Source organism: Phascolarctos cinereus, unplaced genomic scaffold (assembly GCF_003287225.1).
Source record: "Phascolarctos cinereus isolate Bilbo 61053 unplaced genomic scaffold, phaCin_HiC Scaffold_2;HRSCAF=192, whole genome shotgun sequence".
In the NCBI taxonomy this organism is placed as follows: domain Eukaryota; kingdom Metazoa; phylum Chordata; class Mammalia; order Diprotodontia; family Phascolarctidae; genus Phascolarctos; species Phascolarctos cinereus.
The window spans coordinates 55,060,522-55,128,779 of NW_027555625.1; the positions used below are offsets into that span (position 1 = coordinate 55,060,522).

A 68,258-nucleotide genomic window follows, 5' to 3' on the forward strand; every position below is an offset into this window, starting at 1 on the left:
AGAAATCACTGGGCCAGGAATCAATGTCAGACTATGTCTGAAGGCTACAACAGCTTGTATCAGAAAAAAGAAGACAAAGGAAACCAATTGCTTTCACCCAGGACCAGATTCTGACAACGTCACTATGAAGTGATTTACTTTTAGTAAATTTAGATAGATTTACTATAGTAAATGCTGTTTTTGTTATGTTTTCATAACAAGATGGTTACTTATGAAATAGATCTATTGGGTCCCATTAACTCAGGAATAATTCAGCAATAGACTGAAAGGGAAATTCATGGAAAGGGCTTTTTATTTTCTCTTCCTTTGTTTCCTTCTTTCCTACTCTTTTATCTTCCTCTCTTAGATTTTCCTATTTTTTCTCTTCCTTCTCTCTCATTGTTTTTTCTCCCTCTTCCTCTTTTTCTTCCTTCTTCCCTTCTTCTCTTCCTTCCTTCTTTCTTTCTTTCCTTCCCATTTTTCTTTTTCTTCCTACCACCTTTTCTTCCTCCCTCCCTCCCTTCCTTCCTTGCTTTCCTCCTTCCCTCTTTTCTTCTTTCTTTTTTCCTTCCTTTCTTCCTTCTTTCCTTCTTTTTCTCTTTCACTGCCCCCTCTATCCTTCCCCCTTAAGACATTAAAAAGCATAGAAGTAATATATAGAATCTTTCAACTTTGCCAGCTCTCCAAGCAATTTTATTACCCATGCCAGAAAGGTTGGTCCTAATAATCATCTGCATGCCACCCCAGATCTTCAGATGAAGCCACTGATGACAAAACCCTGCTTGGTGACTTGCCAGAGGACACCAGAGCAGAGCTGGCAAGGCAGAAAAGTTGCTAATTCTAATAGTGAAGCATGAGGAGGGATATTGTTCACTTAAAGGCACCCTCAACCCCATTTGCTATTCTAGCAGCAGCAGCAGCAATACATTTCTCAAAGCTTTATAACTGTGTTAGAAATTCCTTGGAGCCCCAAGAAGGATTTTAAAAGTCAAATGAGAGAGGTAGAAGAAAAAATTGGAAAAGAAATGAGAGGTATGCAAGTGAGAGTCAATAGCTTGGAAAAGGAAGGACACAAATTAACTGCAGAAAACAAATCCTTAAAAAATACAGTTGGCCAACTGGGAAAAAAGTACACTGAAGAAAACAAGTCCCTGAAAAATACAATTGGCCAAATGGGGAAGGAGGTACAAAATATAATAGAAGAAAACAATTTGTTAAAAATTAGAATTGAGCAAATGGAAGCTAATGACTCTATGAGAGAGCAAGGATCAGTCAAAAAAACCCAAAAGAATGAAAAAATTGATGAAAATGTAAAATATTTCATTGGTAAAACAACTGATCTGGAAATTCGATCCAGGAGAGACAATTTAAAAATTATTGGTCTACCTGAAAATCATGATGAAAAAAAGAGCCTAGATGGTATCTTTCAGGAAATCATAAAGGAAAACTTCTCTGAGGTCCTAGAAACAGAGGGTAAAATAGCCATAGAAAGAATCCACTGATCACCTCCTGAAAGAGATCCCAAATTGAAAACACCAAGGAATATAGTAGCCAAATTCCAAAATTACTAAGTCAAAGAGAAAATACTGCAAGCAGCCAGAAAGAAACAATTCAAATATTGTGGGACCACAGTCAGGAGTACACAGGACCTTGCAGCTTCTACATTAAAAGACTGTAGGTTGTGGAATATGATATTCTGTAAGGCAAAGGAACTTGGATTACAACCAAAGATCAAGTACCCAGTGAAAATGAGCATGATCTTTCAGGGAAGGAGATGGACATTCAACGAAATAAGGGACTTCCATACCTTCCTGATAAAAAGACCAGAGATCAACAGAAAATTTGGTCTTCAAATGAAAGACTTAAGAGAGACATAAAAAGGTAAATGGGACAGAAAGAAACATGTTATTAATAAGGGCAAACTGTTTATATGCCTATCAGGGAAGACGACACTTGTAACTCTTGAGAACTGTATTGTTATTACACCATGTTTAAAGGGGTATACATAAAGGGGATGCATATAAATTGATGTAATGATGAAAAAAATCTGATCAAGTGGGTTAAATGGATCCAAGTAAGTGAATTAATCTGATCTAACTAAGAAAATGTACTGAGAGAAAAGGAAAGGAGGAGGCAGACAAGGGTAAATTACATCACAGGAAAAGGCACAAAAAGGGAAAGAAGCAAAGGGAAAGAAGGGAGGGAGACGAGTACTGTTTGAACCTTATTCTCATCAGATTTGGCTCAAGAAGGGAATAACATAAGCAGTTAGGTATAGAAATCTAACATGCCCTATAGACAGTAGGAGGGAAAAGGGTAAAGAAAAGGGAGGGGGCTAAAAGAAGGGAGGTGGGACTGAGGGAGGTGGTGGTCAAAAGCAAAACATTAGTGAGGAGGGAAAAGGAGAAAGGAGAAAGAAAAGCATAAACAGGGGTGGGGGAAGGAAAGAGAGAAAGACATAGATAGTAATCATAATTGTGAATCTGACATATGAATGTAATGGAATACTATTGTGCTATAAAAAATGATGAACAGGCAGACTTTAGATAAACCTGGAAAGACTTGTATGGTTTGATGCTGAGTGAAGTGAGCAGAACCAGAAGAATGTTGTACACAGTAACAGCCACGTTGAGTGATGACTGACTTTGACAGACAAACCCTTCTCAGCAATTCAAGAATCTAAGACATCTCCAAAAGCCTCATGATAGAAAATGCTATCCACATCCAAAAAAAGAAATATGGAGTTTGAATGCAGGTCGAAGCATACTATTTGCTATTTTTTTTCATCTGTTGTGTTTTCTTTCCTCTTCCTGGTGGTTCCTCCTATTAGCTCTAATTCCTACTTACAACATCACTAATATGAAAATATGTTTAAAAGGAATGTATATGTATAGCCTATATTAGATTGCATGCCATTTTGGGGAGGAAGGGGGAGAAAAATTTAAAACTCAAAAGCTTATGGAAGTTATTGTTGATAATTCAAAATAAATTAATAAAATATTTTGAAAGAAAAAAAAGAAATTCCTTGGAGCTCAATGATGACTTTTGCTGATGGTCACAAAGGTGAAGACATTTGGCCTGGAGTCTAGAGTGAGGGGAATTCAAATACAGCAATTCAGGGGTTCCCATCTTCACCATTGCATGGTCAGGAGTGGTATTTTGAATATATTTTCTTTAACTATACAGAAATGATGTTCTGCTGCCAAAGAACTCATTTGTTTGCCCTCCTCACTTCCTCTCATGGGGGCCCGAATCAGAAGGTACAAATGTCCTGCTTGAGGTTAAAGGTTAAAGAAGGCATGTCAATATGGAGCCCTTTACAGGTTTAAGCAAGAAGACCCACCCTTAGGGAAATCCTACTCAAGGGAAAAATTAATATTTCATTTTGACTTTGGTATGTGGTGTGATATTTTGGCCTATGCCTAGTTTCTGCCATACTCTTTTCCTGTTTTCCCAGAAGTTTTTGTCAAAGAGTGAGTTCTTATCCCAGAAGCTGGGGTCTTTTGGGTTTATCAAATAGTAGATTATTATAGTCATTGACTACTGTGTCTTGCATACCTAACCTATTCCACTGATCCACCACTCTATTTCTTAGCCAGTACCAAGTAGTTTTGATGATTTCTGCTTTATAATACAATTCCAGATCAGCGAGGCCACCTTCTCTTGCATTTCTTTTCATTAGTTCCCTTGATGTTCTGGACCTTTTGTTAGTCCAAATGAATCTTTCTATTATTTTTTTCTAGCTCTATAAAATAATTTTTTGGTAGTTTGACTGAATAAGTAAATTAGCTTAGGTAGAATTGTCATTTTTATTATATTAGTTCAGCCTACCCATGAGCAACTGATGTTTTATTTAGATCTGACTTTATTTGTGTGAAAAGTGTTTTGTAATTGTGTTCATATGGTTCCTGGGTTTGTTTCAGTAGGTTGACTCCTAAATATTTTATAATGTCTACAGTAACTTTAAAAGGATTTACTCTTTCTATCTCTTGCTGTTGGGCTTTGTTGGTAATATAGAGAAATGTCAATGATTTATGTGGCTTTATTTTATAGCCTGCAAGTTTGCTAAAGTTGTTTATTATTTCAAGTAGTTTTTTACTTGATTCTCTAGGATTCTCTAAGCATATCATCATATCATCTGCAAAGAGTCATAGCTTTGTTTCTTTTTCGCCTATTCTGATACCTTCAATTTCTTTTTCTTCTCTTATTGCTAAAGCTAACATTTCCAGTACCATATTGAACAGCAGTGGTGATAATGGACATCCTTGTTTCACCCCTGATCTTATTGGAAATGCTTCTAGCTTACCCTCATTACATATGATGCTTGGAAAAATTATTATTTCAATTTATAAAGTGGAGTAGTTAGGATTTTAGAAACTGGAGGGGGAGGTGGAAGTTCGTCTACAACAATCTACAAATTGTAATAATAGCAATAGGGTCAAAAGACAGGGTTTTATAACCTTGTGGTTTCATCTCACACCCAGCAAATTGGCAAAGATAACAAAAGAAGGAAATAGTTAAGTGCTGGAAAGGTTGTGGGAAGGTAGGCACTTTAGTGGAGCTATGAATCATTACAACCAGCCATTTTTTTTTTTTGTGAGGCAATTGGGATTAAGTAACTTGCCCAGAGTCATATAACTAGTGAGTATTATGTGTCTGAGGCTGGATTTGAACTCAGGTCCCCCTGAATCCAGGGCTGGTGTTCTATCCACTGCACCACCTTGCTGCCCCAACAACCAACCATTTTGGAAAGCAAATAGGAATTATGAAAATCATTTGACTAAAATAACTATGCACTTTGACTCAGAGAGGTTCCTCTACCATGCTTTAGACCCCAAAGAGGTCATTGATAAGAAAGATCAAAATATTTATAGCAGCACTTTTTGTCTTAGCAAAGAGCTGGAAACAAAGTAGATACCCATCGATTAGAGAATGGCTAAACAAATCATGATATGTAATTGTAATGGAATATTACTGTACTGTAAAAAATCATGGATATGGTGAATACAAAGAACAGAAAAATCCAAATGTAGAGCGAAATTGTCAGAGCCGGGAAAACAATATACACAATAATTATGACAACGCAAATGGAAAGAACAACGAAACAGTCAAAAGCAAACACCATAAAATTACAAAGAACAAGCATAGATAGCTCCAAAGAAGAAATGAGAAGACACCTTCAACTCACTCCTTTGTAGACATGGCAGGTCCACAAGAGTGGTACTACCTCTATTTTCAGACTTTTTCAATATTTTTCCATTTTGCTGATTGTATTCTTTTTTCCATTAAAATACTATTTAATGTATGAAATGGTTCTGTTGGAAGGGAAGGGGAAAGGATACTGGTAGAAATTCTAATTGTGTACAAAATAAAAGATACCAATTTTTTTTTTTTTGTAAAAGAATAAGATTTCAGAGCTGGAAAAGACTGGAAAAGACCATTTAGTCAATAAAACATAAACTCCTTGAGGGTGTCCTATTGTTTTTTTTTTTATCCATAGCTTCTAGCTCAGGTCTTTCCAAATAAGAGCCACTTGATAAATATGTTGAATTTGTAGAATGCTCTTATTTAGAGATTGGGAAAGTGAGGCACTAGAAAAAAAATGACTTTCCCCAGATCATACAGGTAGTGAGTAACAGAAATAGATTATGAAACCAGTTATTCTACTAAGAAATCCATAATTTTAATTTCACTTTCCCTTTGTGGTTGGCTAATAATTTATTTACAACCATAACCCTTTGAGGATGGTAATCCAAACATTACTGCTTCCATTTTGTAAATGAGGAAACTGAGCAATAGTGTGCTGATAAATGTTTAATAATCAACTCTCCCAGGGGAAAATGTCTATACTACAAACTTTTAATTTTAATCGGCATTATTAACATTTTCTCCATCACATTTTTAAGTATAGACAATCAGCCAAACAATAAATCAAGCCCTAATTTATAGCATTTACTTATTTCCAAGGAGCAAACACTCACAATGAAAATTTAACTATCAGCTCTCTTGAGCCGGTTTGAGCTGGCTCCAACACACCACTGAAACTGAGGCCCCCAAAAGGTTAAATGGTGTTAGAGTTGGAACCTGAGCCCAGGTCTCTTGATTCCAAGTCCAGAGAACTTTGCACTCAATCATGCTGTAAGAAATCTGTGTATGTATAACTCTAGCAAAGAGTTATAGAAGTATGTATTTATACAAGTTAGAACTAGAGAAATATTGAAGATCATTTAGTCCAACACCCTCATCTTATTGAAGGGCAAGTTGAAACAAATAGAATGAAATGACCTATCAAAGATCACACAATCAATAAGTAATCATTTATTAAGTGCCTGTTATGTACCAGGCATTATGCTAAGTGCTGGGGATACAAAAAGAGGCAAAAAGCAGTCTCTGCTCTCAAGGAGTTTCCAATCTAATGGGGGAGAAAATATGCAAAGAAAAATATACCAACAGGCTATCTACAGGACAAATGGGAAACAATTAACAGCTGGAAGGAATTAGAATTAAGAAAGGCTTCCTGTAAAAATAAGTTAAGGTAATAAATCTCTAGGATTCAAGCCCTATTCCTATAACTACAAATTTAAAGCTTTTGCTAATAGCCTATGTGCTTATTTAATCCTATGAAATTCCATCTTTCTGGATTTGTCCAATCAGTTTAGAATGTGAGGATCGTTTGGTATCCTGATTCTGTCTTTCAACTGGAAATCAATGATTTTTGAGTTGGAAGAGACCCCAGAGACTGTGCAGCTCAAGCCACATATGGACATGAGAATTCTACTTTATGGTCACATCTTTTAACAAAAAATGTTAGGGGGATTATTGCAGATTACAGGTTGACTATAGTCAATAAAGGAGTAATATAATTTAAAAAAATAAATGATGGAGTGATTGGGGAGAGGATGTAACAGTTGGAGTGTAATGAATTTCTTTATTTCTGGCCTTGGTCAAGTATAGGAAAGCATTATGTATAGCAAAGGTTGGCAAAGTAAGGCCCCTGGGCCAAATATGGCCCGCTATCTGTTTTTATATGGCCTATGAGCTAAGAATGGTTTTTACATTAATAAATATGATAAAACTTTATTTACAAATTTGAATACCATTCTCAGCTTGAAGGCCAATCCATGATAAATAAATAAATAAATAAATATATATATATATATATAATATATATATACACACACACACATACATACACACACATATATGTCTATATGTATATATATATATATAGAGAGAGAGAGAGAGAGAGAGAGAGAGACAGACAGACAGACAGACAGACAGAAAGAGAGAGTTTAGGAAGCTGTTATTTAAGAGAAGGTGGAAGCAATAAAGAAGAATGATGTACCAATGACTGAAAATGTGTACCTATCAGGAAAAATGAAAGAAACAGTGCCTCTGTGGACATGACTATAAGAGATTTCAACCTTTCTGTGGCTTTGTAATTCGGTCCTAAATGTTCCTCAAACACAGAAAAGTTAGAAGACTTCCCCAGGGTCACAGAGGCACAGGGCAGTTTGATGTCTTACCCCAGGCCAAGCAGAAAGTGATAGAGCCCTGATTTAAACCAAAATCTTCCTGGTTCCTGTCTAAGAAATCCATTACTCAATTCTGTCCATTGTATTAAAAGGATGAAATATCTATGTACTGGATGTATGGGTTTCAGAGATTTTTTCATAGAACCTGGAAGTTGAAAGGAATCTAAGAGACCACCTAATCTAATTTGTTTTTCAACAGGAATACTCTTTTGTCATCGAATTGGGTGCCTTCTCTCTCTCTCTCTCTCTCTCTCTATCTCTCCATTTGACTTCAGGATAACTCCATTTATTTGTTTGCTGTTGGTTTTTCTGTGTTATGATTTCTTTATTTCTTTTTAAGGAATCTTCTACCGGGGTAGATTGGCATTTCCTATTTAACTCATAGCCTTAGAAAACTGACTAGGGACACTGAGAAACCAAGGGACTTGTCCAGGGTCACACAGCCAGTATATGTCAGAGGCAGGACTTGAACCCGGGTCTTCCTGACTCTGAGGTGATTCTGAGGTCAGCTGAATATCTATGATGCTAATGTAAAGGTGAGGCTCAATTGAGTAAATCAATCAAGTTCTCTACTTTATTTATTTATGGAAGGATGGCAATGGGGTTAAGTGACTTGCCCAAGGTCACACAGCTACTAAGTGTCTGAAGCAGGATTTAAACTCAGGTCCTCCTGACTCTAGGGCTGGTGCTGTATCCACTATACTAGGTAGCTGCCCCTACCCCATTAAAAGTAGGTCATATGTTAAGGAGATAAAAACCTGTCTCAATCAATCAATCAATCAATCAAAGATTTAAAATTAAATGTAAAAAGTCCTCAGATGAATTGAAGTGACATTGACAGAAAGAGTATACAGACTGGCTGAGGCAATTTGGTCATGGCTTGTGGTTTATATATAAAATAGAAGTCCAGCTCAGAATCCAAGTTATTTAACTATCTGGAGGAGAAGAGATTAGTACGAACAAGAGTCAAGAGATAATCTCCAGCAAAACCCTTTAGGAGGAACTACTTGGAGGATAGAAGAGTGCTTCAGTTTCAGCCTTAGCCTAGGTATCCTCCACCATTGCCACCTTGGCCAAAGAGGGACCTTTCGAATTTCAAAGGGTCCAGAACACCTTTGACTTTCTGTCTTCCCACTGGCGTGCTAGCATCGTTTCTAGGGACAGCAGTGGTTGGCAGCTGGCGGATGGGAGTGCATGCATCAGGATCTGTGAACACATCAAATGCAATATGGAAAAGAAGATTCTTTTTTTTTTTAGAAGATCAGTCTTATTTTATATTTATTTTTTTTTCCATATGCTTTTGAGTTGAAAATTTTTTTCTCCCTTTTCCTCCCCCCCCCTCCCCAAGCTGGCACACAATCTGACATAGGCTTTACATTTACATACCCATTAAACATATTTTCACATTAGTGAAGTTGTAAGTAAAAATTAAAACCAGTACGAGGAACCATTGGAAAGATGAAACAAAACTCAACAGAAGGTAAAAATAAGTGATAGCGATTCAACTTCCATAGTTCTTTCTTTGAATGTGAACAGCATTATCCATCCCGAGGCCTCTGGAGATGTCTTAGATCCTCATAATGCTGAGAAGGGTTAAGTTTAACATTCTTAGTCATTGCATAACGTGGCTGCTATTGTATACAAAGTCCTCTTGGTTCTGTTCACTTCACTCACATCAGACCATATAAGTCTTCCCAGGTTTCTCTGAAGTCAGCCCGTTCATCATTTCTTATAGAACAATAGTATCCCATTACATTCATACACCACAACTTGCTCAGCCGCTCCCCAGTTGATGGGCATCCTCTCAATTTCCAACTCTCTGCCACCACAAAAAGAGCTGCCACGAACACCTTTGTACATGTGGTCCCTTTCCCATTTGTTTGATCTCTTTCGGATATAGCCCTAGAAGTGCTATTGCTGGATCAAAGGGTATGCACATTTTTGTAGCCCTTTGGGCATAGTTCCAAACTGTTCTCCAAAATGGTTGGATCATTTCACAACTCCACCAACAATGTGTTAGCATTCCAATTTTCCCACATCCTCTCCAACATTTATCATTCTCCTGTTTTGTCGTGTTGGCCAATCTGATAGGTGTGATGTGGTACCTCAGAGTTGTTTTGATTTGCATCTCTCATCAACAACGATTCAGAGCATTTTTTCATATGACTATAGATGGCTTTAATTTCAAGAAGATTCATTTTCCAAGAGCCAAAGAAGCTACACTATGCCTAAGGGAAACTTCTCCACACAGGGGAGAAAAGAGGTTCCAGCAGCCAGGAGCTGTGAATTACCACTTTGCCACACATTCTTTCTAAGATTTAACTCACTTTCCCCTGTATTCTTTAAGTAGCAGTGGCAATGTTTGTCACAGACTTTTGGAAAGATATTTTGTTTCAATTCTTCTTACTAGAGCACCTCAGTAAAGACCCCCTATTAAACACTAATAGCAGCTGACAAATTTACATCAGCTGACAATCATGATGGGCAGCCTGCTGGTAGGGGTACATGAGTTATATGCTTTTGTACTCTTTCAAGGGTAATCCCTACAACCATGAGGGGACCTAATAGTTGTGCTCTGGGGATTCAACTAATCCATGTGCATCAGAAAAGTCATTCCAGAGCATTTTTGCTATATCATGCTGCCTAAACCAGCATCTCTTCAACTTTCACCTGTTGCCCTGGTTACTGAGCACAGCAATTGGCATGGTCATATGACATGGTTTCCTGGCCCCTCACTATCTTTCTTGGTCACCTTCCTTCCTCCAGATGAATTCCAGCTTCTCAATTTTCTGCCTAAAATCCATTACCTGAAATGATCTGAATCTGAGATCCAATTGAATATCTCATACTCTATCAAGCTATGATTTGTTTGCTTGTGTGTTACAGACATGGCTTTAGGGGAAAAGTAGGTTGAGAGGTGGCCCAAGGTTGAAGTGTGCATAGATATGCTACTCAATATTCTCCATATATGGCATTCCATCTCCCATCTCTGTGTCTTTGCGCAGGCTTTTACCCCTCATGCCTAGAATGCTTCTCTTCCTTACCTTTGCCTCTTGAAACTCAACATCCCACTCAAGGTCCACTTTAAGCATCAGCTCCACTGAGAGGCCTTTCTTGATTCCCTTAATTATTAGTACTTCCTCTACCCCACCCCAGTTATTTTGTATTTACCAATCTGTACAAAATTGGCTGGTGATCTATAGAATGTAAGCTTCTTGAGGGTAGGAATAATTTTGTTTTCATTTTTGCATCCCAGGCTTTCCAAATACCTTACACATAGTAAGTACTTAACACATACTTTTTAAACTCAGGCAGAATGATGGGTGATCCATGTCATAGCATCATCATTTTCATCACCATCATTATCTCACTGGGGAGTTCTTCAACCTTTGGGCTGAAAATTGATTGATCACACAGGTACTCTAAAGAGTAGGGAATCAGCTCTTCATCTCACCTGGGAATAGGAGAAAAAGGAATGAGGGCTATAAACAGTGACATGTATAGGGTGGATAGAAAGAATGTCCTATGCATAGGAGAGGTGTACCAGATAGAGAAAACTGTCCTTGAAGTCAAGAAGACTGGTTCAAGTCACACCTTTGAGATATACTAGGTTGTGTGACTCTGGCAAGGCATTTGACCACCTAAGTTGTAGAGAAGGTACCAGTCTTCGTTAGCTTCTGGATTTGACCCAACATTGATCCCCTTCTCTTTCTGGGTTTTTATGGCAACATTCTCTCTTGATTCTTCTCCCTGCGGACTACTACTTCTTTGTCAGTCCACTGTCCACAGTGCTCTCCCTAACTGTGGGTGTTCCCCAAGGCTCTGACCCAGGCTCCCTTCTTATCTCTCTCTATAATCTCTTGGTGATTTCATCAGCTTCCTCCAGTTTAATTATGATCTCTCTCTCCTAAAGCATGGATCTGACCATGTCACTCGGTACTTAATATTAACTCCAGTGGTTCCTTACTGCCTCTAGAATCAAACATAAACTCCTCTTTGTTGGCTTGTAGAGACCTTCACAATCTGGCCTCAGTTTGTCTTTCCAGCTTTCTTGGCTATAACTTTTTCTCTAACACTCTGCCATCCGGCCAAACGGGCCTTCTTTCTATTCCTCACCCATGACACTTCATCTCTCATTTCCTTGCCTTTGAAACGGTCATCCTTCATTCCTGGAATGCACTTCCTCCTTGTTTCAGCCTCAGAGAACGCCTCTCTTCTTTCAAGGTGAAACTCAGACACCACATTCTATAAGCAGCCTTTCCTGATCTCCTTAATTAATTTTTAATTTTTAATTTTATTTTTATTTCCAGTTCCAAATTCTTGCCTTCCTTTCAGACTCTTCCCCCCACTTATTGAGAAGGCAAGAAATAGAATGCCCATTATACTTATGAAATCATGTAAAATATATTTTATATCAGTCATGTTTTGAAAAAAAGCAAGAAAAATAAAGAAAGGGAAAAACATGCTTCCATCTGCACTGAGTCTATCAGTGCTCTCTAGAGGTGGACAGCATTTTACAACATGAGTCCTTTGGAGTTATGATGGATCATTGTACTGATCAGAGTTACTAAGTCTTCCATAGTTGATTATCTTTACAAGGTTGTTTTTGCTGTATATTCTCCTGGTTCTGCTCTTTCGCTTTGCATTAGTTCATGTAAGTCTTGGTTTTTCTGAAACTATACCCTTCAACACTTCTTAAACATACTGCTATACTATCCCACTCATATATCATAACTTGTTCATCCATTCCCCAGTTGATGAACATCCCCTCAGTTTCCAATTCTTTGCCACCACAAAAAGAGCTGCTATAAATATTTTTTTATGTATGGGACTTTTTCCTTTTATCTTTTTGGGTTCCCTTCAATTTATACTATCTCCCTTTCTAGCCTAGCTTGCATTTAATTATTTCTAATTTTTTACTTACCCCTTTATATTTATTCTGTACACACTGGTATGTGCAATTGTCAACTCTCCAACTAGAATGTAAGTTCCTTTCAAGTATGGATTGCTTTATTTTTTGTATCTGCATCCCCGGCTATGAGTGTAGTTCCCAGAACATAACAAGCACATAAGAAATTGATTAACTGATTGATTGGCAGAGGAAGCTTGAAACACTGATTAAATCACAAGTCTGGTTAACAAATAAAAAAGGAAATGCCAATAGTCATGATGGTGGTTGGCCAATAAGCTAGGTTACTGAGGCTATGGACTTACTTTCTCTAGAGGTTTCTAAAATATAGAATAAATTCTTGAATGTAGCTATGTGGCACAGGAAGGCCACTAGGTGGCGTCAGAGTGCATAGAGCACTGGGGCTGGAGTCAAGGAAACCGATCTTCCTGAGTTCAAATCTGGCCTTAGACACTTACTAGCTGTGTGGCCCTGGGCAAGTCATTTGACCCTGTTTGCCTCATTTTCCTCATCTATAAAATGAGCTGGAGAAGGAAATGGCAAACTACTCTAGTATCTTTGCTAAGAGAACCCCAAATGGGGTCTTGAAGAGTTGGACGTGACTGGACAACAACAATGAGTGGAGAGAATGCTGGATCTGCCTGAGATACTCACAAGCTGTATGACCCTGACCAAGTCACTTAACCTTCTTTTTGCCTCAGTTTCTTCATCTGTAAAATGGGGATAATAATAGACCTCACTTCTCAGAGGGTCAAATGGTATGTGTATTTGTTACATTTATAAATTTGTCATAGTATTTATAAAGAGCTTAGCCAGACACTATACGCCTGGCACATAGTAGGCACTTAATAAATGCTTATTTCCATCCTTCCTTGAATGTCCAGCTGTGTGTAGGCAGCCAAGCGGCAAACACAAGTGGTTGAGTTCTGCCTTGACCTTGTGGTTCTGTCTGTGTGAGATGGGCAGACAGGATGGATTAGACTTCTCCCAGGCCTGTGATTCTGGGCGTTTGGGTGGGGGATGGCAGAGAGAAACCAGGCCTTCAACCCGTTAGCCTACTTGTCACTTGCAGCGGTGACTGTGTGCTTTGCTAAGATCCAGAAGAGGAAATATCTCCCAATTGCTTTAGAAATGCAAGAAATTTGTCTGTCTGTGTTTTTGTTGCAGTCAGTTTAATCCTCTGGCTCACATTTAATGGCCGGCTCCAGAGAGATTTTTGTTAAAATGCTGAAACCTAATTTTTGTTTAACAATTTTCAATTTTGAGGCCAGTGTCAAATTAGTGGGCCTTCCAAAGTCAGGCCTTGGTAATTGGGCAGGCGAAAGCCTCACACACACACTCAGGATATTCAATACATTTTGTTATACTGGGTACAAAAAACCTAGTCAGAAACCCCTGATTTATGATTTTCCTCAGGTTTCCTGTTACTTTAAACCACTAACATTCTAAGGCCCCACCCTTCACTCCTGGCCAGCACAGCTGCTACCAACCGTCTCCTCTCCATATCGCCAAACCTCCTCACTTATATAATGGTAGGAAAGAAGTAATCGATTACCCAGGGTTTTACCTCCTTAGTCATTTCATTATTTCTTCTGTTTGTGCTTAAGGGCTTTGCCTTGCTTTCTGTGCCTCATAACTCGGTGTCTATGACATTCAGCAATTATGTGGAGAATTCATTTACTAAAGGCAGCCAATTTATCTGGAAAATCCAGGACCCTAAATATTCCTTTTTGACTCCCACAGTCAGAGTGATTGCCACAGCTTAGAGTCAGGAAGAATCATCTTCCTGAATCTAAATCCGGCCTTAGACACTTACTAGTTGTATGACCCTGGGTAAGTCACTTAATCCTGTTTGCCTCAGTTTCCTCAACTGTAAAATTAGCTGGAGGAGAATATGTCAAACCCCTCTAGTATCTCTGCCAAGAAAACCCCAATGGAGTCATAGAGAATCAGATATGACTGAAAATGACTGACTGAGCTATGGAGTCAGGAAGACCTGAGTTCAGATCTGGTCTCAGGCGTTTATTATCAGTGTGATTCCAGGGTAGTCAGTTAATAAATGGGTTGAATTTGTTGAATCATTTTCTTTATACAGTTTGGGAAACTGAGACCCTGGAAGGAAAAAAATAACTTCTCCCAGGTCATACAGGATGCAAGTAACAGACATAGCTTATGAAGCCAGTTATTCTGCTAAGAAATACAAAATTTTAATTTTCCTTTGCCTTTATGTTTGACCGACAGTTCATTCATCTATAAATGGAGATAGTAGAGAAACTGAGGTTTTGCCCCAGGTCACTGATTTCCAAGGGGTGGGGTGTGGTATGACATTTTTCCTTCCACAGGGAATTGCCTTTCCCGCATCTCTCTTCACCTTGATCTGTACTGGTCCATTGGAAGTGTAAGGAAGCCCTTTCTCCTGGCCTGAATCCTTAGGAACCTATCACTGTACTGTCAGGTCTGGCCAACAGGGGCCATAGTCTGGACCCTGGGAGTCCTCTGGCTTGTTTTGGTTTGATTGAATCTGCAGCTGGACTGCCTTCTTCAATGCTCCCCTCCCTGGCCAACTGCCCCAGGTACAAGAATTCCTAGTTACTACTCTGGCCACAGCTATTCTGGAATCTTGGAATCCCAGACTGTTAGAGATTAAGAGGTGCTTAGAGATCATTCCATTCCTTATTCTTAGAGCCCCAGTGCTTAGCAGCAGGTGCTTAATAGATGCCGATTGATTCACTGACCCCATTTTGACCACTTCATTCCACACAAGAGCAAACTAAGACTCAGGAAGAAGTGACTTGCCCAAAGATAGAGTGAGTTAGTAACAGGGCTGGGTTCTTGCGGGCAGAGACTCTGTCACATCAGTGTCTCCCCCAGTTACCACTTTGGTGCATTACACCTAAATAAATGATTGCTGGGTGTTAGAACAATCTATGTAGATCATCTAATTCACCTCTGTTTTAGAGATGAGGAAACTGAGTCCTGGAGAGCTGGAGGCAGTAGGGAGCAGAGCCAGGATCTGAAGGTCTGGGGTCAAAGGGAGGTCTCCGTCCATTCCAGACAGGGTAAGTATTAGGCCAAGCTGCAATTTAGTGCAGGTTCACTAATGATGATTCAGTGCATTGTTGCTAGCATAGATTTTTCTCCCCGGCCAGGGAATAAACACAGCTCTTTGCAGAAGGCAGACAGGAAATGGTAACAGGTGACATGTGGCAGGGTTGATAAACTGGGGATTCTGTGCAGTCCCAGTTTGGGCTCCAAGAGAAGCCTTTGGGATTCATGAGAATGTAATTACAGAAGGCTGGGAGCCTGACTGAGGTCCTGGGTGGAGCACTAAGAGACAGCCTCGCTCTCACAGACACAGGCCACTCACAGATGGGCTCTCTCTAAATGAGTTCATCAGATGTTCACAGCACGGAGCCCAGAGGTCTTGCTCTCCAAAGGGGCCCTGGTTCCCTGATTGATGGGGGCCTGCAGGGAGCTTGCAGGTGAGCAGGGCTAACGGCAAACCAGATTCTGCCTACTCTTGGATCTGGGTGGGCTCACTTGGGGTGGACGGTGGGTAAAAGCAGCAGCCAATCAGTGCTTTCTTGGTTGGTTGGCGGGGGGCTGGGGAAGGAGGAGACCTTTTGTTCAGCCTGGGAGACTCGGACACAAGTGGCTAATTTTGTCCCCGATGTGCTAATGAAGGGCACTCCCATTTGGGCAAGTGAAAGAGGAGACCTCCCTGGGAAACATTGGTCTGGAATCCCTCAATGTAAGTAGGTGACAATTTATGATATGCATAAGCATTTGTAAGCCTAAAATAAAAATATCTTGTGTTTTTATAATGCCTCCCTCCCAAACAGCTCAAAGTACTTTGCAGACATTACTTGGGCAGGGTCTACCCAGTGTTGGCCAAATTGGATGGGGATGGAAAAATTTGGTCCATCCACTTCCCCCCCACAGCCATGGGAGCGGCATGCCTGGGATGGGGCCAACATTTTTTTGGGCCCCCTTAGAAATGTGGCATGGCCAAAGACTTGGGCTAAATGGGTTCAGCTCTACCAGAGAGATGTCTAGCCATAGCTTCCACCCATCTACAATAGACCCAAAGGAAATTGGAGAAGGGGAATTGTGGGTGGGACTGAAGAAATTTACTGTCTAAGGTGGAATTCTGGAGGGCCATCCTAAATTGGTGATTCTAAAGCTTATCCAGACCTGGCTAACGTGGAGCTGGGCCGGAAGATGGCTAATAGGACTTAGACCGTGTCTGCACAAAACAAACAAAACCACTTGAAAGAGATGTGGGCAGATCATGTGACCCCTTGGAGCTTTAGTTCCTCATCTGTAAAATGGGGATAATAATGTTTACTACCTACCTGGTCGTGATGTTGTGAAAGAAGTGCTTTGTATACTGTAAATCACTATATACATGGAATCATTATTATTATTAAAATAAGTTATTAGTATCTGGGACTGTCTCAACAGTAGGAGCTGATTTGATTAATTGAGCAGAAATCAGCTAAAACGTCTGTCTGACCTAGAGGTTATTTCATGGCCACTGCTATCCAGGACGTCATTGCTCTTACCTCTTATATGGGAAGCTTCAGTCAAACTGAGATGTAGGAAAGACCTTAGCTTAAAAAGGCCAAGGTCTCCCACTGTATCTGGGGCCATCTCCAGTTGTCCTGATCTATGTCTTGTCACTAGACCCAGATGGCTCTGGAGGAGAAAGTGAGGGTGGTGACTTTGCACACCCCAATCCAAATCATTTGCATGCCATGGCATCACCTTCTTGATGTCATGTTCCTCTTCCAGAACTAAGGACGAACAGCAATATGGAAAGATAATTATCAGCAAAACAATGGCAATGCTTGTATTTTGTACTTTTAATAATAATAATATCTTTGTTGATAATATCATAATATACCTTTATGTAATAAAATATTGTAACTATTTCTTGCTGTACGTTTAACAATAGTAACCAGTTTATGTTTAATGGAGTTTTTAAATTAATTCATTTTGATTTATCAACAATCACTTCCATAAGCTTTTGAGTTTTAAAATTTTCTCCCCCTCCCTCCCTCCCCACCTCCCCCCCCCAAACAGCATGCAATCTGATACAGGCTATTCATATACATTCCTATTAAACATATTTTCACATTAGTGATGTTGAAAGTAAGAATTAGAACCAATAGGAGAAACCACCAGAAAGAGGAAACAAAACACAACAGAAGAAAAAATAAAGCGAATAGTGTGCTTCGATCAGCATTCAAACTCCATAGTTCTTTCTTTGGATGTGGATAGCATTTTCCATCATGAGGCTTTTGGAGATGTCTTAGATCCTTCTATTACTGAGAAGGGTTCAGTCTATCAATTTAGTCATTGTACAACATGGCTGTTACTGTGTACAACGTTCTCCTGGTTCTGCTCGCTTCACTCAGCATCAGACCATACAAGTCTTTCCAGGTTTTTCTGAAGTCTGCCTGCTCATCATTTCTTATAGCACAATAGTATTCCATTACATTCATATACCACAACTTGCTCAGCCATTCCCCAATGGATGGGCATCCTCTCAATTTCCAATTCTTGGCCAACACAAAAAGAGCTGCTATAAATATTTTTCTACATGTGGGTCCTTTTCCCATTTGTATGATCTCTTTGGGATACAGCCCTAGAAGTGCTATTGCTGGGTCAAAGGGTGTGCACATTTTTATAACCCTTTGGGCATAGTTCCAAATTGTTCTCCAAAATGGTTAGATCATTTCACAACTCCACCAACAATGCATTAGTGTTCCAATTTTCCCCACATCTTCTCCAACATTTATCATTTTCCTGTTTTGTTATGTTGACCAATCTGATAGGTGTGATATGGTACCTCAGAGTTGTTTTGATTCTCATTTCTCTAATCAATAGTGATTTAGAGCACTTTTTCATATGACTATAGATGGCTTTAATTTCTTCATCTGAGAACTGCCTGTTCATATCCTTTGACCAATTATCAATTGGGGAATGACTTGTATTCTTATAAATTTGACTTAATTCTCTATATATTTTAGAAATATAAAGTTACTATAGACATTATAAGATATTTAGGAGTCTACCTACCGAAACAAACCCAGGAATTATATGAACACAATTACAAAACACTTTTCACACAAATAAAGTTGGATCTAAATAATTAGAAAAACATCAGTTGCTCATGGGTAGGCCAAGCTAATATAATAAAAATGACAATTCTACCTAAGCTAATTTACTTATTCAGTGCCGTACCAATCAAACAACCAAAATTAGGAAACAGTAACTTTTGTAGAGGAATTGTGTCTGGGAAGATGTTAGCCCTTCCCTCTTTTGTCTTGGTCAAACCTTATCTGGGGTATGGTGTTTAATCTTGAGTAATGAATTTTAGGAAGGTCATTGACAAACTGGAACGTATCAGGGGCATTTAGGCTCAATAACTATGACATTCTGGTAAATTTGGCAAGAGAAATTTTATTCTGGCTGTGTGACTTTGAGTCGATCACTTCTCAGTTTCCTTCTATGTAAAATAGATGGAGTAGACAGTTTCTAAGGTTCTCTCTAGCCCTAATGTCCTATTTACAAAGCACACAGGGAGGTTAGGTGACTGACCACAGTCACAGAGCTTGGTAGAGCCTGAGCTAAAGTGAACATTCAGCTCTCCTCATTCCCATTCCAGAGTTCTAACCATCCAGTTGTCTCACCCATCATAAAAAATTCTGGTTGAAAAATGCCACACAAAATATATCCATCTGAGTTTTTTTTTTAATAAATAACCTGAATACTACTGTACACTGAAATGCAGAGTTCCTGCGTACCCACAATTCAAAGCCCCACTTGTGCGGGTTGTTGATTTTTGGTTAGTAATGAACTGATTCACTGTGCCTAGACATCACAGCTCATATGCTGGGTAGATCAATCACACATCTGAAAGTTGGTGACGGAAGGGGGGCAAACATGAAATGACAGTATGGGTCATTTACGTAAGGAAACAAGAATGTATAATGGATGAAGGGATTGGGCCCCTCTATTGCTTCTTGGGGAAAAGGTGGTTTTTGGATGGACCTCCTTGGCTTCTGGAATTCTTTCCTAAAGGAATTAAACCTCTAGGGACATGCTGGCTGGCATTTGCTTGAAAAGTAGAATTCTAAATGGACCCAACACGTCACAGACCTGGCTACATGTATAAACATGTGGCGGGGAAATCTTTTACTCTTATGATTTGCAAGTATACACAATCCCGACTCTGCTCTTTGGCTTTGGGCAAAACATTTCACTGCCTGGGCCTTATTTTCCTTTCCTATGATGTGATGGGGTTGGATTAGACAATTTTTAAGATTCCTTTCACCCTGAAAATCCCATAACCCTATGATCTAGGAACCATATGTGATAGGGAGCCTGATGCAGTAGAAAGAATGTGTGCCAGAAGACCTGGATTGAAATCCCAGATCAATCACTTGCCAGTTGTATGTGACCTTGGTCATCAGTCATTTCATCTTTCTGAATTTCAATTTCTTTGTCTTTATAATGAGGACTATAATATCCTACTCACCTCAAATGAAAACTATCCTATCAATGGAAACTGCTGAATGTGAGAGATGACACCATGATACTATACTGGTTGATTTCCATTGGCCTATTGGTCAGTTCCCCTGCCCCACCACACTCCTCACCTATGGGGGCCACTGCTGGACATCCCCTGAGGGTTCCCCAAGCCCTGCTTATGGGAATGACTGAATAGTTGTGTAATTGATATTTCTTCTCTTTTCATCTCCCCTCTACTCCCTAGGGCAGCTAGGTGGCATGTATGGAGTGCCAGTCCTGGAGTCCAGAAGACTCATCTTAGACTACAAATCTGGCCTTAGATACTTACTAGCTCTGTGACCCTGGGCAAGTCATTTAACTCCGTTGGCCTCAGTTTCCTCATCTGTCAAATGAGCCAGAGAAGGAAATGGCAAAGCATTGCAGTATCTTTGCCAAGAAAACCACAAATGGTATCAGGAAGAATCAGATATGACTGATAAATGACTGAATAAGAATAAACCATTCTCTAGTTTTTGTAGATTGAAAAAAATGGGGGTTAGAAAATTGGGTCATGGCTTTTGAAAAGTTGCCAGTTCCTAGTCAACAATGTCATCTGATGTAGGGGATCAGTTGCCCCTACTCAAAGTCCCTTTTCTGTCCTGCTTGGTTGGTGAGGTGTTTTACTGGATTGCTTCTTTTTTGTCTAGAGGGTTAGATGCCCAAGTGATGGATAGGCTGTTTCCCCTAGAGCTGGGCTTTGATCTTACCCCTCAGGGCTTCCTCTTCTTGTGAGTGTTTCTACACCATTGTCCTACATCCTTTCCCCTTTCTCAAATCAGAATTCAGCTTCAGGCTCTAAAAGTACAAGTAATGAACCCTTATCTTCCTACCTTCTTCTGCCTATAGCTGCCAAATCTGCAATTATTGTTGGGTTTTTGTGTGTGTGTGTGTGTGTGTACATCTGCCTCTTCTTTCTCCTGCTCTCCATCTCTGTCTCTATCTCTGTCTTTGTCTCTGTCAGGGACATCTAGGCAGCATAGTGGATAGAGTACTGAGCATCTCTAGTAGGAAGAACTGAGTTCAAATCTGGCTTTAGATGTTTATTAGCTGTGTGACCCTGGGCAATTCAGTTGACCTCAGTTTCCTTAAGTATAAAATGAAGAATAATAGCACCTACTTCCTAGGGTTGTTGTGAGGATCAAATGAGATATTTGTCATGCAATTAGTACAGTGCCTGGCATACAGTAGGTAGTTAATAAATGCTTGTTTCTCTCCCTCTTTCCTTCCTTGCCCTTCCTTCTCTCTCTTTGACTCATGAGCAGTCACAATATAGTATTCAAAAATCTCTCCTCCACCCCGAGTCACCACCATACTCCATCCCAAATAGCTGCTCTAGGGGATGAATAGAATTGGAAAACGGTAACTTTTGTAGAGGAATTGTGTCTGGGGAGATGTAAGCCCTCCTTTCTTTTGTCTTAGTCAAACCTCATCTGGGTTATGGTGTTTAACCTTGAGTAATGAATTTTAGGAACCACATTGATAAACTGGAACCTATCAGGGGCAGAAGAGTGATGGTAACATTCTAATGAAGGAAAAAAAAAAACCCACATATTGGAGAGTGATAGCCAGGAGGGTTTGGTTCTTTCAATTTTTTTTTTTTATTATTTCAGAGCTGGAGTAGGAAAGGGAAGGAGGAGAGCAATCACGTAGCATTGTGTCAAGATGTCCATGAAGAAAGAGAGGCATGTCCAAGCCCACTGCAGGAGGTGAGGACTAGAGCAGAGGAGCATGGGAACATGAAGATGCAAATGTTAGCTTCTCTGACCCTTCAACAACTCTGGGACAGAGCAACAACAGGCATTATTTCCATTTTCTCAAAGATGAGGGAAATGAGGAGGCTCAGGCACGTTAAGTGACTTGCCTATGGTCACACAGCTAGAAAGTGTTAGAAGTAAAGTTCGAACCCAGGTTTTTTCTAACTTTAGAATCTGTACTCCATTCACTCTCCACCAAGCTGTCTCATTATCATAGTCAAGGATTAGTTCTTTCAAAGGTCTCCCCCTATTTTTTTTTTATCAGCATATTTCCTACTTGCAGCTCTCTTGTAGGATGAAAAAAGTTGGGAAACACTGGGTACTATTTAGGAGGTTGGTCCTATAGCATAGCCTTAGCCTTGGCTTAACAGGTATCTTTGGACCATTTTCTTTGGTCTTAAGCTATATAAAAGTGATGCCCAAATAAATGCCTGACCAAACAAGGCAGGAACTTGGTCAATTCTGCATTTCCAAAGCACTTACAAACAGCTGGTTGTTTCTGGGAGATCAGGTAGGACAAACACCTGGCTGGTTTCTTTCACCTTCTCATCTGGTGGCTCTGGTCTCCCACAGGCACAGCCTGAGAAGGCTTTGCAGTATTATTTCTCTGAAATGGTTCGTGTTGATGGTAATGTATATCCACTCTGCAATGGCGGGCAGGGGCTCACAAAAGATAAACAATTCCCCCAGAAATGGCGCCTTTCATTCTGGGTGTGAGCTGGGCCTGCTGATGGAAAGTCAGGCTTCTTACACACTGTTGGGTACGAGGAGGGTAAAATAAACTTGTCAAACTGAGGAAAGTAATTTCATTAAAGCCGCATTAGCCTCCTAATATAATCAGTAGATCAAAGTGCTTCTTCCTGTCTGAGGGTGAAGAAATTGGCAACAGAATAAAGCTTTTGCTGTTAAAAGAGCATCAAAGATGATGTAATCTGGGCACCTTGGAATTAAAAAAATATTAGTTCATTATCTCATGGACGGCTGACTAAAAGGTATTAGGTATTGCCTCCTCCCCTTTTTCAACAGTTCTCTCCCTTCTCTCACTACCCACACTGGCCCATAGTTCACTGCAATGTGATGTATCAGGGAAAGGGAAAAAGCATTTATATAGCCCCTACTATGTGCTAGGTATTCTGTTAAGCACTTTACAATTATTAGCCCATTTAATAATAATAACAAAGCTGATGTTTATATAGCCTCTACTATGTGCCAACCACTCTGCTAAGCTCTTTACAATTATTATCTCATTTAGTAATGATATAATAATAATAATAATAATAGTAATAGCTAACATTTATAAAGCCCTTACTATGTGGCAGGCATTGTGCTAAGCATTTTACAGTTATGATCTCATTTGTGCCTTGCAACAATCCTATGAGGTCTATTACTACCCCCATTTTACAGATGAGGGAACTGAGGCAAAGAGATTAAATGACTTGCCTGAGTTCACAATCCTATTAAGTGTCTGAGGCCAAATTTGAACTCAAGTCTTCTTGACTCCAGGCCTGGAGCTCTAGCCACTATACCACCAGTTGCCTATTAGGACTGGAAAGTGCCTCAGGTGAGAAGAATAATCCACATTTCACATTTATTAGAGGCTCTCAAAACCATGTTTAATAAGTGAGATGCTATTAATGTTTTCCTGTCAAGACTGGGCACCTTTGATTGAAAACAATTCTTTGTGCTTATATGAACTGATGCAGGGCAAAGCAAGCAGAACCAGCTGAGCAATACACAATTTAAATAGAAAGAACAATATCAAAAAGAAATTGAGCACGGCATCATTATAATGGCCAAACTTGTCCCCAGTGAAGAGGTAAGAAAGTGCACTGTGTGTTTTAGGTAGAGGTGGGGGGCTGTGGATACAGAATAACATATACACCATCAGACTCAGTTGCTCTGTTGGTTAATTTTATTGAACTGTTTCCCCCCCTTTTTCCTTTCTTTCTTTCTTTCTTTCTTTCTTTCTTTCTTTCTTTCTTTCTTTCTTTCTTTCTTTCTTTCTTTCTTTCTTTCTTTCTTTCTTTCTTTCTTTCTTTCTTTCTTTCTTTCTTTCTTTCTTTCTTTCTTTCTTTCTTTCTTCTGGATAGGGGAAGGTGGAGAATCTTTAGGATCATAGATCTAGAGATGGAAAGGATCTTGGAGAATGCCCAGTCTAATACAAACTAGGAAAGAGAGAGCTAATGAGTGCTGGGGGGATATAATCAAAAAATAAGGGAAATGATGTAAAGACGAGTAACGTCAACTTTTGAAAAATGACCTTCTTCCCATCTCTTCTCTTCTCCCTCCAACCCATCTTCCCTAGTGCAGGTCACAGTCATCTCGTCTCTGGCGACTGTCTAACTCATCAGTATGATTGGGACACTATTTGTATCTGTGGTTCCACATTCTCTCCCTGGGAAAGTTCAGATGTCTTTGTGTGGCCTTCCCACATCTGGTGCCACTTCACCTTTGCAGCTCTATCTGCCATTGCTACCTCCATACATCCTAGACTCTAGCCAAATGTGTCTGCTCCATCTTCCCAATGCGCCGTAGACCTTCCTGTCTCTGTGTCTTTCTGCACACTATTCCCTGTTCCTGGAATGTCTGCCTTCCCTCCCTCCCTTTGCCTGCCCTTTTTAAAAAAAAGCATCCTAACTCAAATGTCACCTTCTCCACGAAGTCTGCCCTGATTCCCCGTGGTTATGACCACCAACCAGCCTTGAACTTCACATAGTAGAGTGTATGTTGTTCTTCATTTCTCTGGTGCTTGTGTAATATTGTGTTTTAAAGAATTTAGGAGTTGGAAGGGACCTAAGAGTTCAATTAGTTCAACCTTCTTTTTTGTATGAGAGAAATGAGTGCATATGATGAGCTGGTCATTTAGTGTCTTATCTCCCTACTAGATATTTACCTCCTACCTAAACTTTGTATTCCCTGTCACCAACTTCAGAACTTAGCATAGTGCTCAACACACAGTAGATGCTTCATAAATGTTTATCAAATAAATAAACAACTACTAGCTCAGATGGGGAAGCAGAGAGAAAAAAAGGAAGGAGGAGAAAACTTGGAAATAAAAATAATAATATAATAATATTAGAATTTAAGCTCCTTGAGGGCAGGAACTGTCTTTTTTATGGCTGTATTTGTATTACCAGTGTTTAGCACAGTACTTGGCACATGGTAAGTGCTTAATAAATGTTTGTTGACTAATATATGTCATTGTTATATATTCTTATTATGGTATATACACTTATGCTTTCCACATTGGGACTTCCCCATTGCAGTTTCAATACATTGAGGGTTGGCATGAGAAATTAAATAGGAATTTTTTTTTTACATCCTAACACTTTTGTTTTATTCAAATCACCTCTAGACAATCAATAAGTATTTATTGATCTCTAATGTTCCAGGCATAAACCATTTACTTCGGTACAGCACTAAATATTCTGGTGAGTAAATAGAAGAATGCAATCTTTCCATAAAAATATGATGTAGTCTACATTTCATATTGACTTTATATAGACCTTGTTTTAGCTGCTTACATTAGGAAAAACAAATTTGGTACTTTTTGGGGGGATACAAAGTTCCCTTACCACTCAAGAGAGTAGTAAAATGTCAAAACATGAGATCAAACTTTTTGATGTATCAGTAACATTCTCTTCATCGCAAAAAAAAAGACAAGTCCCTATGAATGTACATTTTTCTCACTTTCTGTAATGCTAGTGGTGATATATACTGTGTCATCTTAATTACTATCATGTAATTGAAGCAGTAATTAGGAATGGTACAATAAAGATTACAAATTGGCTATTTAACATGAATCAATCCTATGGGAGTATATATTATCCTAGTTATCTCCATTAAATGGGAATTTTGGGGGAGTTTTGTGGAAGCCACAGACAACATGTGAGAAAACATTTAGAAACTCAGAAATTCAGAAAATATATGTATAGTATTGTAAACACCCCATAAAAGAAAAAGAAAAAAAATTTAGACTCCTCTCATAGGAAGGGAAGGCAAAAAAATTTTACCAGGATTTTCCAGTTTTCAGGGGCACTGTGTTCTTAACCCTCTCGATGTGAAAGTAATAACTGTATGATTATATGGATTTTATACATATATATGTATAATATACATATACATGTATGCCATAATAATAAAATTTTTGTGCCACTTTAGTCTTTATAAAGCAATCTCATCCCAACAACCCTGTGAAGTAACTTAAGCATGATTATTTTCCCACTTTACAGAGGAAACTGAGATTCAGAGAAATTCAAGGGACTGGCTAGGAAGTCATAGAATCACAGAATCTTGGGAGGGATCTCAGGGTTTGTCTGGTTCAGTCTGTATCTGTATAAAAATAACCTCTCTACACTCTCCCTGAAGACCTCTGGTGAGGAGGAAACCATTACCTCCTGAGGCAGTCCATCTCACTTTTGATTGTCCTGATTGTTAGGAAGTTTTCCTGTAAGTCAATCAGAAATCTGCCACTCTGAAGCATCTACCCGTTCCTTCAACTTCTGCCCTGTGGGCTAGGTGGAACAAATTTAATCCCTTTTCCATGTGACAGTCTTCCAAATACCTGAAGTCAGCTATTATTTGTCTTTCTCTCTCCCCATTCAGCTTTATCTTTTTCTTCTCTAGGCTACATATCCCCAGTTCCTTCTGGATATGACAGGTCCTCCAGACTTAACCAGGAACCTCAACCTGGACTTTCTGACTTCAAGACGCAAGTTCTTTCTGCAGTGGAGTATCTGAAAGGGAGAAGACAAACCTGGAGAATTTCTGTTCTGTGAGATGGAAGCAGCTAAGGAACATATGGAAATGTCTTGCAGTTTTTTCCCCCAGACATTGGACCGGGAATCAGGGCACCTGAGTCCTAGTTTCAATTCTCTCACCACAGGCATACCTCAGAGATACTGTGGGTTCAGTTCCAGAGCACTGCAATAAAGCAAATATTTCAATAAATTGAGTCACATGAATTTTCTGGTTTCCCAATGTATATAAAAGTTATGCTTACGCTATACTGTAGTCATTATCTAAAAAATGTCCACACCTTGATTAAAAATTACTAACCATCATCTCAGCCTTCAGTGAGTCATAATATTTTTGCTGGTGGAGGGTCTGGCCTCAGTGCTGATGGCTGCTGACTGATCAGGATGGTTGCTGAAGGTTAGGGTAGCTGTGGCAATTTCTTAAAATAAGACAACAACGAAATTTGCCACATCTATTGACTCTTCCTTTCACTTGAACATTTAAAAGCCGTTGTAGGGTTATTAGTTGATCAAATTTCAATATTATTGTTTCTCATGGTATAGGGAGGCCTGAGGATAGAAAGATGGGGAAATGGAAGCTCAGTGGAGCAGTCAGAACATACACCATTTATTGATTAAGTCTGCCATCTTACACAGGCATGGTTTATGGCACCCCAAAACAATTGCAATCATAATATCAAAGATCACTGATCACAGATCACTGTAACAGATATCATAATAATGAAAAAGTTTGAAACATTCCAAAATTACCAAAATGTGACACAGAGACACAATGTGAGCACATGCTATTGGAAAAATGGTGTCTATAGACTTGCTTAATGCAAGGTTGCCTCAAACTTTCAATTTGTAAAAATCTCAGTATCTTTGAAGTGCAATAAAAGCTGTATGTCTGTACTCACCTGTGTGACCTTGAGCAAATCACTTGCCCCCTGTGAGACTCAATGCCTTCCTCTGTCAAGTGAGCAGGTTATACAAGAACATAGGTCTTAATCTGGGCTCCATGGACCCCCAAGAAACCCATGGATAAATTTCAAGGGGTTCATTAACTTGAATGGGGAAAATAACATCTTTATTTAACATCTCTTATTTAGTAATCCTATTGGTTTTATTCTGTAAGCTTAAAAGCATGATTCTAAGAAGAAGTCTATAGGCTTCTCCAGCCTACTGAAGCATGGTCATGACACAAAAAAAACCCCCCCTCTAGGCTGGAGGATCTCTAAGGCTCCTTCCCACTCTGACATTCTAGTAGCATATTGATTAAAGATGAGTTCCAGATGTAATGGTGTGGGGAACATTAAATAGGGACAGGAAGACTAAATACATTTCACCATTATAGTGACGGCACACATTTAGTTGGATCCTGGAGAGTGTTTCATGAATAACTGTAGCAATGAATAGCCGTATGAATTTAACTCTGGATAATGGAATGGACTAGACCTAGTGGAAAGAGCCTTGGACTAGCAATCAGGGGACCTGAATTCTAGTCCTGGCAACCAAAAATGGTGAGGGGACAGGAGACCATGTGGCATGAAGATCGTTCAAAGAAACTGATGATGTTTAGGCAGGAGAAGTGAAGACTTCCAGGCAGATTGATTCCTGATATCAAAATATTGAAAGGGCTGCTATTTAGAAGAAAGCTTAGGCTTGATTTCAAATCCCACCTTAGACACTTAAGCTTTGTGACCTGGGCAAGTGACTTAACCTCTGTCTGTCTTAGTTGTCTCATCTGTAAAATGAGGATAATAATAGCACCCATGTCCCAGGGTTGTTGTGAGGATAAAATGAGATGAAATTTGTAAAAACACTTTGCAGAACTCAAAGTGCTATATAAAATGCTGGCTCTCATTAGCTACTGTTATTGTTCTGCTAGGTCTTAGAAGGCATAACCAGGAGTGGTAGCTGTAAGTTTCAGAGAAGTGGAAGGGAAAAGTCACAAAATGGAGTGGGCTATCTCAGCAGTTGGTGGGGTTAGGGTTAGACCTCTTTACAGGATGCTTTTTAGTAGAGGCTAGATGATCACTTGGGGATATTGGCAAGGGATTCCTGTTCAGGCATGGCTTAGACTAGGTGGTCTCTGTGGTCCTTTCCAAACTGGAGATACTGGGGGTAGCTAGGTGGTGCAGTAGATAGAGCACTGGCTCTGGAGTCAGGCAGACCTGAGTTCAAATCTGCCCTCAGACACAGTAGCTAGATGAGTGACCCTGGGCAGGTCACTTAACCCCCATTGTCTCTAAAATAAATAAAAAACAAACAAACCACAGAACATAAACTGGAGATACTGAGTTTCAGCCATGACTTTTCCATGTGACACTGGATGAGTCACGGAGGTATGTTGGAGTCTTGAGAGTTGATCGTTACGTTTCAGAGTGAGCATTTATACCTTGGGAACAGCAAATGCTACCAAGCAGGGCATGATTTATTGTTTTGTTGATTGTTTAGATTTAAGAAAGTGATGGAAGTATACCATGAGTGTTCTGGGAGCCAGTTATTAAATGTTAACAGCATGCCCCTAGTGAGCCACCAAATGGGTCTCAGCCAAACCAATTCAGAGTCTTTAGCTTATTCTTGCGTATTTTGAGTACAAAACATCTCCTTTGCTTATTGATTTAGTTAACAGCTCATATTTGATCAACCCAAAGATATTAATCAAAGCAAGTTATACACAGGTTATTATATATTTTGGGGCAGTTAGGTGGCACAGTGGATAGAAATGGTGGCCCTGGAGTCAGGAAGACTCATCTTTCTGAGTTCAAATGTGGCTTCAGACACTTATTAGCTGTGTGACTTGGGGCAAGTCACTTCACTCTGTTTGCCTCATTTTCCTCATCAGTAAAATTTGCTGGAGAAGGAGAGGACAAACCACTCTACTATCTTTGCCAAGAAAACTTCAAATGGGGTCATGAAGAGTTGGACACAACTGAAAAACAACTGCACAACAATAGTATCACAATACATGAGTTCAAATCCAGCCTCAAACACTTAGCTGTGTGACCCCGGGCAAGTCACTTAACTCTGTTTGCTTCAGTTCCTCATCTGTAAAATGAGCTGGAGAAGGAAGAGACACACCACTCCAGTATCTCTGCCAAGAAAACCCCAAATGGGGTCATAAAGAGTTGGACACAACTGAAACGATTAAACAGCACAGAGGAAGGCAGAGCTTCTGAGCGAGGGCCGTCGTGATAACAAAGGAGCCAGTAGGGGAAGAAGCCATACTGCCAACCAAATGATGGAGAACACCAAGGTTGAGCTGGCAACTGCAGGAGTCACAATGAGGAGGGTGAGAGATGTGCTACTTATCAGAGCCATGCTGAGAGGTACAGAGTTGGAAGTGAGGGAGCGACTGCTGACTGGAGGAGCCCATTTGACCTCTCAGAAGCTGGAGGATGTGTTGACCTTAGAGAGGAGAAAGAGAACAACTGAGGCAGGCTAATCTGACCTTGAGACCCCAATAGCAATGAATGAGGCAAGGAGTCACTAATTGGTACTGTGAGTTTGGAAAGAGAGGGCGAACTGGAAGTTTGGGAAGAGAGTGGAGCAGGACAGCCCAGGGACTGGGAGGGACATTATAACTTTTGCCTTCTGTTGTCATTATTGCCTTTAAATAAACCTCTGTAGCTAATGATTTCATTTGCCTCAGCGATGTTAGGGGACTGAGGAGATTCTTTGAGAGGCACAAGCCTGGGAAGGGTAATTAATGATTGCAGACAGCTGTGTGAACTTTGAGCCTTCCACGCAAAGCTGTCCAACTTAATCCTAGATTCTCAACCGTAACAAGCTGCCTGGGTATCTTTTTCTTCATGTGCAAAATAAGAGACTAGACGATTTCTGTGGTTCCTTTCTAGCTCTCAGTTTATGACCTATATGACCTATAGGACTGGAAGAGGAGGAAGACACTCAGGGATCAGCGACAGCCTGAGTACACCTGCAGCTTACCATCCTCTGGGGAACAGAGGAAAGTAAGCTCACGTGTCACAGAAACAAAAGTCCTTCATTGAAGGTAGCCAAGTGGTGAAGTGAAAAGAGGGTTAGACTTAGAGTCAGGAGGACCTGAGTTCAAATCTAGCCTTTGATACTTCATAGCTGGGTGATCTTGGGCAAGTCTCTTAACCTCTACCTGCCTTAGTTTGCCCATCTGTAAAATGCAGATGATTATAGTGTTATCCCTCTCAGGGTTGTTGTGAGAATCAAATGAGATGCTATCCATTGCCTCCTACTTTCCTCATAACCCTCAATATACCAAAATTCTGGCTATTTCCATGACTAGGTGGCATGATGCAGTGGAAAAGTTACCATATTTAGAATCATGGGAATACTGCAGGTTTGAATTCTGGCTGGCACATGCTACTTTGTTGAGCTTTTTCAAGATCCTTTAGCTCTCTGAACCTCAGTTTCTCCACATGTAAAATAAGGAGGTGATGGAGGGACTTGGTTTAGGGAGGAAGTGTTGCATAGTAGAACAAACACTAACTCTTGAGGCAGAGGATGTGAGTTCATATCTACCCCTTTGACACTAACTGTGTGACCTTGGACAGATCCCTTCACTAATTCACTGAGCCTTAGTGTTCTCATCTGTAAAATGAGAAGGGTTAGACTGGATAGCCTCTGAGTTTCCTTTAATCTCTAGATCAAGGATGTTTTCCACCTCTATCCATGATCATTGTACCCTTAAAATACTAGGAATTTGTATGTTGCTCCCCACTCCCCAATTACTTTGTAACCATAGAGTGTCAGATCTGGAAGGGAGATCCTTTAGTCCATTACATATCATTTTACAGAGATGGAAATAGAGGCCAAGAGAAGTCAGGGACATACCCAAAGTCACACAGCTCAGTTCATGGCAAGGCCAGGATTGGGTGTCAGGCATCCTGTGCTCTTCCAACTGTACCCTATTGCCTTCTCTATTTTCCTAACCTTTCAGTCATCAGCTTACAAAAAGGTAACTGTCCCAGTTCTATTGAAATGGGGACTTCCTCTTCTTGGAAAGCTTTCCTTTTCAGATTTCACCTCTTTCCTCACAGTCACCCTGTACATCTTTGAAATTAGTTAAGTGAAAGCATATAAACCCAAATAAATATTGCTGCCTCGATAGCTTTTGGTCCAGAACAGGGATGCTTTGTCTGCTGGTAAAACCATTACATATGCATTGGCGTTCTGGCTCACATCTTGTGAAATACAGCCCTGGCAATAAATCTCCAAGCTGGCATCTCCCAGAAGGAAGCTTTTTCCTCTCTTTTCCTTCTCATTCCCCCCTCACCCAACCCCACCCTATGATCTCTCTGCATTTCTTTCTTCTGCTTTTCCTTTCCCTCCAACCTCAATGTGGGAAAACTTTTTTTTCAACAGTTAGGAAATATGTGATAAAAATGGCTAACTTGTTCATACCCTTTGACACAGCATCAGCACATCTAGAAATATATACTACAAGGATGTCAAGGAAAGAAATGTGCCATATACACACAAAATATTAATAGTAGAACTTTTGTGGCACCAAAAAAAAAACCCAAACCAAAACAAAACTTTAATCAACCGAGAAGACAACATAGCACAGTAGAAAAAGTCTTGGGTCGAGAATCAGAGAGATTGGATTTAAATCCAATTTTAGGGGCAACTAGGTGGCACAATAGATAACACTGGAGTTAATAAGAACTGAGTTCAGATCCACCCTCAGACACTTACTAGCTATAGGTGAGTCACTTAACCTCTCTTTGCCTCAGTTTCATCTGTAAAATGGGGATAATAACAACATTTGCCTCCCAGGGTTGTTGTGAGGATCAAAAGACAGAGGAACTGGAAAGCAGTTAGTCTAGTACCTGGCACATAATAAGCCCTATGCAGATGTTAACCATTATTATTATTATTATTATTATTATTATTATTATTATTATTATTATTATTATTATTAGACACATTTCCTTGTGCAAGGAATGTGACCTTGGGCAAGGCATTTAGCTGCTTTTGTCCTCAGTTTCCTCATCTGTTAAAAATGATGGGGTTGGGGGCAGCTAGGGGGTACAGTGGATAGAGCACCAGCCCTGAAGTCAGGAGGACCTGAGTTCAAATCCAGCCTCGGACCAAATACTTGACACTTACTAGCTGTGTCACCCTGGGCAAGTCCCTTAACCCCAACTGCCTAAAAGCAAAGAAAATAAATAAATAAATAAATAAATAAAATGATGGGGTTGGACTAGAATCAGTGCTTCTTAAACTGTGGGTCACGACCCAAAAATCTGGCAACAGTGAAAGTCTTCTTAGCCAGCAACGACCAAAACTCAACCAAAAATCGAACACGTAATGAATCTGAGAGCACAACTTCACTACAGCCTTGGCTCTGAAAACAAAGCATGTGTACTTTGCACTGCGTGTGCCCTCAGGCCACTCGATGAGAGAAGGCAAAGTGAGCAGGAAAAATTTAAGAAGCCCTGGACTAGATGCCCTGAGTTCCCTTTCAGCTTTCAATCCCTGGTTTTCATACGCAAAGAGAGTACTCCTCAGTTGGGGAAATGTTTGAACAAAATGTGTTACACAGATTGAATGGAATATTATTGTGATGAAAGAAATGATGAAGATGAGTTCTGAGGAGCAGGAGAAGACTTGAATGAACTGATACAGAGTAATGAAGGAATGAAGAAAGCGCTCATTAAGTGTTTATTATGTACCAAGCCGTGTGCAAAACTAGGGATGCAAAGAGAAAGAAAAGGGCCCTCACCCTCAAGAAACTTATGTTCTGCTAAAGTATAACAATGCATATAGGCTAGTGGTGGCCTGGGTGGTTTTGGTTTAGGGAAGGTCTAGGGATGACAAGTTGAGTCACAGAGGAGCTGATTGACTTACCCTTTCCAGTAGCAATGGCAGTGCTGATATGACTACAGTTTTAGAGTCCAAAGGGGAGGGAGAAGGGTGCTTGAGGTGAAAGGCCCAGATGGTGTGTGAAGCATGGCTGAGGCCAGTGAGATATAGTGATCCAGGCACCCCACTCACCAGTCAGAATGGCATGGGCCCCAGGGGAGGAGTGTTAGAGCTGAAAGGGTGAATGTTCCCCAGAATGAGGCAGCAGGCAGAACAAAGAGAATTATATACATAATGATCACACTACTCTGCAAGATGTGTGTGTGTGTGTGTGTGTGTGTGTGTGTGTGTAACAAACAACAAACATTTAATATAACTTTTGGACTCCATCTATGTGCTACATACAAGGTGCTTTTCTTCCACTGGAATTTCACTAAAACCCAGTGGTTTAGGACTTTGGTTCTAAGACAAGAGCCCCTAAGTCAGGAGTTCTCAACCTTTCTATGAGTCTCCATGATTTTTGGCTTCCAGTAAACTTTCCCACACTCTGTATTCAATATGAAAGGAAACACATTCTTGAGTTTACTATGTATCTGCACATATGAAATGAAATTAAATATAGAGTTTTTTTTATAAAGAAAACTTTATTTAGTAAATAACTTTTTTTTTTTTTACTAACATACTCTTCCTCCCCACTTTCCTTCCCAACTTCCCGGGCTTCCTTCAAGACTCAGCTCAAATTTCCAATTCTGCAAGATGACTTTCCAGTCCCCCCTCCCTAAACTCCTAATGATTTTCCTAGAAGATTATCTCTCATTTACACTATATTGATCATGTGTGTATGTGTATGCATATACGTATATGCATATGTACCCACATATGTATATTTTTGCATGTCGTCTTCCCCATTAGAATGGGAGCTGCTTGAGGGCAGGGACCATGTTTTTTGCCTTTGTATCCCCAGCACTTAGCACAGTGATGGCTCAGAGTACCTGAGTAAATGCTTGTTGACCAAGTGCAATTTTAATGTATTTTAATAGGATAATAGAGTTACTTACTGCACATTTCTTATGCCACCTTGATAAACTTCTTGTACCTCCTTTGGGTATGTGCACCCTAGGCTGAGAGGCTGCACCTTAGAAGAGGGTTCTTAATCTGAACTTGGTTTAAAAAAATTTTTTTTCATAGCTCTATTTCAACATAATTTGTTTCCTTTATAATCCCATGTATTTTATGCATTTAAAATAACACTATTCTGAGAAGAGGCCCAGAGGCTACACTAGACTGCCAATGGGGTTCAAACACACACAAAAAAGATGAAGAATCCTGTCCTAGAACAAAGGAGAGAAGATACCTGTTTCTTAACTAGATAGGTTCTTCTAAACTCTTATCCTGCCCCTCTCCTCCCTACCTTCAAGTCAAACCACATTTGATTTACATGGCAATAGAATCATAGTCTCTTAAGAAATATCCTCAAAGATTGTCTGATGTTGTTTTACAGAGGAGGATACTGAGATCCAGGAAGAGGAAGGGATTTGACCAAGGCCACGTGAATTAGAGTGTTTGTTGGTGGAGGAGCTAGAACCCCGGTCTCCTGGTTGTAGCATTCATTCCACTATGCTCTCTTGCCAGCATTTCTTTCCAAAGGCAATTCCCTCATTCATTTTTCCTCCTTTTTCTCTCCCTGATGATACAGGCAGTAAATCAGTGGCTGGGCTGCCTCGGCCGATTCTGTCACCATGCCTGGCTGAAGCTGCAATTAGAGGCTGCCCTGCTAGAGAGTCAGTACCCAACAGCCACGGAGGATTAATTAGGCCTGATATGAAACCCAGATGTGCCCTGTTAAATGGAAAACCATAGGGAGAAGCATCCTGCTTTCTTTCCAAGTGGCTGGAGGAATAAGAATCGCCCACCCAGAAGAGTGGTTGGAAGAAGAGATATATGCAAGGGAAAGATTGGCTAGAATTTGAATCTTCAGGGCTACTGCTACTGCCCCCATAACCTGCTGTCCCCAAGACATCTAGGTTTGCATGTGAACAGTGATAGGGCCCCATAGACCATTACCAGTTTATTCAGCCACCCCTTGTTTTTGCTTTTATCCACAGGGAATGGCTGGCTAACAGATCACTAAAGCCTGGCAGCTGGGCCTAGACTCAGGAACAGCGTGATTTCAAATCCTGTCTCAGACGCTTGCTAGCTGTGTGACTCTGTGCAAGGCATTTAACCTCTCTCAGTCTCGGTTTCCCCATCTGTAAAATGGGGATAATAATAACACCTACTTCACTAGGTTTCTGTGAAACATAAATGAAATAATATTTATAAAGGGCTTTGTAAATGGTAAAGTGCCATGTAAATGTTAGCCATAATTATTAATAATTTGAAAGATGGCAGGTCTGACTGGTAAATTCTTAGAGGGCAGGAAGGGAAGAGATAACAAGAAGATTGGAAGCACCACTTACAGATATTCAGAGTCAGAAGAAACCTCCAGGGTCATCTAATTCAGCCCATATAGGAACAAGAAACCCATCTGAAATATCCCTAAAAGTGCTTGGTCATTTAGCCTCTGCTTGAGATTAATTAGCAAGAAGGACTCCATGGTTTTCTGCATCCCGTTTCAGCTTTGGACAGTTCTAGTTTCTAGGAAGTTATTCCTTCAATCAGGCTAAAAATTTTCCCTCTGCATTCTCCCCCTGTTGCTCCTGATTCTTCCTCATGGGGCCAAGCAGATAAAATGCAAATCTGCTTCTGCACAAGAACCCTTCAAATACTTAGACACAACTACCATGAACCCATAAGATAATTTTTTTTGGAACTCAGGTATTGGATGTCACATTCTTCCTGACTAAATGTCATCTCTTCCACTAACATTCTGCTCTGAAGCCTCATCATGGCACAGATGTGACCATGGTTTCCTGGAAACAACACCAGTAAAGGACAAGCTCTGATAGGTTCTACCAAGGAGGCAAGCTTTGAATCAGAGCCCAGTAATGGGCTGTGTGTCTCTTGTCTGAGGACAAGCCTAAGTTCTGAGAGGCTCATCACATCCTCATTAGTTTGAGCATAGGTACTGAAGCTTTGTGCCACAACAATTCTCTCTCTCTCTCTCTCTCTCTCTCTCTCTCTCTCTCTCTCTCTCTCTCTCTCTCTCTCTCTCTCTCATTATTAATGCCTTTTATTTTTACATCACAGTTATTTCTGGACATACCCACCTTTCTCTCCTCCCTAATGAATCTTCCTTTGTAACAAAGAGAGTTCCCACACATACGCCCACCTTTCCAACAAAAGGAAAGAAAGGTCAGTGAAAATTTTGTACAGTGTTAAGAAGGGTCACCATCTCAGTCAGAGGATGACTCATGCACATCAACAAAGATCTTTGAAGGCTTGAAATTTCATCTAATTAAATTCATTATGTAATTCCAACCTGGGATATTTTTTGGATCCTGTTGGCAGATGACATTGTGGTAGTTTTGTCAAGCCTGGAACACTACGGAAACTCCTGGGAGAGATTTGTAGCTATTCAAATGTTTGACTTAACTATCCACACAAGAAAAAACAAATGGATGAAGAATATCTGTTGCCCAGATAATGACATATGGTTAGATGGACAACCTGCATATTTTGTCTTGGAGTGTGTATATCTTGAACAGCCAGTACAAATGAACAAATAATTTGTGTGCAGAATGAAAAAGGAACAGCAAAGCTCCTTCTATGATCCTAAGATTCTCCTAAAAAATAAGGGCCTATCTTTTTTCAATGCCAATAAAAATTCTACTACAGTGATTTTAGACTGTTAGATATGCTCTGGTTAATAGCAATAATGCCACTTGAGGATAATGAGAGAGAAATATTTATTGCTATTCAGGGAGGAGGGGCAGAGATGTTAATGGAAGTCCCAATGTCTCATAGTGCCATGGGCAGCACACAAGTGGTGGTTCAGATGTACAGTGGGATATATTCTTTGGATGAAGGTTCAGAGCTAGTCAGGGCTCAAGCTTATATAGAATCTTTAGACTACATTGGGGTGAAGCGGTGGGTTGTGGTGTGCCAGTGGAAAGAAGGATCAGGGGCAGGAAGTTTAATTCTAACAAACATGAGAATGGGGGCAATGGCTGCTCTCTGGGTTGGTCAAGTCTTAGCATGCATTCATCATGAGCTGTCATGGGGCTGCGCTTTTCACTGGCTCACAAATTGAAAAGGATCATCATACATTGAAGAGCAATGGAGAAGAACATGGTGAGTACAAGCCAGCTGCAACATGTAACCAATGAGGAACTTGGAAGAAGAACGGGAATGAGAGATTCCGTCAAGGAAATGTTTGAGAAGAAAAGAAGATGGAGCGGTCCTGTGTCAAGGGGAAGGAACAACAAGTAGACAACCTAACCGTCTTTCAGTATGTGCACAGAAAGCACGAAGCCTCCAAGAGGGGGTGGCCTCCTTGTAGCAAACCTATGGGACCACATGGACAGGAATGGTAGAGGATGATGGACCTAGGTGGGCCCAGAGTGATAGGCCAGGGGTGGGGCGCCTGAGGCTTTCTAGGTCCTTGGTGCAGCCTTTTGATTCATACCAAGTTTTACAGAACAAATCCTTTTATTAAAGGGATTTGTTCTGTGAAGTTTGGATTCAGTCAACGGGTCAAACTTGAGGACCTAGAGGGCCACATGTGGCCTTGAGGCTGCAGGTTCCCCACCCCTGGGCTAGAGTTAAAGATCCCACAATATCTAATGAACAGGTCCTATCATTCTGACAAAGCTGAGTGTTCACCCAGACAGGCACAGCAGAAAGGGTGCTAATCTATGCGGCCTGAATCACCATCTGCATCCTTGGAGGGAACTCCCAAATCAATGACACCATTAATCCTTGTGAGTGTTAGAAGAGACTTTATTCATCTGACTTATTAGCTATCCCTGCCAATTTCGTGTCATCTGAAACTTAACAAACTTGCCTTCAGCTAAGTCAATGAAAAAATGGTTACCCCTGCAGGATGAAGGCCAATTCTTGGAGTACTTCATTAGGTACCATTAGGAGGTTAGGCCTGGCTAGGGGTGGCCTGGGGCAATGCAAAGGATCAACCACCTAGTGGAAAAGGGGATTTCCAGGATGGTAAAGTCAAGGTCAGCCAGTTTCCCAGTTGCATTTAGGCTGGGTCCTGGCTTCCAAAGACCCCATTAGGCTAAGTATGGTCCTGGGAGGTTTGGGAATGGGGAGAAATTAAATTCGTATACATTCTTTTAAAGCAGATACACCTGTCTAATTCTTCTTACCCCATTAGAGAGGGAACAGACCATTGCCTCCCTCTCCAAACAATACCCAACAGAGCCATTAATGCCATTTACCAGATCCCCTTCCTCTCTTCTCCTCTGGGTGGCCACGCTGCACCCCATTAACCAGCTGCCTCGAACGTATGTGGTCCCTGTGCCCAGGTTGAATTACAGCTTGCTGTGTTCCTGAAGCTGTAGCCTCCCCTTGGGGAGGAAGGGTGTGCTATAATGTAAGTTATTATTGTATTATTAATAATAGACCTGGATATTACCAGAGCTTTGTTGATCCCCAGGGGGAATGGGGAATTGGCTCTGGAGAATGTCAGCCGAAGCACTCTAACAGAGGCCTGAGGCCGCTTGGCCTCTCTGTCTGTCGCTGCCTGGTCCAATGTTCCCAGGAAGCTGCCTGACCAAAGGCGCCCTCTGCTTTCCCCTTCAGCTCTACTCAGTCAAAGGGAGGGCATCTTTCGGGACATTCCTCTCTTCTTCTGTTCTTGGGCTGTCGCATTCATTTGTTGCAGAGTGAAGGGTATCCATTCAGTTCAGTTTCAAAGATCAGGCTGGTTTCCCAGGTGTGCGTGTTGAAGCCTCAGAGTGACAGGCCCTGTTCTTCTGGTAAAGTATCATGTTCACCCAGACAGGTGCAGCAGAAGGAGAGTTAACCTATGAGACCTGGAGCCAAGACCTCTCCTCTGGTACTAATTCATTCTAGGACTAACACCAGTTGCTTTCCAGCTTGGTCATTTCTTTACTAGGGTGGGTCTGGGATTGGACCAGATGGTCTCTGAGAATCCTTCCAGCTCTGCCATTCTGTTTTCTAGGGATCCCTCCCGGCTCAGATATTCAATGCGTTAAGGCCCGTTCCAGCTCTGACATTCTACATTCTAAGGTGTCTTTCAGCTCTGACATTATATGATCAAAAGGCCCTCCCACCTCTGACATTCTGTGTTCTAAGGGCTTTCCTATTCTGATATTCCCAGCCCGTCAATAAATATTGAATCCTACTATCATACGTTCTAAGACTTGAAAGGTGGCATGGCTGTATAATTGTTTTCAGGATATCAGATGTCTTTTTTGTTTTTAGCCTACCTCTTATTATATGTTCCATTTAGGTAAAAGCAATAGTTTTCCCTTGACTTTTCTGGTCACCTCTCATAAGAATGGATAGGAAAGAAACATGTGTTCATGATTATTGCTGTCTTCTCCATGATCTTTTCTGAGAGTAATAATGCTGTCTGGGATTTCCCCCCAGTTTTCTTTTCTTTTTTTTTTCAATCTCTTTTGGGTAGTTGACACATTTCCTGCGTGTTCATTTGCCCATATTAATCCCCAACTCAACGAACTCTAATGCTTCTTATTTTTTCAAGGGTAAGATAGAAACTCTTGTTTGGAGCACTTAAAGTTCTTCACAATCTGGTCCCAATCTATCTTTCCAGCCTCATTTGGCATTATTTCCCTTCCTGCACTTTCGGAGGTGGCCAGAATAGGCTTTTTTTTGTTCTTCCCACGCAACGCTCCATCTCAATGCCTTTGACGCGACAGTACCCTATGCCCTATGTCTGAAATGTCCTCCATCCTCACTCCTTCTCCAACAAATCCCCCCCCCCCTTTCTTTTGTTTTTAGGCAACTGGGGTTAAGTGACTTGCCCAGAGTCACACAGCCAGTAAGGGTGAAGTGTTTGGTCTGATGACGGATTTGAACTCAGGTCTTCCTGATTCTAGGGCTGGTGCTCTATTCACTGCACCACCTAACTGCCCCACCTCCCTTCTTTCAAGACACAACTCAAGCCCCACTTTCTGTGTGAAACCTTTCCTGATAACCCTGCCTCCCAACTTCCAGTGGACTTCCTACTAAACTACCCTGTTTGAATATAAGCTCCCTGTGAATGAGGACTTTTTCATTCTTTGTCTTTGTATTTCTATCACCTAGCAGGTGCTGGATACATAGTAGGTGCTCAATAAAAGCTATGGTTAATTGCAAAATGTCACCTCCACCATGAATTGTGTGTGTGTGTGTGGGGGGAAGGAGGTTTAGTTGTTCTTACCATTTTTGTCTTTTATGTGACTCAGAATCGTGCCACAGCACAATCTTTAAAGAATCAAAACTAAAAGTAACCAATGAAGAAACCTATGGTGGGTCTGAGTAGGGTAGACTGGGGCATATTATCACTGACAACACGTGCAGTAAGTGGAATAAAATGGGTAATCCAGGAAATGTATTAGAGCAGGCAGAAGGTGATGACTGAACCCCCAGAAGGAGAGATCTCAAGGACAAGAAATCACATGTAGCAGGTTTAGGAATAAAATGTTACCATGTGGAGCCAGGCTCTTTGCTAACGTGTAATGTTATATAGCAGTCCCAAAGACAAGGATATGGGTGTGTTCTGCCGGGTGAAAGGAATGCATCTTGGGCACTCTCAGAAACAAACACATCAAACCACAATCCCTCTGCTTTCTGCTTGACTTGTCACCTTATGAATTAAAACGGGTTTGAAAGGCAATAAAAGGATTTTTTCTTATATTTCCCCAGAGATTACTAAAATTTCATTGTCACCATTATTAATTATTAGATCAATTATTTTAAATTTAATTAATTTAGCATTAAACCATTTGGCCTCATAGACTTGGAATAATATCTATGTTATTGTCTATATAATATATGAACAGCATAACAAACAATGCAAAAACGTATTTAAATATTTTGACAACGTATCAGAGGCATGAATGATCATAGCCAGAGCCATTTCTCTTCATTAGTGGCAACTGATGACTTCTCCTCAGGCTCTGGAACTGTAGCTCAAGAGTCTCACAGTTCAATGGGCAAAGACTCACAAATTCTTCTCAGGATCACTTCTCCTCGAGGGAGCGTCTCTATACTCTCTCAAAAAGAACAGTTAACTTCTCATCTCAGTTTCAGTCTTTTATAAGATTGACTGCTAAGTCTCATAATCCTCTCACAGATTCCTCACAGATGATATGACAGTTAAACTTTTAGCCTCGGTCTCTCATAAAATTCTTCAAAGAATGATAGTCAAACCATCCCGCTTTAAGATTCTATTCTGTTTTCCTTAAAGGAACAGTAAGAATGCACACAGTCTCAGGGAAAGGGACTATTTAAGCTTGGGTTACAGTGGTCCTGTTGGAAGAGAAAAGTAGTGAGTGGGTAGCTCAAGTACCATACCAATGCCCACTAGCTGTGCAAAGACCCAAAAGAGGCTTTTAGCACATTGGGCAGATCCTCTTTGGAGAACTTTTGGGAGGTTATAGACAAAAGCAAAGATTGAAAAGGTGGAGATAGGTTGAGGTCTATACCTTTGGAGGAAGGTCGCAGATTCACTGAATTATAGATATCTATATACTTATCCCAGTTGTTAACTTTCAATAAGTCCAGCAATAAGAATTTATTAAGTTCCTAGTGTGTGTTAGGCACTGTACTAGGTGTTGGAGATATAAAGACAAAAATTAAATAAGACCTGCCCTAGAGGAGTTTATATTCTACCTGGGTAGATGTATCATTCCTCCCCCTTTAATTTGACTGGTTGGTTGGCCTTTTTCTCTGAGTAGAGGAGCGTTAACTCTCATCAATAAGCAAATGAGTTTTTTAACTTGTTTGTCTTCGAGTCCGAAAGGTAGACTCGTGTTTTGAACTGGCCAGAATCATATGATTTAGAACTAGAAGGACTCTTATCTGTCATCTAATTCAACACACTGATTTTATAGATGGAACTCAAGCCCAACGAAATGAAATGACTTTCTCCATGTCACATGGATCATATGTAGCAATGTTGAAATTTGCTATTATCGACAAGAGTGACACCACCCGTCTAGTGGCCCATCCTCAAAAACCTGGGTATCATCTTCAGCTCCTTATTCTCGTGCACCCCATGAAGCTGATCCATTCCCAAATCTTGTCGTTTTCCCCTTCACAACATCTGTATTTCATATGCATCCTTTTCACTCAAGTAGCCTCAGCAACAATTCAGACATCCATCACCTCTTGTTTGGACTATTCAATAGCCTTTGGCCTGGTTCTCCCTGCTTCAAATCTCTTACCACACCGATCCACCCTCCACTCAGCAGATATGATATGATATGATATGATATGATACATGATAATGATTGGTCATTATCATAATAGCATTTATATAGTACTTTAAGGTGTGCAAATATTATTTCATTTGATCCTAACAACAGTGCTAGGAGGTAGGTGCTATTTTCATTCATTTTCAGTTTTGTCCAACTCTTTGTGACTCTATTTGAGGTTTTCTTGGCAGAGATACTGGAGTGGTTTGCCATTTCCTTCTCCAGCTAACTTGACAGATGAGGAAATTGAGGCAAACAGGGTTAAGGCACTTGCTCAGTGTTACACAGCTGTCTGAGGACAAATTTGAGCTCAGGAAGATGAGTATTCCTGACTCTAGGCCTGGTATTCTAGTCAGTATTGCACCACCCAGCTGCTGGTTGCTATTATTATCCCCATTTATAGATAAGAAAACTGAGGCCAACAGAGGTTAAGTGGCTTGCCTAGCTGAATGGAAGGTGATTTTTTTTTAAACTGTAGATTTGACCATGTCACCGCTCTGGCTTAATGAGCTCACGAGGCTTAAATGTAAACCCCTCTGCTTGGCATTTATCACTTGTTTTAACTTGGTCCATTCCTAATCTTTCTAGCCTTCTTATACTTAACTCCCTTCCACACACATTCTGCAGTCTAGTACACTGGCCTGCTTGCTCCTTACACACAATACTCCATCAGCCTTCTCTGTTCTTTGTACAATCTGTCCCCCAAAGCTGGAATACTCTGTCCCATCTCTTCTGCCTTATTGTTTCCCCCGCTTTCTGGGCTTCCTCCAAAACTCAGCTCAAATCACTCCTTAGGCCTTTCCTGGTCCTCCCAGACACTCAACTACCCTGTTTTATTTACATATCATCTCCCTCATGGTGTGTGTGGTTTGTCCTCTGTTCTTGAAGAGGATCATGACATCAGGGAGGCAATGCCATGACACGTAAGTGAATTGGATTTAAGTGAGAGAGGGCTGTGCAAAGTCACCAGCCTCACTTTCTCCTCCAGAGCCATCTGGGTCCAGTGGCAAGAAATAGATCAGGATGACTGGAGATGGCCCTGGATGCAGTGGCCTTTTCAAGCTAAGGTCTTTCAGAGTTCTCACTTTGAGTGAAGCAACACCCATTCAATAAATAGGCCTGTTTACAAAGTGAGTCAAGGGATGACCCCTTTTATTAAAAAAAAATCAAACAGAGGGGAAGACCCTCAGGTTTACTGGTCAAAGGAGAAACAGTTACTATTTACATTCACTCTAAGCCAGGACTGTAAGCTCCTTGAGGGAAGGATTTGTTTTTGCCTTTCTCTGTATCCCTAGTACCCACCACAGCTACCTGGAACACTGTCAATGCTTAGTAAATGCTCATTCACTGACTGACTTCTTGGATTTCAGACTCCAAATCCAAGATTTTAAGGCAGCTAGCTAGGTGGCACAGTGGATAGAGGGCTAGACTGGGAGTCAAGAAGTCGTGAGTTCAAATCTAGCCCCCTATACTTACTAGCCATGTGACCTTCTATAACCTCTCTCTGCCTTTGTTTTCTCATCTGTAAAATGCAGATAATAACTCCTACCTCCTAGTATTGTTGTAAGGATCAAATGAGACAATATGTACAAATATATGAATTTAATTATGATAATGATCAATCAATAAACATTTATTAAGCACTTACTGTGTGCCAGGCACTGTGCTAAGCACTGAGGATACAAAAAGAGGCAAAAGCCAGTCCCTGTCCTCTACCAACTTTTTCACATGATGGTGAGGTCAGCACTTTAGGTGGTCCAGCACACGCCGGGATGGATTCTTCCTCTAAGAGTCTGTGGCCAGGGACAGACTGGGGCCTGCTATAGTTCCACAAGAGACTTAATGCCTGAGAGCAATGCAAAAGTTAAATTTTAAAAAATCATTTTATTGAGTATTTAAAATATTTTCTGTTATTTTTAAAATACTACAGATTTCTCTGTCCTGAACAAGTGGCTAAAATGCAGTGATGACCTACAAAAGTGACAGGACAGGCAGTGGCCTGAGGCCCCAGGCCCCAGGGTTTGGTCCAGGAATAAGTCTTTTCCCTTACCCTCATTTCCCCCCACCTGGTCTTTGGGTGGTAACAATGGAAGTGCCCAAACTAATAGGCAGCCTGGCCTGGCAGAGGGCCACGTGGACGTAGTATAAAAGTGCTTTGCGGCTCTGGGGAATAAGAAATGCTATAGAACATATATGAAAGTTAATATTATTGCTCTAGATTTATTAATAAAGGGGGCTTAGTTTGGGCTCTGTGCCACCACGCTCCAGCACTTTGGATGTGTGGCCTTCCTTTCTGTCCCACTTTACCTTTCCCAAAAGCAAATTTCCTTGGACATGTTTTCTATTGTAGAAAATGAGGATGTCTATAAGCTCTAAAGCACACTCAGATACTTATCCATTTAAACAGAAACTTGTTAACCATGATTGCTTTCTTCTTGTTTAGACTCTTGATGAGGAAACCATTTAAGACCTTCTGTACTCTGGTCACCCCTCCCCCTCCTCCAGAGTGTAAATCCAGTCCTAGACACTCACTAGCTGTATGACTTTGGTCAAGTAGCTTAACTGCTTGGAACCTCACTTCCCTCAGTTATAAAATGGTAATAGCACTTACCTCCCAAGGATCAAGTGATGTAATATTTGGTAAGTGCTTAGCACAGTGCCTGGCACATAGGAGGCACTAATAAATGCTTGTTTTCTTCCTCTTCTGAGAAAAAAAAAATAAATACTTCATGGATATATTAGAGCTGGAAGGGCCAAAAGAAGGCACATCAGAGTTGGAAGAGGCTTTAGAATACTGAAGGTTAGCTCTAGAAAGAGGCTTAATATGGAATGTCAATGATGGTAGGGCTCTTAGAATAGTAACATTAGAAGGGCATTAGAAATATAGACTGGAAGAGGCCTTATAGAATAGAGGATCAGAGGCTCATAGATTTAGACCTTGGAGGACAACTATTTTGACGGCTTCATTTTACAGATTAAAAAGCTGAGACCCAGAGATATTGAATAGCTTGCTCAAGGTCACACAGGTAGCAAGTGTCAGAGCTGAGATTGGAACTAGGTCCCCTGAATCCAGAGTCAGTGTTTTTCAATGGCAGATCAAGAAGGGACCTCAGAACATAGAATACTAGAACTAGAAGGGACTTTAGAACATAGAATGTCAGAGCTGGGAAGGGTCTTAGAGCATAGAAGGTCAGAGCTGGGAGCGACCTTAAAACATAGAATATCTGAGTTGGGAGGAACCTTAGAACATAGAAGATCAGAGCTAAGAGGGAATTTGGAACATAGAATGTCAGAGCTAGAAAGCACCTTAGAACATAGAATGTCTGAGCTGGGAGGGGCATTGGAGAACCCCTACTTTAAACCCTTTCATTTTCAAAAGAGGACACTGAAGCGCAGAAACAGCACATGAGTTGCCAAAGGTCACTTAGTTAGTCACTGGTGAATCTTAGGACAACGAACTCTAACCCTCTTGACACCCAGTCCTTTCTATTCTAACACATTGAAGAAGTAGAGTCCTGCACAAAGTTGTCTCTAAGGCTGCAGAAATGTAACTGAGGACAAAAAGAAAAAAAATCAAGATACTGCATTTTCTCAAGCAAGTTTAATAATTTAGGCCCCAAGTTGAAAAATTGTCTTGGAGGTGAACATAACCATACCAGTGGTCCAAAAAGCTAAGTCCTGGAGGAAACTGCACCCCCTAGGATGAGGCCTGGCAGCAAGTTTCTGCAGACCTGGGATTTTTTTCCTTCTCTTTTTTCTCAGTTGACAACTCAGACTGGAAAAGTGGCCAGTGTGAAGGACCTTTACCAAAGAAAGGCCCTAACTCTCTTCACCCCACACTTCCATCACTCTGCCGCGGGCCCCTCGCCCCCTCCTCAGAGACACCCCCGCTGTTCCCTCCCACCACTCAAAAGTCAAATAAAGAGTGAGACCAAGAGAGAAATAACACTCTTGCCTCTGGAAAGAAAAGTCTACTTTTCCCAGGAGCGGAGTAATAATGTTAATGGAAGGGAGGCCGGGAAAGAGGAAATGTTTCGCTAAACGTGGAGAATTTCTGGCCTGTGCGTTTTCTGAGGCCCGTTTGTCAGGGGGAAAAGGAAATTGGTGGCTGGATGAAATCTGAGCTGGAGCAGCTGCCTTCCTTTAAGTGAGAGCTGTTGGAGGCACACTGGAGCTTCAGTTTGGGGGAGAAGCCGGGGCCCAAATAACTCTCCCCACTTCATACGGGGCCTAGCAGGCTGTGGTTTGAAGCTCAGTGTTCAGGTGATTAAAAAAGGGGGTGGTGGTGGAGAGTTTGGGGAAAAGAACACACTGATGAAATGTCATTTTCAGAGACGGAAAAAAAAAGACTTTAGGCTTCTTGGTGTGTGACTAATAAAGAGGGTTTTGTGCCTGGGTAGCGCCAAGGCCAATCCCTTACACAACGTGGAGTAACACTATCTGAAATTAAATTCCGGCCTCCATTGAAAAACCAAGGATTTCAGGCCCCCAAATGCCTTTTATTTGGAAGAAACCAAGGGCTGAACACCCCACACCCCTGTTGATCTTGCTATTTATAAAAGAGTTAACTAGTGGCCCTCTGCGTGGGCTAGTTCCTTCAGACCACCAGCTGCACTTAATAAGTAGCAAGTTATGAAGGAAGGTTTGTGAAGTCCAGGTCAAGGCTTGGCCGGTGTTTAAAGGGATAGAAATCTCAGAATGTCCAAGCTAAAGTCCCTCACACGGCAGAACACAGCAGAGCTGGAACGAGTTTCACAAATCATCTGCTAGTTTTATGAGGCCCAGAGAGGTGAACAGACAGGCCCCCATGCTTTCCATTGTGTTATTTTCTCCTCCGCAGGTCATACTGTGGTGATTAGAACATTCAAGTGAGAATAGGAAGACTTGAGTTGGAGTCCTCAATCTGCCAATGTGACGTCATGCAAATAGCTCTGGGTCTCAGTTTCCTTTTTTGTAAATTGAAGGACTTGGCCTCGATGATCTCTAAGGATTCTTCTATCCCTGATATTTACTAATCCAATCCAATATAGTCCAAGAAACACTTATTATGGGTCTCTTTGCTATACATACAGAGACAGAAAGAAAACAAAACCACAAATGACCTTTGCTTTCAAAGAACTTACATTCTGTTTGAAAGATGGAGGGTGCATAATACAACATGCAAACAGATAAGTACATACACAATAATTTGAGAACAGAGAGGAATTTATTCTTTTACAGTAGTTAGCTCTTTAAATAGCAAAGCATTGGAATTTAAGTTTTTTTTTTTTTAAAGAGGACTCCTTGTTGTGGATGTAGTGGGATGAGGTGAGCAGGGTGAGGCTGCTTCCAAGAGCAATAATATGCACAGCTCACATTTATATAGTGCTTGGAAGGTTTATGAAGCTCTTTTCTCAACAATGCTGTGAGGTGAAGTACTGGAAGCATCATTATCCTCATTTAGCAGAGCAGGTAAACTGAGGCTCAGAGATTTAAGTGATTTGTGTATTTCTGTAGGTATCTGGCCAATAAGGAAAGACTTTAAGAAAGCAGAGATTATGAAGAATAGCCATGTTCTCCTCACTCTTTTCTCTCTGTGGCCTCACTTTCTTTGGGTGCCTTTGCCATCTCAGGAGACACCCTCATTTTTCTGACCTGAATCTAGCTCGCTCATGGGCCCTGCAACTGGAAGTCTGGTCTTCGGCACGTGAGAAATGAAAACATCACCTCAAACTGGTAGGTACGTGCTGTCTGGGTCGGAAACATTTCTTGACATGTAGTTAACCTGTCTCAGGGAGAAATTATAGCAGTGTCAGAGAATGACTAACAGACTTGTTCTGTGAGTGAGGATTTAATTTCTAACAGTTGTGCTCACCTTCCTTTTTTTGGAGTTTAATTAAATATTTCTTGGGCATCTGCTTCTATTGAATATTTTGGGGAATGGGGGGCCCTGGTATTTTTGCATCCCCTTCTCGTGTGGATTTGGCACAGGGCTACCCAGGGAAGGTTATGATCTTCCGTGAACTTGGTGCTGCAATGTCCCGTTGCTGGCGTGGGACTGACATTCAAATAATAATAATAATTATGAGGACAAAAATTGCTAGCGAATATACTAATTTATGTATTATTTCATTCGACAAACAAAACCCCCTTTGTGGTTAGCAAAGAAAATCCCCGTTCACTGACATTTGGTCTGGAAGGCCTGAGGTTGAACGGGCTCTTTAAACAATTTCCCTGCATCCATGTCCCTGTTCCAGTTCAGTGCGAACATATGGCATAGGCAGAAATTCTACTTACAGATGCCAGGCCATGGCCCAAATCTATAATAACATTGTTTACTTTCACCAGCCCTGCAGGAAGGAGCACTGCCCCATGCACTCACATAACCTGAGGGATTCCCATTTTGCTTGGTTAATTCATCCGTCAAAACTGACATCACATCGGAGAGAAACTGAGGACTGCAGCTGCCGGCCAAGTGTCCCAGACATTGATGGGAGCTAGCCCATTCAGGGAAGTTATTTCCCAACAGTGTCTCCATGTCCTAACCCTGTATCTGTGTTGCTTACTTCATATCCCCATTCAATAAGCATGGTATAATAATAATGATGATGATAATGTCTAGCATTTATATAGTACCTACTATACTCCAGGCACATATTAAATGCTTTCTAAATATTACTTCAGTTGAACCTCATAACAACTCTGGTAAGTAGCTGCTATTAAAATCTCCATTTTACAGTTGAGAAAACTGAGGTTAAGTGACTTGCCCAAGGTCACACAGCTAGTGAGTGTCTAAAGCCAGATTTGAAATCAGGTCTTCTTGACTCCAGGGTCAGTGCTCTGCCTCCTGCATCACCATTTAGGGAGCACGTAGATGGAAATAGCATGGTGTTGGGTAAAGAGTACAGGATTTGGAGTCAGAAGATCTGGGTTTGAGCCTTGGCTCTATCACGTCGCTGTGTGACTTTGGGCAAGTCATTTAACTTCCCTGGGCCTTAGTTTCCTCAGGTGTAAAATGAAGTTAGAATAGGTGAACTTTAAGATCCTTTCCAGATCTAACATGCTTCAATTCTAGGTCATAAAATTTGGATTGAGAGACAGAGAGATGGATAGATGGATAGATAGATAAATGGATGATTACATAGATAGATAGATAGATAGATAGATAGATAGATAGATAGATAGATAGATAGGTGGGTGGATGGATAAATGGATGGATAGGTAGCTAGATGAATAGATAGATGGATAGATGGATGAATAGCTACATGGATGATATATTGATGGATGGGTAGATGGATGGATAGATAAATAGGTGGATAGATAGGTGTATGGATACGTATATAGATGGATGGGTAGATAGAATAGATAGATAAAGATAGATAAAGCTTATTAAGTGCTTATCATGTGCCAAGCATTGTTCTAAGCCCTGAGGATACAAATACAGTGCCTGGAACATAGTAGGTCCTTAATAAAATATTTATTGACAAGCAAACAAGACAGTTTCTACCCTCAAGGAACTTACTCAGGGTCATACAACTAGTAAATGTCAGAGGCAGAATTTTAACTCAGGTCTTCTTGGTTCCAAGTTTAGTGTATTATCCTCTCTGCCTCCTAGCTGTCAGATAAGGAAGCTTGACTATAATTATATAGGCAGATCTAGTACAGTAGAAGATTCTGGACTAGAACCCAAGCCTCCTGAATCTCAGGACATATTCCTCTAATTTGAAATATAAAACATATCAACTTTCTCATTCTCATGACATTTAAAAAGTTTGAGAGATATTATTTCTGAGTAATCATTTTATTAATAATGCTAGCATTTTATTAATAAAAGAAATGGTCATTTGGCGATACTTTCAGACTAATGACAATCATGGCAGCAGGTTCAGGGCTTCTATGCCCTTGGAAAAGTGGGTGTTCCAGAGGGCAGAAATCAACTCTGATTGGTTAACAATTAATGGTGAATGGACCTATTGTAATCAGGGTCTGGGAGAGTGTCACTCTTGGACAAAGGGATTACCTCCTGCGCCCAGACCACCCACAGCCTTGGGCAACCTAGACAGAGGATGTACTTTGTCTCCAATTAGCTTGGAAGTCCAAAGGCAGAAATTCATTTTAGATGAGAAGTCCTAGAATGAGGAGAATGTTGATCCTGTCCTCCATCAGCCTTGCCCCTGGGAGACTGGGCTTTGGATAAGGAAATAGCATGGGGAAGAAAGCTTGGGTCTCCCCAACTTTAATAATTGGCTTTTAACATGAGGAATGATAATTTCTCTCACCTTAATAATTCAGCCTCCCTTATAAAGAGCTCTACCCCTTCCATTGTACCTGGCACAAAGTCACTGCTTAATAAATGCTCATTAAATTGAATTGAACTAGACATCAAACAAGAATTAAAACAGATTCTTTAAAAATTTAAAAATTATAATTGTAGGCAGAAAGTTACGGTGGTACTTCTTGATTCATCAAACTTTTATTTACTGTTTTGGGGCAAAAAGAATGTAGATAAGGAACATCTTATCTAGCTTTCAGCCTAGCTGTTGGATAACTAACACAAATAACAATAATACACAATCTTATACATTAGGTTCATTAGAGTAAGGTCTAATAAGGATGGTGCTGCTGTCAGGGGGGAATTCAAGGAAGACTTCATAGACAGGGTAGTTCTTAGGCCTAGAGAATGGTAGGAGAAAAAGAATAGAGGTAGGAAAATCCAGGGTGTGTTTGAGATGCAGAGAACAATCCATTTTCAATGGAATATAGAATGCATGGAAATAGAGGGGTTCCAGGTTGTGGCTGTTGCTGTTATCTTTCAGTTGTGTCCCACTCTTCATGACCCCATTTGAGGTTTTCTTGGCAAAGATACTGGAGTGGTTTGCCATTTCTTTCTCCAGCTCACTTGCAAAGGGCATTGACTATTAAGAGTGAGAACTTTATCCAGTAGGTAGTAGGAAACCATGAGGGATTTTTGAGCAGAGGAGTAACTGTGATAAATACATGAGAAAGAAAAAATTATTTCAACAGCAAAGGGAAGGAACAATTTGATTGGGGAGGGAGTCGGAGGGGACAGTGAGGGCTGGAAGACCCCCTAGAGGATGTTGCAATTGTCTACCTAGAGGGTAACAGAAGGCCTTTGCTGGAGTGGTTACAGTAGAAATAGTCTAAAGGATATATCATGGAGGAAAAATCTGCAAGAATTTGTGGCAGCTTAGATATAAGAGGTGAAGTAGAGGAATGAATCAAAGATAATTCCAAGACCATGGACGTGGAAGACAAGATGAATGGTGAAGCAACAGCCAGAAAGAATGAAGTCGGAAGGATGGATAGGTTTAGGGGAAAAGAATAAGCTAAATCTTGGTAATGTTAACTCCGAAGAGCCAATAAAAAAGACATCCATGTAGATCAGAGGCACAGGTCTGGAGCTCAAGAGAGGCCAGGCCTAGAGATATGGATTGAGGGGCAGGGGCTGTCTTTTTACCTGTCTTTGTATCCCCAGTGCTTGGCACGTCTTGTCATTGTTCAGTCACGTCCAACTCTTTGTGACCCCATGGACCACACTGGCCATGGAGTTTTCTTGGCAAAGATACTGGAGTGGTCTGCCATTTCCTTCTCCAGCGGGCTAAGGGCAAACCAAGGTGACTTGCGTAGGACCACAGACCTAGTGAGTGTCTGAGACCAGATCTGAACTCAGATCTTCCTGATTCCAGGCCCGTTGCTCTATTCACTGAGCCATCTAGCTGCCTGGAGCATTGTTGGTGCTTAATAAATGATTGCTGACTTGTTAATTTGTTGTTGTTCAGTCATTTCAGTCATGTCAGACTCTTTGTGACTCCACTTGGGGTTTTCTTGGCAAAGATACTGGAGTGGTCTGCCGTTTCCTTCTCCAGCTGATTTGACAGATGAGGAAACTGGGGTGAACAGGGTGAAATGACTTGCCCAGAGTCACACAGCTAGTAAGTGTCTGAGGCTGGATTTGAACTCTTGAAGATGAGTCTTCCTGATTTATTATGCCACCTAACTGCTCATTTAGGCTTGTTGAGTGATGCATAAATAAATCCACTTTTTTTTTTTAAAAGCAAGACGTGTGATTGCATTGGTATAGACAGCTCTTCTTCAGAATTTTCTCTCCATGAAACTCAACAACTGTTTTGTAACTCATGAATCTCAGGGAGTTACAAGGGCCAGAAGCAGTGGGGTCGGGGTGGGAGTGACTCATGAGGTCACACCAACAATTTGTTTTAAAGGTAGGATTTGAATCCAAGTCCTACTGACTATAAGGCCCACTGTCTCTACTACACCAAGCTGCTGAATAAATATGAAATTATTGTTGATAAATATAACCTATTAATACTGCTCTGGGCTTTTGGAAAGAACATTAGACTGTCTGTCTGGCTTCATGACCTTCAACAAGTTACTTTACCTAAGGCTCAGTTTCCTTATCAATAAAAAGGGTACAAGCATACTTATACAACCTATCTCATTGGGTCATTGTATAAAACATGTCTTGAAAAAACTTGAGATGCTATAGGAATGTGAGGGTTTTAAAGGAATATTATTGTCATTATTATTATACCTCCTTCATTGATTAGGAAAATTCTCCCACTCCAAGCAGCATAAAGACAGATGACCAGCCTTCTTCACCTGCTGGACATCCTCAGGGCCCAGCCATCCTTCTACCACTTCAGACCTTGTGTTTATTGCATGCTCTTAAAAGAAACAAAACATGCTACTTGAACTGGCCTGGTAAGGGGAGGTTACGAGGATTAGTTAGCAGTATATGGCCATGTTATGACAGATGGACAGAAAATATTTTACAAGTTGCTAGGCTCTTGAGACTGGGACTTTTCCAGGTTTGTTTGAGGACTGAAGTGGAACATTAGTTTCTAGCCAAGGAGAAGCTTTGAAAGGAACAGGCAAGCAAGGCCAACTTTGTATGCTGACTGATTATTTTAGGGTGCTTGCAAACTCTTGTATCCTAGCCCCAAATTTTCTCTCCAGCTGGCTGCCCAATGTATAGAGTCATGACTTTGGAATCTGTCACTGTCATAGGTTCCAAAGGGACCGAGCTCAAAGAGCTCAAAGGGACCCTAGAATTACTCAGACTCAAGTCGGTAGAATCCAATTTAGTACTGGAAGGGACCTTAGTAACCATCTCACTTTACTCTTTGATTTTACAGATGAGGAAATAGAGGAACAAAGTCTGAAGTCACACAAGTTAAGAAGAGAGAGGGAAGGAAGGAACATTTATTAATCGTCCGTTATGTGCCAGACATTGTGCTAGACGCTTTAACAAATATTATTTTGTACCATCTTCACAACAAGCCGGGGGGGGGTGTAGGTGTTATTATTATTCCCATTTTACAGTAGAAAAAACTGAGGCAGATAGATGTTAAGTGGCTTGCCCAGGGTTATACAGCTAGAAAGTTTCTGCGGCCAGTTTTGAATGAGGTCTTCTTTGATTTTAGGTCCAGCACTCTATTTACCTAACTGGTAAGAAGATTTAAACCCAAGTCTTCTGACTTCAAATCTATCAAAGCCATCAAAATCTGGTTCTTTCCAGTATGCCACCCTATTTCTATCAGTAGAAATCTTTCTAGATATACATGGGATTTGTCCAAAATGATGTTGGAGATCCAAGTCAACATCTAAGAGTATCTCCACAGGTAAGGATGGTGGGCTGAGTCTAATCAGATGAAATTTAAGAGAAATAACGCAAAGTCCTACGTGGTTTTTTAAAAATTATTTGTACAAGTCTAGGATAGGGGAGGTATGTGGCAAGACAAGGTGTGTGTGGGGAAAAAAAAAGACCTGGGTATTTTAATGGACAACATGCCCAACATGAATCCAGAGTGTGGCAAGAGAGCTAAAAGAGGTACTGTGCCCCTAGTTGGCATGATCAGAGGCAGAATGCCCAACACTCTTGTTTTAACGTGTTCAGAGAAATCGGCTTCCCCAAGACCAAACACCAGGAGGATCTGCTTTTAATCCATTTCAGCAACCACTGATTCAGTGTGTATGTTCTGGATACTTTGCTCGCCCTAGGGAGACAAGACTAAACTGAGAGTTGGGTTCTCAAGGACCTTACATTCCACTGTTCAATGCACATGTATCACATGGGAGCAGGGGATGGTTGGATAATATCTGAAACTATTATTGTGACTTAATTCATCAACAAGGATTAGTTTGTCAAATGTCCTGGAGCCTTGCGCAAATAAATAGTTGGGTTTTTCTGGGAGATGAGTTTCAATCAATCAATAAACATTTATTAAGTGACTACTCTGTGCCAGGCACTGTGTCAAGTTTAGGGATATGAAAAGAGACAAAAGACAATCCCTGCCTTTAAGGAGCTCCCAATCTAAAGGAGGAGATGACATGCAAACATACACACACACACACACACACACACACACACAACAAGCTATACACAAGATGAATAGGAAATAATTAACAAAGGGAAAGCACTGGAATTAAGAGGGGCTAGGGAAGGCTTCCTATAGAAGGTGGGATTTGAGTTGGGACTTAAAGTAAGCCAGGGAGGTCTGTAGATAGAGCAGAAGAGGGAGAGCATTCCAGGCATGGTGAACAGCCAGAGTTGGAAAAGGATTTGAGAAAAGTGTGTGTGTATTGGGGGAGGGGGAGGGAGAAGAGGAAGAGGAGTTTGGGTTACCTGAAGTAGAGGAAGCCCTTGGGGTGGGCACCTATAGGGTGAAGGCTATGGACCCTTTCTCAGAATAATGTTTATAAATGAGTAAAATAAAATACAAAGGATTACAAAGGAAGCTAATTATATTGAAATACAATCATCAAAACATATACAAAATGCAAGTTCACAGACCCCCAGGTTAAGATCTGCTCTACGCTATGTTAGATGTTGGGGATTATATAAGGATAAATAAGAAATGGTTCTTGTTTGGTGAGTGTACAATCTAATAAAGTTGATGACATCATTACATTTATTTTTAGATAAATTCATTTAAAAATAAATGTAATAATAACTAGCATTTATATAACATTTTAAAGTTGGCAAAATGCTTTATAAATATGATATCACTTTATCCTCATAACAACCATGGGAGGTGGGTGGTATTATCATCTCCATTTTACAGATGAGAAAACTGAGGCAGAGAGGAGGCTGAATGACTTGTCCACAATAACAAGGTTATTAAGTGCCTGAGGCTGGATTTGAACTCAGCTTTTCCTCACTCAATGTCCAGTGCTCTCTCTACTAAGACGCCTAAGGGCCAAATGGAAATGTTTAAGAGTAGTTCAGGGGGCCAGGCTGCTGTTGTTTGTCTTTCATTTCGAAGAGGACCCTGGTATCGGGGAGGTGATGCCACAACTTGTAAGTGAATTGGATTTAAGTGAGGCAGGGCTGTGCAAAGTCACCAGCCTCACTTTCTCCTCTGGAGCCATCTGGGTCCAGTGGCCAGATATAGATCAGGATGACTGGAGATAGCCCAGGATGCAGTGGAAGACATTGGCCTTTTTAAGCTCAGTTTGAGGCCGAAGTCCAAGGAGCTATGAGATTAGAACAGAGGCATCTGTTTTGGCTTTGTTTGGGTGATGGGCAGTATCAGGGAAACCTTGGTGGAGAAGGTAAAATTTGAGCTAGGCCTTGAAGGATGGGGTAGCATCAACCAGAGAAACTGCCTTGGCAGAAAACTGAAGTGAGGTCAGGGCTGGGGGAGGATGGCCAGACAAATATTGAACAGCTACGCTGGAAGCCTACAGCTTCCAGACTGAGAAAAATCACTCACAGTTTCCAGGACATTCCTAATTTCAGTCTTAATTTATAATATCAAAACACCTTAGTGATCAAAAGTGGACCCTTCTAGTTTTTTTCCACTCTACTGAGAACAGTTGGATCCGGCTTTAACCCGCCTATTGTTACATACAAGAAATCCAAAGCATTTATCTTTGAGCTTTCTAGAAATTTTATATATATATATATATATATATGTGTATATATATATATATATATATATATACATATATACACACACACACATATATATATACACACACACATATATACACATATATACACACACACATATCTATATCTATATCTATATCTATATCTATATCTATATCTATATCTATATCTATATCTATATCTATATCTATATCTATATCTATATCTATATCTATATCTATATCTATATCTATATCTATATCTATATATCTATCTATATCTATATATCTATCTATATCTATATATCTATATATATCTATATATCTATATATATATAATTACCTGCCAAGTTTTCAGTCTTTTACTGTAACAGTTTCTTGTTTGGGGGAAGCTTTGCTAACCTTCCTCTTGACTCTCTCCCTCGACTCTCATCCCCCTATAGGGCCCCTTATTTTTTTAAAGAGGGGTTCATCCAAATATGCCCTGCTATATTAATTTCAGGTCAGTTGCTTAATATCAGACATAATGCCCATTCTCCACTGAAAATCTGGTGTGCATTGACAGATTTCCCTCCAGCCTCCAGGACAATGAACCATTATCATAAAGCCTGGAGTTAGTCATTTTCTGCAACTTTTCTTTGGGATTCAGAAGTGTGCTTTTGGCCCCTAGGATTTTAACTGTGTAGTTCAATGCCTATCACCGGGAAACTGGTTCAATAGATTTGTGGTCTTGGGAAATATGTTCTGTTTAATTCACTGCAGACAGTGGCCTGGGGGGATGTGCTGCTTACAATGTGTTTTAATTTTTTTTTTTTTAATTTCATTTGCTTGGCTGAATTCATTTAGAAAAATGATATAAACTAATTAGACATCTGTGTGCAGAACCTACCCATAGGACTACCTAGGTATGTCTAGGTTCAGAGGAAGTCTGACATCTGAACTATGTAACACAGGGGAATTGGCAGTCAACTTCACCCCATCATCCACTCTGGGGATCAGCTGGATCCCAGTAGACTGAGGATTATGTTGCATTTTCAGGTAAGGTAGAGTAACTAAGTATTTTGTACAACTTCGTATAAGTAGAGGGCCCGGCAAGAGAATGCCATGCAAGCCAGAGAACAAATTATTTGTTCTTAGGCTGCTTCACTTTCTCTGATTAATTAAGACTCTTCTGGATTCCTGGATGCTGTATGTTATAGGGAAATAATCATTGGATTTAGAGTCAGGAGACATTGGTATGAATACCAGTTCTCCTCTTCACTGCCTATGTGACTCTGAACAAATCATTTCACCTGTGGAAGCCTCAGTTTCCCCATCTGTAAAATGAGAGTGTTAAACTAGGCCAGGGGGACTGGGAACTTTTTCTTTTTTAAATTTTGATAACTGTGTTTCAACATAATTAATTTCCTTTGTAATCCTGTGTATTTTATGCTTTTAAAAACATTCCAATAAGAGATCCATAGGCTTCTGTAAACTGTCTATGGGGGTCCAGTGCCTATAAAAGGTTAAGAATCCCTGGTAAATGATCTCCTACATTCCTTCTAGCTCTAAAGTCTATTGCTCTTAGACATGGTTCTTTTTTTTTTTTTCCTTAGAGGCAACAGAATGCAATAGAAAGAATGATGGTTTTCATAAGAAGATGTTTCGGAATGATTTAGGTAATGCCATAAAATTTGTAGATGACAAAAAGCTGGGAGGGATAGCTAATATATTGGATGACAGCCTAGATTCCAGAAAAGAACTTGACAGCCTTGAAAACACTGGGCCAAATGAAATGAGCTGAAATTTTAAGGGAATAAATGTGAAGTCTTATACTTACATTCAGAAAATCAAAACCGCCAATGTGAAATGAGGGAAATGTGAGTAGATAACAGTTTATGTGAGAAAAGGTATTTGGGCACTTTTCACTGAAGTAAAGAACTAGAAACAAAGTAGGGGACTGTTATTTGAGGAATGGCTGATACACTGTAATTCATGGTTTTAATGGTATGTTATTATGCTATAACAAACGATGAATAAAGAATTCAGGAAAGCATGGGAAGATTTATATGAACTGATGCCAAGTGAAGTAACCTGGAAAAAAAGGACAACAACATAAATAGAAGCGGGTAGGAAGGAAACGGAACACTGTGTATTAGAAAGACCAAAATTAGCCCTGGAAAAGACTTGAGAAAATCTTCCTCTCTTGCTTTGTTGCACACCCCACCAGAGAAGCATCTATGGAGGTGGAATATTTCATATGTTGTCAGATAATTGTAATCCTTCCCTCCCTACTATATGGGGCTGCTCTGAGGGAAGCAGTTTGTAAACCTCAGAGCCCTATAGAAATAAGAGCTTATAATTATTCATCAGTATTATTCTCCTAGAGAGGGGCAGATAGTATTGGAGAACACAAATGTAGTGTGGCATTATCTCAACACACCCTTCCTGCTTCTCTGGCATAATATTCTGAAATCAGACTAGCTTGATTGGGTGGATCTATCTGAATCCTCTCCCACTTGTGACCCCCATTATATTTCTTCTCCAGACATTGGAATGGAGAAAGATGCTTCTTAAAGCCAGTGAGGGAATCTAATAATGTCCATTCTGAAATCTCTCAGATGGAAGGCCAGTGAGTGAGTAGTTCAGCTTATTATTGTGTCGAAAAGAGACTCAAGGAATGTGGCTAGCTGGTTGGCTGACTAAAATCCATTTAAGCAAATTAACCCCACTATACTTGAAATGCTTGGATTTAGTGTGGGGGCATGAGCTGAAAAGTACATGGGAGGACTTAAAAAGCCAAAGACTGGATTAATGGTCTCCATATGCCATGAATTCCCAGTATCTTTGTCCTGGGTGGGCTTATCAAACTGCTTATGATAACAAAAGTTGGGACATTTCAAAGGATCGATTTTCGGAGACCCTGGGATCTTTTAGGGGGAATTTTACTCAAGACTCCACTGAGAAAATATTGCTCTCTTCCTTATGTCTTTGATTCTCATGCATTAGTCTTCACATTTTTCTTCCTTTTACCCTTTGACAGTAAAATGGGGCATTTTGTGGGAAATATCCCTGTAAAGGAAACTGATTTATAACTCCATTTGGGAGTAAAATGATCTTTGATGATCCTCAAATCAGGCATTGTGGGGGGTCGAGGGGAATAAAAGGCAGGGTAGCTTGTCTGGACTGACAGTGTTAAACGTACTGCTTTTTCCTAGGGGGGAGACATTTCACCTTTACTACACAGGAACGCAAAATAGAGGAGGGAAGAATGAACTGATGGATTTTGGCTGTGTTAGACAGATGACTTGAGTCATACAGGTACCATAAGTTAAAACTCGGCCTCCTAGAGTGCTAATGGAATAAGGGATTCTGGATAATGAATTTTTCTGGTTAACTGAGGGTAACCCAGAAAATTCCATCGGCTTCTACTTTTGTGGTTGATGTTTAGTTTAATACCTCAGGTCTAGGATTTGTGATTTTACCAGTGGGGGTAGCCCCTTCACTGTCACAGGTCATGTAGCCCCTGTATGCCTTATTAGATGGTCTTTGTGAGTAACTGTGACAGAAAAAATTAATCACAGTGTGAGTTTCTTCTCTTCACTTGATAGGCTAATCCTCAGGTGATAGATACACAATGGACTATGGGGCCCACATGTGAAGCCATTGCAGCTGGGTTGGACTTGTTGAGATCTCTGATATAGTCTCTGAAAACACAGGGTGCACTCTGACAGCAAGTGAGACATGGGAAGAAGCCATTGTGAAGGAGAAGCACAGATGCTGTTACCTTCCTGACTCAGGCTTACAATTTTTTTTCTTTCTTTAAGTTAAGCACGGTTTATCAAAATTCTTTGCAAGTCATAGGTTCTTAACCTGGAGTTTGTGAACTTTTTTAAAAAAAATACAACTTAAAAAAGATAATTCAATATAATCGACTTCTTTTTTAATCCTGTATATTTTATTCTATGCATTTCACAACATGATTCAGAGGAGTTCATAGGTTTCACCAGACTGCAAAAGGGGTCAATACACACATAAAAAAGGTAAGAACCCCTACTAAGTGCTTTTCTCTCCTCTTCTTCTTTTTCCTCCAACAGTTCATGTGGGGTCCATTCTACGCTTGGGTAGAAGAAGGCTAGATCTTTTCTTAAGGGTTCAACTGGTTTTTCCTTCCCTGGGTTTCAGTTTCTTTCTCTGTAAAATGAGGAAATAGGACAGCCTGGCCTCTGAGGTCCCTTCTAGCTCTGGATCTATAATGCTATGAACTTTTAGGTTCCGATGTGTGTGTGTGTGTGTGTGTGTGTGTGTGTGTGTGTGTGTGTGTGTGTATGTATGTATATGTATATAGCAATCTCAAGGACAAGGATATGGCTCATCTGATTCCAAATCACTGCTTCCCTTCTAGCTCTAAATTATTTTTGGCAGGATTTAAAATTTTTTTTGTGTGTGTGGCATGTATACGTCAGGAATTCTGGTGAAGCCCTGGACCCCTTCTCAGAATAATGTTTTAAAATGCATAAATTTCAAAGGAAACCAATTATGTTGAAATATTATTATCAAGATACTTAAAAAAAATCACAGACGCCAGGTGAAGAACCCCTGAAGATAGAATCTGAACTCCTCAAGGAATTTTTAGGTCCCTTGTCGTACTTCCCTCAAGAGAAGGGGCTGTCTTTTAGGAACAAACACAGCGGCTGACATCTTTGTAATATTGTATGGTTTCTGAACGTAATCTCATTTCATCCTGCAGGATTGTAAGGTAAGCAGTCAAGCTGAACCACAAATGGCTTAAAAGTTAAGCAACTTGCTTGCAAACTTAAGCTAGTAAATAGCAAGACTATAATACACACCTGGAATTTCTGACTCCCAGGATGTGGTTTTAGCTCTGTCACTGCTTTCACTTTTGTCTGATCACATTCCTCTCTTTGTGCCTCAGTTTCCCCATAAGTAAAATGAGTGAGTTGGACTAAATGACCTCTCAGGTTTCTATCCATCTCTGATGATCTATGAACTTCTAGATCGGTGGTTGGGGTGAGGGTTGGGATACGATTATTTCACTGCCCTAATGCGTCTTTGCCCTCTCTGATTCATGGGTGACTCTTGTGGTTTCTTTCCAATGTTTTCCAAGAAAACATTATTGATAATTAATTACCTGACTCCTCTTCCTCCCCCACTCCCTGTGAAGTGGGTAAGTGATGAGGGGAGGTTAGAAAGGTGATGGATGAAGACAGAATGAAATAATGAAATGGTGGCTTTTGCTGGTGGCTAGCCTTGCCCTTCTTTGGAAACGTGCCCTGTTCGGCCATGGGGGCTGGCTCTGACACACAGACAAAACAAGCCAAAGAAAAAATAATTCATGATGGCCAGAGAGGACTCCAGGCAGGCGGTGGGCAGAGAGCCCTGGTGATGTTTGCCAATGAATTGTTGCCTCTTGAACTTTTGGCTTTAAGTCCCTGCTTAGCTATCAAAGGAGGAGATTGGCTAGGTGGTCTCAGTTTCCTCATGTGTAAAATGTAGGGTTGAATTAGACAATCTCTAACTTCCTTTAATTATCTAGATCTTATGGTCTCCAAGCTCCAACCTTCTATGATTCTATGAACATGACAATCTTTTGATATATATAAAGCAGGTTACAAGGGGAAAGGTTCTTCTCAAATATTATTATTATTATTAATAACAAAATAACTATTAACAAACCAACAAATAATACCAATAATTAATAATATTTTATGGTTTACAACTCAGTTTACATTTGATCCTTACTAAATACTATGAGGTAGTTATGCAAATATTATTTCTACTTTATAGATGTGGAAAATGAGAGCATGTGAATTGCCTAGGCAGCTAGATACAGTGGATAGAGTACAGGAGGGAGAGTTAGGAAATCCTAGTTTGAATCCTGCCCCAGATATTTATTAGTTGTGTGACTCTGGGCAAATCACAACCTCCCTCAGCCAGTTTCCTAATCGGTAAAATAGGAATAACAGCACCTATATCGCAGGGCTATGGTAAGGATCAATGGAGTCTCTCTGTTTCTCTCTCTCTCTCTCTCTCTCTTTTTGTCTCTCTGTCTCTGTCTCTCTCCATATATATAATTATTTATACAACTATATAGATCAATATAGCAATCTATATAGTTCATATAACTATATAGTTTGTATATACAGTTATATACATCTATTAGTTATATCTAAATAATTATATAGATATATGGATATCCATCTATCTAGTTATATAGATATATAGTTTGTAGTTATATATTATGTAATTTTGTAAAATGATGTACTATATAAACATTAGCTATTGTTAATAGCTAGTATCTCTTAATACTAGCTGATAGCTAATGGTTCCTAATAATAAGAGTTAGTAGTGGCTCCAAGGTCAATACATAACATTACCTCTCACTGAATCAGTCAGTCAAGCATTATTTCTGAAATGCTACCTATATGCCAGGCACTGGGCTGTGCTAGAGGCTTCAATACAAAGGCCAAAGTGAGGGGGTCCTTGTCATGAAGGAACTGTTAGATTCTACTTGGGGAGAGGGGAGAGACACAAGAAATTCATAGAGAAAGAAATGCAGGATATATACAAGACGATGTTTTATGTTTGAAGTGTTTAGTAAGGTTTGTGTAAGGATGTATTGTCATTTTGAATCCAGCAAAGATGAAGGTATGAGGAAAAATGTTAGAGAAAATGAAATATAAAGGGGTGTCCCCTTGTGTGGGCAATTGAAGCCTCCCACACAGAAGAAGGGATTCTAAGCCTCTGAGTAACTCTACTACATGTGAAAAAGCAAGCAGAGACAATGAATTTGCCTCAGGGCATAGACTACCTCTAGAGCTTGGGTCCTGGCCATCCCTTTTGCATAGATCCCACAGGAATTTGGGAAATGCAGCTGGGTGGTCCTTTTTGCCTTAGTTTCCTCATTTGTAAAGTGAGCTGGAGACAGAAATGGCCAACAAGCCCAGCATCGTTGCCAAGAAAACCCCAAATGGGGTCACAAAGGGTCAGACATGACTGAAAAAAAAGACTGAATGACAACAAACTGGGTGATCACCACCCCCGTGTTAGAGTGTAGTCCCTCAGAGAGGGAACCCAGTTTTAAAACGAGCAAGAATTGTGGAACAGAAGAGGCTACACCTCTCCGATGACCCCAGTTTTGTCTGTCTCCTCCATTAGAAGGCAGGCTTCTTGCTAGCAAGGACGAGTTGTTTCATTTATCATTTTTGTTTCCCCAGCACTTAACACAAAGCTTGGTATACAGTAAGTGCTTAATAAATGCTTACTGATTGATTTATGTCTTAACAACTAAGCTTTCTACAAGCAAGGCCCTGAACTTAATAATCTGTGTACCTTCCCAGCTTAAATGTTTTGTTGAATAAATGAGAGAATTTCATTCTTTGTATAGGTACCCCGCCCCAGTACAGTGTCTAGTACACAGTAGGCACTTAATTAGCTTGTTAGCTCATTGATTGATGAATGACTGAATGAATGTTCCAGATGATGGAGGCCAATGAGGAGCCATCTTTTGCACTTTCTCCCTTCTCCAGTAGCTATTGTGAGTTATTAAAAGAGCTTCTTGGTTTCCGAATCCAAAACAAATTCACTTAGGCCAACTCATCTGTCTTTGGTACCCAAGGGCTTGCTTCACAGACACCTATCTGGGGGTCCCTGCTCTGAGAGAGTTTGTTGGGTGAGGATTTCATATCACATATAAGATAAATCTCTGATTAATTAAGGGAGAGCAGAGAGGGAGAGAGCAGGAGGTGGGTGGGTGGGTGGGGGAAGAAGGAACAGGCAGGAGGGGCTGAGGGGCTGAGGAGACATTGGAGAGAGCAGTGTTTATGGAGCAATAAAAGAAACATTATGTTTCAATGCTTAGCTAAGTGGCTCTATATACATACAGAAGCCAATCCTTAGGCCTTCTAATTCAGGGTGTAATAAATACTAATACCATAAAGAGGCCTGTTTGGAACAATCAGAGAGGCTCTATCTCACTGTAATCAAAGCCCCTAGTAAAATTCCCATCTCCCTCTCGCCCACAAGCAAAATAAAATCCACTTTAGGCCAGACAGGCCAGAAAGCTTCAAGAATCCTCTCCTCTGGCTGCTGGCTGCTGCTGTCTCTGTCCAGAAGCTACCCTTCTTCCCAGCTCTTAGGGTTCATCTCTCTTTGAGCTGCTCTTTCTTTGCAAATCCCAGAGGTTAAGCTTCCTGCCCCCACTCCCCCTTCCTTCTCTTCCTCCTCCCACCTCAAGAGTTGAATTTCTGTCACCAGTAAGGCTAAGCCAGGAAACAGAAAGAAAAATCAACCCATTTTACAAGAGGTGGGGGGAAGAAGAGAATGCCCATAATGCTGGGTAGGGGCTATTTCCCTTCCTTCCCCTTTCCCTGGTCTAACTCACACTACCCAACCCAAACACTCAGTTCCCCTTTTCAGCCCAGTTTCTCCCCAGGAAAACTTACCTTCATAATCTCTTCCTTTTATTTTGTAACCATATCTGAATCACTTCCCTTTTTGTACCTCAGTTTCTTCATCTGGAAAATGATGGGAACTGGATGAAATTCAATTCATCGTACATTCATTAGACAATTATGCAATAGGCACTGTGCTGGGGGTACTAATAATACTAATACAAAGCTAATGCATATTAAGGTTTGCAGAATGCTCTACATGTGTTATCTCATTTGGACCTCAGAACAACCCTATGTGTGAGGTAGGTGCTATTATTATCTTCATTTTATAGATATATAGAAGATAAGAGTTTAAATGATTTGTTGGAGGTCCCCAGCTAAGAGTTTAAGATGTGGTGGGGGCTGATACCTTCCTGACTTTGAGTTCAGTCCTTTTATCCACGATGTCACCAAGCTGCCCCTGAAAAAAATGAAATAATTCTGGCCCTCAAGAAGATCATATTCTATTGCAAGGAAAACAGCTACACTTACATGTAAATGTGAAATAATTCTAAGGTATTTTCTCATAGAAAGGGCATAGGTTTAAAAGAAAGGACAATTCCTTCAATAGTGATGATAATAATAAGTAGTATTTGAATAGCACTACTATGTGCCAGGCACTGATGATAATAATAAGTAGTATTTGAATAGCACTACTATGTGCCAGGCACTGATGATAATAATAAGTAGTATTTGAATAGCACTACTATGTGCCAGGCACTGGCCTAACTAAGCACTTTGGAAATACTATCTCACTGGATCCCCAACAGCCCTGGGAGGTGGGAGCTTTATGATTCCGTTTTACAGATGAGGAAGGACAAGAGTTCCTGAGGGCTCAATGGCTGCATCGAGAGGAGCTGGGTGGGGCCAGCATGGACGGATATAAAGGAGCAGGGAATAGTGGCTTGGGAAGGGACTCCTTTAATAACTCAGAGTCACAGAGATCCTGAGCTTCTAAGGTCTTTTTCTAGCTCTGAATCCTAGGCTCTATCATCTTAACGTGAGAAGATGAAGTCACTGAATTGAGGTCAGAAGCTACGGGTTTGAATTTACGCTTTGCTTCTTACGTGTTACTTGGCCTTCCGAGAATCACTTTCCCCTCCCACCAATCAAGGTCTCTGCTTTTTTTTTTTCTTCTTCTTGTAAAGTGAGAACAAATGGACTAGACCAGTGACATCAAAATCAAATAGAAATGGGGCTACTCTATGGTAGGAAAGGATCTTTGCCAGAAGCATATTGACATAGAAAACCACAAACAATATTATCTATATTCTATTCAAATTTTATTTATTTTGTTAAATTTTCCCCTATTACAGCCTAATCTGGTTCAGGCCATACTCATCTGGTGGCCTGCCCGTTTGACACCTCTAGACCAGATGGTCTGTAAGATCCCTTCCAATTCTAGAAGTCTATGGATTTCCTTTCACTTTTCCCCCCTCTTTCAACTCTGAGGGCTTTTAGGGGGGCACTGGGTTCAGTGGCAGAGGACATATGGATTTCATTGCCAAAAATAGCAAGAGAAGGGCAGTTGAGTTTTCGGCTGACCTTTCACTGAGTAATCCTGTGTATATTGCTTAACTACGTTAATTAGTATTGGTCCAGTGGCCCTCCCATCCATCTGTCTCCGGGGAAGTTAGGAAGCTTTTTTCCCTCTGTGGTAGAGCAGATCACACCAGCTTGGTGCCTCAACGGATAGAGTGTTAGGCCTGAAGTCAGAGAGACCTCAGTTATGTGACCTTGGGCAAGTCACTTAATCTCCGTGCAGCTGTAAAATGTGGAAAGTAATAACACCCACCTCAGAAGGTCGTGAGGATCAAAAGAGATAATATTTGTAAAATGCTTAGCACAGTGCTGGCACACAGGTGTTATATAAATGCTTCTTCCCTTCCTGGCTTCTGTTACCCCTGGGCTGCCAGTTCCTTTGGCTATTATTAATTGTTCTGGTTTCAAGGCCCCAGAGTGGAAAGAACATAGGCTCTTGACTCAGTCCTGGCTTTGTTGCCTACAATGCTGTTTGTTGTGAGGACAAAAACCTCTAAGTTTTTAATTTCTTCTTTTACAAAAGAGTATGTTATCTACCTCCCTCTGGGTGAGGATCAGGTAAGTTAATCTAGGTAATCTTTATGAATAGCAAAGGGACTGCTGTTGTTTCTTACTTGTGTTTGACTCTTTGTGACCCTTTTTGGGGTTTTCTTGGCAAAGATGCTGGAGTAGTTTGCCATTTCCTTCTCCAGTTCATTTTATAGAGGAAGAAAGTGAAGCGAATGGGGTTAAGTGATTTGGCCAAAGTCACACAGCTAGAATGTGTCTAGATTTGAATTCAGGTCTGCCCAGTGCTCTGTGTACTATGGTGGCATTTAGCTACCCAAAGGTAATACTAGATGAAAACAAGGGCAGCAGTGTGTTGAATGGAAAGAAAAGACCCAGGTTCAAATTTCACCTCTGCCTCAATTTCTCATCTATAAATGAGACAATCCTATGAGCTATTACTATATCACAATCATATTCATTTCAAAGGGAATGAAGTCTTCATGAATAAATACCAGAGATACTAATGATGATGATGATGATAGTAAATACTTATAAAGAGCTTTCAGAATTAATAATAAATTAATAATATGCTAAAGTTAATAAAATGATTTTTTTACTTCTCCATGTCAGGTAGGTTGTATAAGTATTATTTTACCCATTTTACAGATGAGAATAACTGAGGCTCAGAGAAATAGAAGTGACTTTGCCTAACCTTTAGCATAAAGCCTGTTCTTAGAGACTGGTTTCCGTAGAGATATTTCCCTAACTATTGACATGCAAGAGATTAGCTGGAGAAACTAATAGAGGAGATCAAAACTGGGTTGGTAAAAGAAGAATTAATTCCATAGTTTGTTGGTCACTCTGAGGAGATTTATTCTAGGAGGCAATCAAAATGTTCATCATATGCCTACACTGTGCAAGGCACTGTGGGAAATTTAAAAAATATAATGTAGGACTAGTGAATCATAAAATCTTAGGGTTGAAAGGAGAAGAAATGTAACTGAGTTTTTTAAGTTGCAGGTTTTTTTTTTAAAGGAATCTTGATAGTAAAAGTGACTTGATTAAAAAATCGAAATTTACAAAAGATGAATAGTGGAGAAAAATTGCTCTGTAGGAGTCGGGGGAGTGAGAGATCACTGTGGACTGAAATAAGTCAGGCATGGTTTGAGTGAAGAACTGAAGGATGAGGAAGATTGGGATAGGTTGGGGCTTGGGGTGGGGCAGATTCTGGGTTTATTCAACCCTAGGAAAGAACAGGAT

At 40.5% G+C, this 68,258-nt stretch overlaps 1 long non-coding RNA gene across 1 annotated transcript; it reads left to right on the forward strand.

Annotated features, from left to right (window-relative positions):
* The first annotated feature begins 15,640 nt into the window (after positions 1-15,640).
* LOC144455588 (uncharacterized) lies at positions 15,641-26,705 on the forward strand. Its single transcript, XR_013484301.1, has 2 exons — positions 15,641-15,905; positions 26,382-26,705. It is a non-coding gene; the product is annotated as an uncharacterized LOC144455588 (long non-coding RNA).
* The last annotated feature ends 41,553 nt before the right edge of the window (positions 26,706-68,258 follow it).